General features: G+C 36.8%; 2 protein-coding genes across 7 annotated transcripts in view; both read right to left on the bottom strand.

The window, feature by feature from the left end:
• Positions 1–14,295: 14,295 nt before the first annotated feature.
• On the bottom strand, positions 14,296–59,218 carry LOC121318350 (putative interleukin-17 receptor E-like). Of its 6 annotated transcripts, none has more exons than XM_041254910.1 (13): positions 58,961–59,218; positions 58,783–58,867; positions 42,740–42,848; positions 42,005–42,049; positions 41,395–41,534; positions 41,148–41,219; positions 40,799–40,853; positions 40,342–40,505; positions 39,784–39,828; positions 39,270–39,328; positions 18,727–18,795; positions 17,972–18,121; positions 14,296–14,972 (listed from the first exon to the last, which is right to left on the bottom strand). In XM_041254910.1, the coding sequence occupies exons 3-11, from the start codon at positions 42,756–42,758 to the stop codon at positions 18,732–18,734; spliced, it is 663 nt and encodes a 220-aa protein (XP_041110844.1). In that variant the 5' UTR covers positions 42,759–42,848; positions 58,783–58,867; positions 58,961–59,218; the 3' UTR covers positions 14,296–14,972; positions 17,972–18,121; positions 18,727–18,731. The 6 variants fall into 6 exon arrangements, with proteins under 6 accessions (XP_041110844.1, XP_041110846.1, XP_041110850.1 ...); XM_041254912.1 differs by having other exon boundaries at positions 14,296–15,016; XM_041254916.1 differs by lacking the exon at positions 18,727–18,795.
• A 5,740-nt stretch (positions 59,219–64,958) lies between these two features.
• Positions 64,959–72,089, bottom strand: part of LOC121318351 (peroxisomal succinyl-coenzyme A thioesterase-like) — a 7,568-nt gene continuing 437 nt past the window's right edge. Inside the window, exons 2-11 of the mRNA XM_041254917.1 lie at positions 71,992–72,089; positions 71,593–71,692; positions 70,596–70,786; positions 69,029–69,198; positions 68,374–68,493; positions 68,036–68,118; positions 67,097–67,190; positions 66,770–66,850; positions 66,200–66,341; positions 64,959–65,952 (exon numbers count right to left, since the gene is read on the bottom strand). The exon at positions 71,992–72,089 is cut by the window's right edge and continues 121 nt beyond it. Of these exons, the coding sequence (XP_041110851.1) occupies positions 65,840–65,952; positions 66,200–66,341; positions 66,770–66,850; positions 67,097–67,190; positions 68,036–68,118; positions 68,374–68,493; positions 69,029–69,198; positions 70,596–70,786; positions 71,593–71,692; positions 71,992–72,089 (1,192 nt within the window). The 3' untranslated portion in view covers positions 64,959–65,839. The remainder of the gene's footprint in view (positions 65,953–66,199; positions 66,342–66,769; positions 66,851–67,096; positions 67,191–68,035; positions 68,119–68,373; positions 68,494–69,028; positions 69,199–70,595; positions 70,787–71,592; positions 71,693–71,991) is intronic.

Here is a 72,089-nt window from a genome sequence, read left to right on the forward strand (position 1 = left end):
GATTCCAGACCCCCACGATTCTCTGTGTAAAAAGTGCCTCCTATTTTCTGTTCTGAATGCCCCTTTGTCTAATCTCCATTTGTGAACCCTGGTCCTTGTTTCTTTTCAGGTCGAAAAAGTCCCTTGGGTCGACACTGTCAGTACCTTTTAGAATTTTGAATGCTTGAATCAGGTTGCTGCGTAGTCTTCTTTGTTCAAGACTGAATAGATTTAATTCTTTTAGCCTGTCTGCATATGACATACCTTTTAAACCTGGAATAACTCTGGTCACTCTTCTTTGCACTCTTTCTAGAACAGCAATATCTTTTTTATAGCGAGGTGACCAGTACTGAACACAGTTGGTACACTCCCCATATCCATGTTTTTGTGTGGTAACATGTACAGAGTTTCAACCCTTCTGCAGTGAACCTTTGTGTTACCCACCATCTGGTCATTGAATTATTTTTTTTTAAACTTAGCAGTCGCCAATTATTTTTTATTATTTTCTCCCAATTTAGAATATCCAATTATTATTTAAGCTCGGCTCACTGCTACCACGCCTGCGCTTGGAGTGGCGAAGACAAACGCATGCTGTCCTTAGCCAACCGCTTCTTTTCACACTGTAGACTCACCATGTAGCCATCTAGGAGCTAAAGCGTCAGAGGACAGTGCTGCTCCAGTCAGCTTACAGGCAAGCCCACAGGTGCCCAGCCAGACTGCAGGGGTCGCTGGTGCGTGATGAGCTGAGGACACCGTGGCCCCCCGGGCAGCGCTCAGCCAATTGTGCACTGTCCCCTGGGAACTCCCGTCCACGGTCGACAATGGAATAGCCTGTACCCAAACCGCTGACGTCCAGGCTATAGGACACATCCTGCACTTTACCAGATGCGCCACTCGGGAGCCTCTATGTCGTTGAATTTTAATGGTGATTTAAAACAAAACAAAACAATTATACATATTCGATGCAATATGAACAGATTAAAAAACAAAGCAGATTTTAATTATGACATAACTATCCCTCATTGTGGCTCTTAAAACTATAACTGCATTTTCTAATGCAAACACTGCATAACAAATATAAGCATCAGCAGTTACTCTACCTTTATCATGGCTGGTTTTTTTTTTGTTTAAAAATAGACACAAAGACTCAAATTATAAACAAATCCAGTGAATAGTGAATGCCATGCATTGTTTGCTGCATCTGTGTTCAACTCTCTATTCACATTCTACCTGCAAACAAAATAAATGGAACTGTAGGCAGATTGTTTTCTAACCTAGGACCTGCATACTGTTACATGTAACATTATAGCACAAGGGAAACCTCATTCACGCCTCATTCTTTCGGTGGCAAGTGTGCTGCTGTTTCCCTTTGTCTTTTCTCCTGGAGTCTGAACAAAGTGTTCAAACTGTGAATTAGACTGACAGACACTGAGTGCCAACTTAGTAGTGGATAGCACATAATGTTTATTAAGTGAGTGGCTAATGGGCTATGGTAGAATTGTGTAGTCAAAAGACTGTAAAGCATATATTTCAGTTTGACATAATGACAGTATAAGTATTAAAAGAGCACCAAGTGGCAATGTGCAGTCTAGTCATTTTCAGTCAGATTCATGCAGCCATGTACAGAAAGAAGGTATTGTCAACCACCCATGGTTTTGGTATGTACAGTAACCACAGAGAAATGATTACCCATATGGGTGACAACCACTGTGTCATATCTATTATAGATATCCAAGGCAAAGATCAGATGTTAGTTATATAGCCATAGGTGGGAATCTAATAACAGTTTTGTGGGCAAACAGCATGCTTCCAATGAAGGGTCAAAGCCTTGTCTTAGTTTAACCTTTCAAGCGGCTGACAATTCAATGTAGAAATGAAAAAGGAACATGTCAAAACTGTCAATTAAAGAATCTTTGTATGATTTAAGCTTTACAGGTATATAAAAATAATATTATATTGTCAAGCAATCAAGCTGTAAGTCACATTACATTGTTATAAACTATTATTATTATTATTAGTAGTAGTAGTAGTCATAGTAGTCGCAGTAGTAGTATTGTTGTTATTATTAACATAGAATAAGAAACAGTTTTGATTGTTTATTAAACTTGCTTTAAAGTGCAGCTATAAAACAATAGGCCTTTTTCAATCCAACTTAATCGATAAAACGTATGGGAATAAGAAAATATATGGAAAATGGTTTAAGTCAACTTTTAAGAAGTTTTTGCTCGCATGACAAGTTCGCTCGCTAGAGATGGTTTTATTTTTTTACTCACAGCGACATTTTATTCGACACTTGCATGGAAAACCGTAACGAGCGTATTTCTGGTCCAAGTGCCCTTCTTCCCTTCTTCACCATTCCAGTGATGTAAAATGGTTTAATGCGCATGCTCTGACGATAAAAACAAGTTGGCAGACGTAGAGCAAATAAGAAACACAATTATTTGTACAATTACTGAACGAATATGATGTTGTCTTTGCACTTGATTTGTTTACGTTTTAAGTTCAAAGTTTCTACCCATTAGTTTAAATTGAAAAAACAATTATCCAAAAAACAAAAACAAAAACAGTCTATTAAAAAAAAAACTATTTTGTTTAATATAATACTGGCAAAAAAAAGAAAAAACAAGCTAAGAACATAAGCAAGACATAGAAACGTATATAGCACTATATATATATATATTATATATATATATATATATATATATATATATATATATATATATATATATATATTAGTGCTAAAAACGTTCTTGCTCTTATGTTCTTAGCTTGTTTTTATATATATATATATATATATATATATATATATATATATATATATATATATATATATATATATAAAGAAATAGAGCTTTTTCATTTTATGTTAGACTACTGATAAATAAAGTAGTAGAAACTTAATTTCCTAATGTGTCAGTTGTTTGAATGTGTATTATGTTATTAAACGTGAGGAGGGGGGGTTCCCCAAATGTAAACCAATCAGAATTATTGCTAAAATGCGCTGATTTGCCTGACAATCACACAAGCAAATCCTATTAAATATGTCACCTTTTGCAAAAGATATTTATTTAAAATAAATTACTTAGTAACCCCCCCCCCACTGCAATTTATAAATGAGAGAACTGTCAGTCTAATTTTGTATCATTTCGGATTATTGTACACAATCATAACACAAACAGAAATAAAGTCGGAATTTGTTAATCATTTTATTCTTTATTCAATAATTATTTTCTCACATTCTCACAAAGTGGGCTTTTGATTGGCTGATTTGGCGCCTAGTCTCCTCAAGTCTTCACTGGTGTGCCATGCAGTGGCCTGAAATCAAAGTCTCCTGAAACCAAGTTCCAAGCAACAAAGTGTCTCTGTGTTCCCTCAGCTTTAAAATTAAGTTAAACAAACTGAATGTTTAATTGTCGCTAGAATTTGAGTGGATGGAAAACCTTTTTTTCACCCTGATGTCGCTACTATTTTTGTAGCAATTGTACAGAGTAACTTATAAACTCGCTCAATAAATGGATGGAATGCATACAAATTACATGTAAATCTTTTACCAATAGTATACAATCCAAAACAGATGTAATTGGTAAAGGCACAATATACTGTACAGTACTATGTGTAATTTAAGCAATGAAATAGTCCTTTGTCTGAATCTCTTCCTGTAATTATTCAAACAGCATTGATAGAACCAAAAACATGATTTTAAAAAGAGGTTAGTCTTATACAGTATATAGCAAGTTCCCCTGACAGTTAAAAAAAGTAAACAATGCATCTTATTTAAATATGTATTTTGGTACACTCAGAGGTCAGATTGTACATATCTTACTCCTTTGAAGTATATAGTGTAATTTATAAGCTCGTTAAAACAGTAGAGAAGAGCACTATTTGTTTCCCTTAAGGCAGATGTTTCACGAGATCATGAATGGCTTTTCACCAGATCCTACTAATTACCAGCAGTCTATTCTCTTCACTTCTGTTGTCAAGAAGGCAGAAGGTTCCTGCATGCCATCTGTTCACATTTCTGACCCCATACACTGCGAAGCATCTTTTGGTCTAATCTCCTCTCTTCTCTGTCATGGAGATTGTGCTGGGTCACATTGCTGGGTCATTCTGCTTTTATTGCGAAATTGGCACATGCCAACACCCCTGGGAGCCTGCCTTATGGGTTTCTCACAACAGACAAGTGTCTTGAAAACAATACATCAAGCTGCATTTACAAGTGGCAATTGCCACAATGAAACATCAAACATCAATTAGGTATATATCTAGGGGAGTATAATCAATATAACCAACAGGTGGTATGATGTGCTTAAAGTCAAATCAGGAGGGAAAACTAATCGAACCAACATTGTACTCTACTGTCCAGTAAGATAACATGGAAGCAACGGAAGGAGCCATGACAACAGTCGTGAAGTGGGCTAGCAGTTACAGTTATCAACATCATCATGAGATAGATTAAAAGAGGAGCTAGTGGGGGTCCACAGGGAGTGTACTGGAGGTCTGCTGTAGACACACAAAAATGCACAGGTGTCCGTATCCAGGTTTAGTGAATGTTGTTGATTGCATGCAACTACAAAGAAGTCACATTCATGAAAACAAAAGAATAGTGTAGCCCATGGTAAAACTGATTTCAGGGAAACTGTCCGACTGCCAGAGGTGCTAATACAAAGTAAACAGGCAATGCTGATTCTAAGCAGAAAGCTAACAGCTTTCTCTATCAAAATAATCTCTTTTTATGTGCATCAAACCAGGCATAAGCAGCATTTTTCTAAAATTGAATGTTAGAGACTCCTGCTTGCACATAATCCTCCTCCTCCAACAATGCAAAATTAAACCAAGCTAAATCCCTATGAACTATGAACCCATCACAGACAATATTCATACAGTAGAGGGGCACATTTTAATCCTGTCTGTTAGGGTATACAGTCAGCATTGCAGGAGGATCTAATAGAAACATTATTACCATTTTATACCAATAAATATCATTATATCAAAGTGGCTGGCAGTTTTGCACATGTACATTGTAATGCTGATTAAAAATGTTACTCAGAAATTAAAATGCAGATTTTAACTATGCAGAATCCGATCAGCTGTTGGTAATGCATGAAAGGAAAGAAAAAAATAGCTTGGAGTGCAGAACAAAAGTCAAACCAATAAATGTCATGTAAGTAGAATGAGGAAAAAGGGTTAGACAGCTAAATCAATACAAATCAACCAATGGAAAAAAAAAGATATTGATTGATTTTAATGCATAATTGTTAACATAACAAAGGTCAATTATAGAACAGTTAAAAAAAAAAAAAAAAAAAAAAAAATTACAAAGAGAAATGTACTTCTATATAACACATTTCCATTGGTTTCAGGTTAAATAAACATTCCCGTGGAACTTAATATACCATTGATTTGTTTTGTTCTATTCAAGGAAATAAAAAAAATTCTTAACAAAAAAGTACATGTACTCATATGCAAAGCTAGGTGAAAACATTTTAAAAATTGAGACAATTTGAGTGCCAAAGAATAATACTTAAATGTGTTCATATTGATACTTGGTACATTTATAAATACAAAATAAGCCTTAAAAAATAACTGATCAATTTTAACCAATTCACCATAACAAAGAAGCTGAAAATATTGAAGTTAAACCTTAAATGACAAATGATCTATTCCAGAAAAATATTTCAGGAAGAAACACTGTAAAAGTAGACTTTTTATTTAATTTTATCCCTGGTATTGTGGTTTCTGCACAAGAAACAAAATGGTAAAAGACACATTTTCATAAAGTAATATCATTACTGTGGTTTACTTCTACCTTTTTTAAGACGTGCACATAAGCTAAAACTCACATTTAACATAAACAAACTCTTCAAATTTTTTAGAAAATACACCTCACTGTTTTGGTTTTTGTTTATTAAAGTCCTCCTTACAGAAAATACTAGGATCACAACAAAACAAAATGTTGATCACTATGCTTAACATGTACCTTGCAAATTGGGCCAGTGTTTGAGACGCGTGCAGCACATCTCTATCTGTGTCCCGATTCTGACTTGTTTACCAAATCCGAAACTGCACTTTGATCCTGTCTTTTTATGTTATTGTTAATCCCTACTGTCCTACACATCACTTGCCAAATTTCGGGCAAATTCTTGGCAATGTGGTAAATCGGTGCAAGGCAAAACGCATTATGATAATTATTTCTAATATTTATCAACTATGTAATTTATGGTGAACATTGACTTGGATTTTTGCCTTCGATTTCATGTGCAGCAATGTTTGTTTCTTGTTTCAGACAGTTTCTCCTCCACACTAAAGAAAATAACTATTATTTTATAATAATGATAATTACTTCATATCTCTGTTTTCATGTTGCACTGCTAAAGTCTTCTCTCATTGATCAATGAATGAGCACTGACACAAAGTGAAATGGGAGGAGATTTATGACTCATGCCAAAATGAAATCTCGGCCAATCAACATGCAGTGATTATACTGACGTTAATGGTGACCAATAGCAGCTAACAGAAACAGAAGCAGTATGATAAAACAGAATGTAAGCAGCACGAACTGTGCTGAATGAAAGTGCATTTAAGAAACGTTGTGTTTGTTGATGGAAACTGTGTGAGTTGATGGAATGCATCCGCGTTGGATGAAAAGCAGATTAAATAAGTCCTGGTATCCAGTACCGGCATCAAAATAAGTCCCGGTATGGAGTAGCAGTGAGAACCGGCAGTATTTCACCCCTGGTTCTATTCCTGTATATTGGTCAGTAATATTTGTATGGGAAAACAAGCAAGAAAAGGTTTATTACTTATTACATGGCCAACCTACTGGAAATGCACATAATATTAAAATGTATTTAAAGTGCAAAAGATTTCAATGTTTACCTTAGAATATTTCAGATGCATATTTAATAACCTATCTTTTATAAACCTCTGCCGCTTTGGATTTGAACAGCACTTAATGGTCGGTAGCAGAGATATGGGGTTAAAAGATAATGTCACTCAGATCCCCCTGTAGGGCAGTAATAACACATTCTGGGCAAAGGTTGCCCTATGATGACTCTGTTTATTAGGCTCGAAATCACACTGATACCCAGAGGGTAAGTAGAATCAAAATAGCATTACATTTCCACTGAAGAGCCTGCTTTACGGGACTTAGATTAACATTTGGATACAACATGACAGATGGCCAGTTATTGCTTTCTTTTCCCTACAGACTTTTACAGAAGCACTTTTGCCATTTATCTTTGATCTGTATCACAATGATTAAACACACAAAAAAATATAAGAATTAAAACATAGTTTTTAATAATAATGATACATATTGTAAAGATTGCTGTCAAAAAATGCAAATGTATTATATGAGGTCCATAGGAATATTCTGTATCTACCTAAACTGTTTTTACATTTGTCAATATGTCATGATATTTTGTTCATAGTTATAGGTTAACAAGTTTTTTTTTTGTACATCAGAGCTTAATAAATACACATTGTATATTTAGAACATAGTATTGTTTAAAATGTAATCAAGTTCTGCATTCAAATTGCATATACAGTATAAATGTATATTAATAGACTGAAAATACTTCTTCATATGAGAGTTTATATAGCACAAATTAATATAATCTAGTTTTAGATCTCCATAGTGTATGAAACAGAATTAGTTAAATCTGCAGCGGACCGCTCTAATTTCAGTGTCCAAACCTTGATGACGCACTCTCTCTTCCGGGATGTCTCACGACAATAATAAGTCATGGGGCAATCAAATCAGTCTTGCTGAGCCTTGTCATTGACTAGGCTAGGAACCAAGAACAAAAATGAGTATAAAAAATGCCACACACAGGAAACGTGTCGACCAGTGCACATTTTACAAAAGTAGAAGATCGAGGGAGGCTTGTACGGTATATACGCCATGTATTTATTTATTTACTTGTTTGTATATTTGCTTACAGTAGTGGTTTATTTGCTTACTTCCCTCTGGGAGACGGTTCTTCCCAATGCTATTTATGTTGTACAATATTTTCAAATGATGAACGGAGATCGTTTTTCAGAGCAAGACAGGTTTGCGTAGCGCAGTGCTGTGAGTATGTGATCACTCTGTGATATGCGTAAATTGCATAAACCACGCTGAACTCTTGAAGGAGCAGCAATCTCCTGTGGTTTATATCAGGCTGCTGTTCCAAACAAAGTTGGCATGTCAACATAGCAGGTGACCTGGCTTTGTGATAAAATGTGATTTCATTCATTTTTATTTCATGTAGAAAAAACAAGACAAAAATAAAATCAGCGAATCATTTTATTTAGGAATAATAACAAAAAGAACAAACACTTGACTCGTATTTTAAATTATGTATTTAACTTTTAATAATAATGTGATGTGATTTAATTATTTTTCTTTACATTTAGAAAAAAAAAAAGTGTGACTTAGGTTGTCTCTCGTTTAATTGGGACAGCTGCTTATTCCAGATATTTTACTTCTCCCGAGGTGTTCTGGTAAAGCGATGCCGACTGTACTTCATTTGTTGTTGTTATAGCGCATTACTCTATAGACCTTTTTATATTTGCTATTTCTCGTTATATTGAATTCTATAAATTTTGTATATAAATGATTTTTCTCTTCATAATGCAAAGTTATGGAATAATTTAATAGAAACAACTGAATTTTTACTTGTATCTTTTTATAAAATTGATAAAATATAATATAATCTATATAAATTACCATATAAAAGTATTAAAAACACAACTGCTTCTATCGTCTACAGTCTACACAACAGTGTGTGTGATTGCGCTACACGCGATGTCAAAACTTGTTTTAACTTTGAAACAGTTCTTTTCCATATATATATATATATATATATATATATATATATATATATATATATATATATATATATATATATACTTATACAGCTCTGGAAAAAATTAAGTGACCACTGCAAAATTATCAGTTTCTCTGGTTTTACTTTTTATAGGTATGTGTTTGGGTAAAATGAACATTTTTGTTTTATTCTATAAACTACTGACAACATTTCTCCAAAATTCCAAATAAAAATATTGTCATTTAGAGCATGTATTTGCTGAAAATGACAACTGGTCAAAATAACAAAAAAGATGCAGTGTTGTCAGACCTCGAATAATGCAAAGAATATAAGTTCAGATTCATTTTTAAACAACACAATTCAGAGTTCAGAAATCAATATTTGGTGGAATAACCCTGATTTTCAAGCACAGCTTTCATGCGTCTTGGCATGCTCTCGACCAGTCTTTCACATTGATATTGGGTGACTTTATGTCACTCCTGACGCAAAAATTCAAGCAGCTCGGCTTTGTTTGATGGCTTGTGACCATCCATCTTCCCCAGCTCTGAGGATTGGTTTTTCCAGCAGGACAATGCTCCATGCCACACAGCCAGATCAATCAAGGTGTGGATGGAGGACCACCAGATCAAGACCCTGTCATGGCCAGCCCAATCTCCAGACCTGAACCCCATTGAAAACCTCTGGAATGTGATCAAGAGGAAGATGGATGGTATATATATATAAATTATCATTGTCATTCTTGTTATGGTTTTTTGGGGGTGCTGGCTTGTATAAAAAAGATAGATACATTCCACAACAAAAGAGTATATAATTGGAAACAGACTTGTCTGTATGTATGTCAGACTTAAGTTTTTTACACAAAGAGCAGCTCAATGGTGATGAAACTTATGAAAACTAATTCTTTAGCACATGGTAAATAACTGTGGATCATTAAGGACAGAGGAAATAATAAATACACTGAAATGTGTCATGTCAAGATCACAGGCTAAATTATCTCAGGGTATCAACATTCTGATCCCTTAATCTCCCTCCCCTTTCTCATCATATCGGCTACTGCATATGTCTGAATGTTCAGAAGCTAATCAAACATTTCACCCGGAGGCACAGGAGTTTGATCGGTGGCGGCCATGTTGAAGCTCTAATGTGCATGTCATGGCTGAGTAGAAGTGAACGGTTTGCGGTAATCTCTATTTCCTGCTGTAGTGTGCAAGGTACATTTGTATTTGGACTAGTTTAAACTGTAATAATAAAATATCTTGTTTTGAAGTCATGTAGAACCTGACCTCTATCGAAATAATTAGACTAGACAACGTTTCTAGTGAATAAAAAGGAACAGTTTTATAAGAAATAAAACTAAATAAAGGAAAAATTAAAGGTTAGTCTTAACAGGGTTTGACAGAGATCGAATGATTCTTGGTGTTAGATCTCCCTCCCCACCTATGAGGGCACTATGTAAAAGGAACAGAGTAACCTTAATGAAATGGCATAACAATTTATTCCTTAGGGTAAAGTGGAAGTCAGTCATTTAGGAAGGGGGCTGAGCTACGGCACCCAAGCTCAATGACTCAGACGGGAGATGGCGTGGCATCCGAGGATTGAGGAGCAGATGCTCTTGTTAACCTAGGGGTCAAGAGCGAGGGTATAAATAGAGGGCATAGTGTAAGTGATCTGTTCCTTGGTAAATGGTTAGTGCTTTAACCTACAAGGATTCTGTGGTGTTAGAAATGGGATGGACTATGCAGCACTGTTGGTGCTGCTGGAGCAGCTGGACAGCAGATGGGAGTCTGAGGAGATACGGAGAGGGGAGCGGTACACGGCGCTGATCTAGAGAGTCGGGCTGCCACAGCAGCAGCAGCAGCACCCGTTATGGCGGCCCCAATAGCGAGGACACATAAAATGACGGTGGAAGATGACCTAGAAGCATACCTGGTGGTATTTGAGCGGCTGGCTACCACCGCGTCATGACTCTGACAGTTATGAGCAAGCCAATTGGGACCCTGCCTGATTGGTGAAGCAAAGGCACCATACCAGGCAATGACTGATGACGCCACCGCTCAATATGACCTGGTAAAGCTGGCAATTTTCCACCATCTCAATATAACAGAGGAATCCCATCATGTGAGGCTCAGGGAATACAAATGGTCCCCAAAAGGGAACTTTGAGGACTCCCTGGTGTCAGCCCAGTCCGGGCTACTCACCGCACCAGTTCAGTGGAGCAGCCGAGCACCACCCCCACCATCGGGACCATTCTGGGTTGAGACTGGCCAAACTATAAAGAATTGGTGAAATTAATGGCAGTCCCGACCCCACATGTAAATGCAGCAGAAAAAGCAGAAAGAGAAATGATTGGTAATGTTTTTCAAACAAATGTTTTCTCCTCTGTTCTGCCTGAGAAAAACAAAGAGAGAAGGATGCAGAAATGGGAGGGAGCATTAAGGAGACAAGGCTGGGGGCTGGTGGGAGCCTGTTATAATGGTAACATACGCCAGTCAAAGGGGGTCGGAACGCAGTGTGACTGAGAGGACGAGGTTACTTGGCCATCGGACATAGTGTGGGGCCAAAATAATGACCCCTTGTTAGTGCACACTTGGGGACAGGTCCGGTCTATTGAAGTTAAGGATGTTGAATACGCTAGGGCGTTAGTATTTCCACATTTCATTATCAAGGAACAATTACTGTATTGGGTAAACCTTGCCACGGGCACAGGGCAGCCTATAACACAATTATTGGTTCCACCATCTTGTTGGCCGGAGGTCATAAGGCTGGCGCATGATATCTCTTTTGCGGGGTACCTCGGAGCTGACAAGAAAAGGTAGTGGCTATTGGCTTGATTTTATTGGGTAGGACTTCATAAAGATGTGTCGAAATATGTTGCCACATGCCCAGACTGCCAGTGAGTAGTGTCGGGTCGAGTGTGCCCAGCCCCTTTGGTCCCACTGCCGATTATTTCCACCTCCTTTGAACGCATCACATGACCATAGTCAGCCCTTTGCTACCTTCTGACTCAGGGTATACGCATATATTAGTGGTGGTAGATTACGCAATACGATATGAGTTCCATTGAGGTCCACTAGTGCCGCTGCGATAGCCAAATAACTAGTGCAGATTACAAGAACTTGACTGATCATGGCACTTTGTCTAATACGTTACAGCAAGTATACAAAATACTAAAAATATGTCCCATCAAGACATCTGTTTGTCATCCACACGGTTTGGTGGAACGCTTTAATCAGACCCTAAAGTCGATGCTGAGACAATTTGTAAATCAAGAAAAAAACATTGGGCATCGCTTCTTCCCTACCTCGATCTGTTGAGAGATGGGTGGGAGAAGCACAAAGTCTCATCCAAAAATGTAGTGCAGCATGTGCTCCTACTTAGCGATCATCGAGATTTTATCGGTCGTTTGGCCCAGGACAATCTGAAATCGGCTCAGAACCGACAACAGCAGCATTGCAATCAAAATGTATTAATTCCAACCTTTCGATCTGGAGACAAGGTAAAGCTTCTGCTTCCCTCATTGGAATCAAAACTATGTGATAAATGGCACGGGCCATATGAAGTGATTCGGGCTATAGAAAAGGTGAATTATGAAATTAGATAGCCAGATTGTCGTAATGAAAAATAAATGTATCATGTAAATTTATTAAAGCCCTGGCAGGCAAGGGAGGCCTCATTTATAGCCCCTGGCAATATAGAGGATGATTTGGGCTCCGAGCTAGAGACCTTTACCACAAAGAACATTTCGATGGGGGAACAATTACTTCCCGATAAGCAACATGAGCTGCGCATGTTAATTGAGGAATTCAACAATGTTTTTTCTGACGTACCCGGTAGAACTAACCTTGCTGACTATACCATTGTCTCTCCCCCATGTGTCACAGTGAGAGAGAGACCTTATCGGATCCCAGAAAGTCAACAGAGGCATTCGCAAAGAGGTATGGGACATGCTCGTACTTGGGGTGATTGAGCCTTCCAGGAGCGAGTGGCGCAGTCCGATTGTGATAGTGACCAAAAAGGACGGCACCAACCGCTTCTGCGTTGATTTCTGCAAGGTAAACGTTATTGCCAAGTTTGATGCTTATCCCATGCCTCGGGTTGATGAGCTTCTAGATAGACTGGGGACGACAATCTTTATTTCCACTCTGGATCTGACAAAGGGATACTGGCAGATCCTGTTAACTCGTAGTTCTAGAGAGAAAACCAGAGGGGCTGTTTCATTTCAGAACCATGCCATTTGGACTACATGGTGTGCCAGCTGCCTTTCAGAGACTGATGGACCAGGTTTTACATCCACATCGTTAATATGCGGCAGTGCCCGAGTCCACGTGGTGTGTTTAGCCATTGGTTGTTCTCGTTCCGACGTGGCCCCTTGTTCTCCATTGGTCCGCTATTCCTCCACCTGTCAGCTGGATTTATGTGATGGACTGGTTTCTGTCTTAGGTGTCAAAACACCCAGAACTGTCTGGGTTGAGATGCCAATGGAGTCATTCAGCGATCGTGAAGATAAGTAGTTAGTTTATGACTCTTGTTTGTCAGTGGGGGAGAAACCAAGTAGACACATTGACCAGAAACCAAGTAGACACAGAGAATGGCTTAAAATCCCCCTCTGTATATTTTAATTCTGTTACTTTCATACACAAAATGATATTATGACCCACTCTTACGCTACATTGTCAAATTTGAAAAGGTACACCAGTAACCTGTTGAGGTACCAAATGATAGCTTCATCTAAACCAGACTACTTTTCAATACAGTGACAATATAGTACCCAAAGTACATTTCAATAGTACACCGGTTGACCAAGACCCAATCTACGGGAAAACCAAAGCACACATTTGGATTACACTGTTGTCCCAGAAAATTTCATTTGTATTCCTCGGCTTGAGAAAGGTATCAATATGCTATATATTAGCCGATGAGATCTTTTCTCCCTGATACGTGTATCCTTTCAACAAAATTAACTAGGGGGCCTGTATGACTTTAAAAATGTTGTGGGTGTGACACAGACTAGATGCTGCCTCATCACTGTATGATTTTTATTTGTGTAGCACAGCATGTGAGTGGAGTGGAGTGCTCATAAATGCTCCCTCCTTGAAACCACTCCCTCCATGGTTTTTATTTCCACAGTCTGCAACACTAACACTCCGCTCCATTGCTTTTAATTCTGCAGCCAGTTTCTCTCACGCTTCACTCCACTGCTAGTGTAAATTGCTTCCAAAATGTAGAGAATCGGTTCCTTTGAAATCAGGTACCTGCTTTAATACCAACGAACTGGATACAAATATCAGGGATCCAGTTCCAGTGAGTACTATTATGTTATTAGTAAAATATTTATTACAGCAATAACAGGTTTTTTAAAGGTTTTTTTTTTTTTTTTGTATTATTTATTTCCCTGGATAATAATTCAATCTCATTTTTAAATGAAGTGATGAAAACGCTTTGGGTAAAGTGAATCTTCTGCACCTCGATGGGATCATTTGCAAGACAACCCCAAGCTGAACACAACACGATTTCAGCTATCTAAAAAAGTAATTTAACCCCAAGGTGATGGGGTCGTATTTCGGCTTGGGATCCTAACATACACTGACCCTTTATTTAATTGTATCAGCTTTTATGAAATCTGTAATTGACGTGATTTATATACAAGCTCTGTTGTGTAGTCATGACATACACCACTTTAAACTTCCAGCAGCTAATAGGTTGGCGTATATTTTAGTGGGGAACAGCACATGACCCAACCGTATTAGAAAGAGAGAAAACCATCCAGCATGCATGTTCAATTAAAAGCTTATCTTTAAAAGTATAAAAAGATCAAATAAAATCTATTTAAATGACTAAAAAGAAAAATACATCTGCTTATAACACACCATTGCCTTAGTCTACACAATTGAGAACAGGATTAGTGATTGTGCCACAATTCTGAATGAAATGTACATTCTGCGAAATCGAGTGGTCCACAGTTGCCAACTTTTGTCAAGCTCTTTCCTTAAGAGTCTTCGGTCAACTTTGTCTCTTTTTCTTTTCTGGTCTCTGCCGTCCTGCAAAAACTGTTTCCAAAAAACACCATGGTTTGTTTCCCCTGCCTCTGCTGCGGCTATTTTATTTTTTTTCTCTCTGGTTGTCCGACTGTGGGCTTTTAATGAAGATCACCAGAGGCTGATTATTCACTCAGGTGAAGCCAATCTTCTCTCATTCGTTTTCAGGGGCATGCAATAAAGAAAAAAAAACTGAAATCCAAAACACAGTGAAAGGTGACACAAACACAGTACCGTACAATGTGAATACAACAATATTTTACAATAACTACTACTACTAATAGTAATAAAACATACATAATATTCCAACAAATATTTAGTGTGTTCAAATGTGCAAATAAATACATAAAGTGAAAAACCATAGAATCTGTCAACTAACGTGCCCCTAGTAAATTTCTTTGCCACAGGGAAGCTTTTTGTCCAATATTTGCATTATACAAAGACAAGCCCCTGCTTTTTGCTCATGAAAGTATCACTTTAAAGCTGCCAGACTTTGAAATGAAGGATAAGTCAAATTGCATATCTTAATTAGATCTCAAGCTAACTTGCAAGTGCTTTTATTTCTAATACCCTCATCATAAAACCTAGGTTTCATGCCATGTTGAAAACATCTGAATTAACCTTTTTTTTTAAAAAAAGAAAAAATATTATGCAGGATTTGTCTTCAATCTTTCAAGAGATTTTAGGAAACATATTTATTTAATGAGTGATTACAAGTATAAATGCAAGCGAATGGACGCAAAATGGAAGCACATAACTTTGAAAACCAGCCGCTTCACCTGGAGCGGTAAGGAGGACAGGGACTCCAGCTGCATCGCCAGCACAAACAGGCATTCAGAAGACTAGGAAGGATGGCACTATTTGGGTAATTATAAATCTCGGTGTTGATGCAGTGGGAAGACGGGTTGCACAAAATGTTTTAACTGCTCAGTGTTTTTCATTTATTGATCGATATGCGAATGCTACACCACATTTAACGCTGTACTGTAACAGAGGCACATAGGATAGAAACTGATGATTGGCAAACCAGCTGAAGAAAAAAAAAAAAACAGCCTGGTTGGAACAGTGAACAAAGCAAGAAGAGAGCTTCCACCATCTGCACAAAACTTGCAACCACAGCTGTACTCCAGTTCAATGTTGAAACACAATAACTGTGCTACACTAACTGTTTACAATTGCAAACTGAGAAAGAATGTAATTATTTTCAGCTCCCTTCATACATCAGTTGCCATTGGGATTGTTGGCAAGAAAAAAACTGAGACTAGATTTCTACAATGACACATAGTATTGACTGGATGTTTTAGACCAGATGACATGTCAGTACTTAGTGAAAGCCGCTGCTCGCCAGTGACCAATTGCTGTATTTTACAATGTACTGGACCTAGCAGTCATCAATTCCTTTATTTAGTACAAGGAATGCACCGGAAGAAATATCTGTAGTAGAGATTTCATCTTGAAGGTAGCCACAGAGCTTCGACAGAAACATTTCTATCAGAAAACTGCAAAGCAGCAGGCAAATGCAGCTCAACCATATTCTGAATTCCGCTGCGCATCAGCTATTTGTCTATATATATATGAACTCGAGCCACAAGGCTCGTTTACACACGTATATATGTAGACACAATAGCATGCATGCATTGGTGCAGTTCTTGTGGACTATAATGTGGGGTGCATTTTATATAAAGGATTATGAACCTGGTGAAGTTTTATATTGATAGAACCATGAAACACAGTTAGCAGCCTAATTACTACAACTATGTTATATCAGTTACCTACAATGTACTTGCATAGTGTACTTGCATTACACAAACACACAGCAGTGTGTGAGCGTCGTTTTGTACTGTCCAGATAGGGATTTATGTTGCTCCATACTATCTAAGTGGGGACTCCAATGCATGGTATCTTTTGTGTCTTTTCGTTCACATAAAGTCAGAAAAAAACAACATATGAATCCGAATTAACATGTATTTATACTAAATACAAAAATGACTACAAAAGATTTAGAAGTGAGTAGTTTTTCGAGATTTACGATTATACTGTAAATTTACAGTATAATCGTAAATCTCAAAAAACTACTCACTTCTAAATCTTTTATAGTCATTTTTGTATTACTTTGGGTGCACTTAGGTTATGCTTTTTGCTAAATGAGTTCAACTTAATAATACTAAATCATACTTAGTAGAGGCATGAGTTTTGCTGAAGAGATGTCATTATTACCATATCTAATTTGCCCTATGGTAAATTTTGATTTAGAACAAAATCGTTAAAGTGCTTTTTTTTTTTTTTTTTTTTTTTTACATAAAGCAAAAGACAAGGTGGACAAATTGTTAGAAATAAAACAGAAATCTGTCTCTAATCATGTCCATATAGAGGACAAAATATTAATACAAGGTCTCTGCTAAATACATAAATTGTTTTTTAATAATAATAATAATAATAATGCAAGAAGGGATGCAGAGATATTAAGAAAGATTAATGAAATAATAGCAAAATAAGGCTGGAGTTTAAGAAAAATAAAAAATGTACCCTGGTACATAACCAATCTTTTTTTTTCTTTTTTTTTTTTGCCATTAAGCTCCCTGATGTTACTTTATTTCTGAATTCACCTCAAATGCTGTAGCATTACAACTACCATCTCCTTAGTTATATTATAGATTGACCACCAAGCTGGTAAATACACATGTACCGGTTATTTTCTAAATTGACTGATTTTACACATGAACCATAACATACGTGTGTGTGTGTGTGTGTAGGCAAATAGATATTAAACTTGCACATCATGCATTAGATTTTTGTATGAATGTATGAAGTGCTTAATGAATATTTTATCATATAAAAGTGGTTAAACTTAATGGACCTGAAGATGGAATCCCAATTTCCAGTACTTTACTGGCATGTACAATACATGAAGAGGACACTTGTACATTTTGTCTGGCACGAATTTTCAACTACAAAAAAGCCTCTTGTAGTGTGCATATTTTATTATAATAGATTGCATAAATTGGCTTCAAGAATTTCAATAAAGTTTCTCTACCTTTTTTTTTTTTTTATTGTGATGTTCTGGAACAGAATGTTCTTTGCTAAACCTAAAACAAAATGGCAGAGTGCACTGCGCTTGCACAGACTATATACTGTAGAGCAACTCACCTCCTTGTGAAATGTGGTTTAATCCTTAATATCAAAGAGAAGAGTGGGAAGGGCAAAGAAAGAAAGAAAATGAAAGCCTGATCTTCAGCTTGAGTTATGTAAATGGACACAGACATGAACACCAGTAATTCAATCAGATCATCTTAACCTCTGGAAATGAAAGGAACAAAGATGTTATTTTGTGTTTCACTCTTCACATTCTTTCAATTTGACTTTGACATCACCCCACAACTTCAAAGTCACGACAGCTCTGGTCACCTAATAAAAAGATGCAGAAAGGCTGGCTGAAGATGACACTTATTTAAAATGACTTTGTATGGCAAGCCAAATTCTCATTTAGAGATATATCAAATTAATTTATAGATATCTCTAAATATTTAAAGATACCTCTAAATCATTTTAAGATATCTAAAATACATTTAGAGATATTTCAAAACGATTTACAGATATCTTTAAATGGCTCTTTAAAAGAGATATCTAAAATGCATTTTTAGATATCTTTAAATAGTTTTAAGATATCGCTAAATGTTTTTGAGATGTCTTTAAATACTTTCCAGATATCTCTCAATCATTTAGAGAGATATCTAAATAACACCCTGTTCATTTAAAGATATCTCTAAATTTGATTTATTACTACTCAGAAAAGTTCACAATGCCATCTAGATACTTGGTTTCAATGTAATGTTTTATTTTAATTCCAAGCAATTGGGCTGCATTGTGAGTTGTGTTTTAATACTAAAGTCTGTTTATCCTACCTTAGTTAAGGTGGTGCACAGAATTTTGATTTCACCTGCCCTTGTCTTAATTGCAGAATAAAAACGTTTCTGTGGACAATATACAGTAACAAATTAAATAATATGTTGAGGGTTTGATCTCATTTCTTAAAACACTGTAATCCTATAATTAGACTGTATCATGTTACTGCCTACAGGATGTAATTTATTTCGGTAAGTGTAGTTTATTTTAGAATGTATTTGACTATACATTTCCAACTGAGATTACTATTCACCAATTTAAGTAACCAGTTTTAGTCATGCTTTGTGTGTTAACTGTTATAGTCTGATTACAAGTATATAGCCTATTATAGACCAGTTTGTCTATAAAACCCAAAAGCTACATAAACCTTTATCTGCGTGCAGTAGTCCGTCGTGTATCCAACTATGGGACCAAATCCTGTTTTAAGTACCATTATACATAACAATTATTATATTCACACAATTATTGTTTTGAGAGTCAACTTTTGTTAGGGTGCTCCCCTGAATCTCTTGTTTAGAATGATACAGGGTATTAGTGCTTGTGACAGGGTAGCCATCTGCTGTGTGGGTGCGTGCATTTGCTGCTGAGTGACCGGCAGGAGATCGAGACAGAGGTTGAAGTTGATATGCCCCGCATTAATTTACACATCAGCACACTGAACAGCTCGCGTGACACTACCAACAATGAGCACGGAGCACACACCACACAGTGGATGAAAACTTTGGTGGGATCTAAAATCTCTGAACTAATCTTCTCTGTTCAATAATAAAGAACTCCAGCTACTCAACTGGCTGTTGGCGGTTTCAATAACCCAGGTTCTCTCTCTCGCTCTTTCACTCACTCACACATAGACACACAGCCGTTGGTGAATTTCAGCTTCTTTAGCCCAGTTGGCTTTGGTTTTGCAGTAGCCCTGAGGTAAAAATCCAACCTTTTTATACCCGACGTCCCGCTGGAACACACCTACTTGCTGATTGGATTCCACACCTGGTAATTCAGGACCGCCAGGTACTTCATTAATTAATTACAATAAATACACACTATTTACAATATACATTTACACAAAAAAAATCTATCGTGTAATGCTGCTGCTCTGTCACAGTGCTTTGTACACTTACATTAGTGTCGGGTGATTTACACAGTAGCAAAATGCATAGATTTGTGTTAAAAAAAAAAAACAATAAAAAAATTTAAATTGTAAGTACAACTTGCTTTTGCTTTCCTGCAGCCATTTTGCATTAGCGCTGTACATGTGGGTGAAGTTACTGAAGAGGGCGGATATTTTACGGCTGGATACACGACGGATTACTGTATTATATAATTTCATTGCAAATTACTGCATGTTGTATTTATTTTTATTTATTTATTTATTTTAGTCCCCACAGACACGATCCAACACTGACACCAGTGTTAAAAGGTAGCGTGGTGGCCATTCCCCAATTAGCACTCAATTACCTAATTAGGGAATGGCCAAAACTTGTTTGTAGATAGATTTAAACAATACATGCCCAACTTACATTTATGCAACTATTTACACTAGCAGGGCTTCCACCCTGCCACAACATGGAACACAAGTATGCTTAAACAACCATCGTCACTGAGAACGGAGGCTCGACCAGCTGGGGTTGGAGACGAGACTGGATCTAATCAGAACCGGATCATGAATCATTTGTCTGTTTTAAAGGCAAATTAGGGGTGGATTGAAAATGTGTTCAGGGCATCAGACTGATTTATGAATTAAATATAAATGTCAAGGACAGACAAGAATCTCGAGATCTGAAGATGAAGGAAAAGGTGACCTTGTCTGCTTTTCAACTAAAATGTGAATTCTGGAAGGTCGGTATGACCCCACTATTTCAGTGACGCAAAGCATATGCTGAATAATCATGCCTTTTAGCCTCAATCATTACGAATCATTAAAAGCCATATGAAAATGGCATTGAAAACAAAATCAGATCACTTATCAGCAGCAGATGGAAATTATGGAAACACTTTCTGAATCAGACTCAAAGAATTGATGTTGTAATAATTATATGAGATGAATTAACTTTTCATCCATGAAGTGTTTTTTCACATCAATATTAAAGTACAAAAGCAGAAACGTAAAAATACTGAAAAATTTCCGTCATACATATAAAATAAGTACATTTCAGCAGTTCTCCAGTCTCCAAACTTTGACAGTTATGATAGATTAAACCTTCAAAATAAGTGGATATTTTGCTTGTTTGTTTGAGTTTTGGTCTTCTGAATACAGAATTGTTTTAATGTACCCCTGTCCTAAAGAATTATAGTGATAAGAATACAGTGGATAGTAACCTACCCGCCTACCTTGTATAATTAAACTGCCCAAGCTGATATATAGTATATATATATATATATATAACATTTTTATGGAGTTATATTTATATAATAAATGGTCACATGTGCTTTTGAAAATATTGTATTTTAGGTCAAATATCCTCTACCCAGTCTCCAAGTCTCTGACTTTGGCTTGTGGGAGTCAGCTATGCAAGGTGAATTTAAAGGAATTGGACAGTCGTTGCATTCTGTCCTGTTTGAGTGATAACATCCAAGAGCTAATAAAACCAGACAGATGATAGTAGTGTTGATGAATGGCTCTGTCTGGATTTCCTGTCTGGAGTCTGGGGCGGGCAGCACACAAGGCAGCCAGAAAGGAAGAGTCTGGCAGATGGATTGTGTCTGCTCTTCCTGTTATTAGTAATACTGATCAGTGGCAGAGAAAAAGTGATGAGTAGGTGGCAGAGTACTGTACTTTAAAGCTTGCTTGTTAGATAAAATGATTCCCTAGAATCACTGAACAACATTTTTGTAGAAATAGAAAAAAGTTTATCAGTTTTCTTACATTATGAAAAGCTGGGCCCATGGTAAGCAGGATACTTCTTTTAAATAAAAGTATTTGGAAAGCACATACGTAAGGGCTTTCCTGAAAGAAAAAAAAAAAATGAATGCTTTCCACTATAAAACAAAAAATTCTACACATTAGTTCACAACAACAGAATCAGTTACACTCAGTGGTATGGAGCGCCATTTGTGCCAAAACAATCAAGGAATTTGTAAGTTCATCACTCAATTAATCAATTCATTTGTCAATTTATCAATTTGTCCATCAATTCATAAATGAATTAGTCAATGCATACATTCATTCATCAATTTGTGCAGCAATTAATAAATGAATTAATCAATTCATCCATACGAAAGGCTAGACAAGCTTCTGGGTGAATGGATTGCTCCACTACAGAAGCCTTGAACCGCAAATAATAATAAAAAAAAAGAAAAGAAAACACAGAATCTATCATGTACATACAAGAAACTATCACCTATTTACATGATAATATCTATGGAAATAGCTTAATGAATTTCCATATCATTATTTTGAAATTAAAGTTCTCTTTCAATTCGAAAATAGCCATCAACTAATGGGTATCACCATCAGGTGCTAGGATTATGTTGTGCTTAATATAAAAGCTGCCTTTAGGCCTCTGTAGCTCTGACGTCAGCGCCCCGCCCCTTGGGTGCTGAATGACTATGCAGAGCATAGGAAGCCCAGCCTTTCTTGCTTTCAGCTGCTGATCAGGATTGTGCATAATCTTTTTGTTGTTCTACAACACTGCGATTATTAAAAAATAAAATTCAGTGTTTGCACCCCCTGTTGCCTTAATTGTGCACGGGAAGCTGGCGGCTGCGCCTTCCCCAGGTTTATCTCACTGAAAACCTAGTTACGTTCGGTGAGCGCGGACCACAATTCACCGGGCTCGGTTGAATTTTGCGCCCGCCTTTAGCTGTCATATTCGGCATGCCGGCTGGCACTGTCCCTTAAGCATTCTGCTGAGTCGCTTATTCGAGCGTTCTCGCTCTTTTCAGCTTGATGACTCTGTGTCTGTCTCGCTTACTATTATTATTTATTACTTTGAGAGCTTATTGTTATTACCTGTATATTTTATTACTTGTACTAACATTTGTTTTTGTTTCTTTCAGAGAGAAACACAAGGTATGTGTGTGTTGGCCGTGGGCCAGACGGAACACTACAGCAGCAATCTTTTTAGATCATAGCCTGCTATACACTCAGCAGCGGTCTTTATTAGACCATAGCCTGCTCCAGACCTAGCTGCACATGGAGTTTTTTCCCCTGTGTGTTGGCTTAGATCTCCAGATCTAAAATTAGTTTTCTGAGGGATTATTCCCCAAGTGTGTCTCACCACACCCTCGCAGCGTCACGCACACCCATGCACTCCCCGTGCACAGCCGTGCCCGTGCATACAGTACACATCTGCGCACCCCGTGCATACCATTGCACCTCCGTGTAGCCGTGCACATCCGTGCCTGTGCACCCCCTGCACACCTGTGCCCCATGCACATCCATGCCCGTGCCCCTGTGCATACCCATCCACTTCCGTGCACATCATCATACGTCCTACTGCCGCATGGTCTCACGCCTAGCTGCTTTGGTATACAGTACCCATTAGTTGATGGCTATTTTCGAATTGAAAGAGAACGTAAGGTTGCAGATGCAACCCCGGTTCTCTGAAAGAGTAAATAGCCATCAAGCAGCGAGGTTGCTTCAGTAGCCCTTGCGGCCTTTTACTTTAACATGTTACATAGTGTAACGTCTTGCTGCAAATAAAGGCACACACACAGGGGCCACGCCCTCCTTCCCCTGCTGCTATGCTGTATCTGCCTGCATTCTGGGCAATATAATGGCTTTTATTACTTTTTTAAAAAAGAATGAATATCCAAACTAATATTTAAATTATGAGCGAATATCCGAAAATGAAAATCCTGTTCGTCCCAGCACTAATATTAATCAAACATATTCTACCATAGCACTTCTCTTACACTGTCTTGTACAATAGGTATTCAGTACATATTTTAGCGAAGCACTAGAGGTACCCAAGTGCCCCCCCCCCCACCCCCGGTGCTTTGGACACTATACCCTTCTCCATACACAGAAGTGGCGCCATATAGAGTTGCTACTTATAACAATTAGGTAGTGGATTTTAACTTTTGTTTACATAATATTCAAAAGATACAATTTTTGCATGTAAGTGACATTTAATGTGTGATTTATAGTATGCACACATTGTCAAACGGTTTCTGTTACCAGTGAAAAAAATAAACAAACACAGTGCAGGAATGCCACGTGACGAACCTTAAAACACAGCCCGAAAATTAATAACTTTGTTTTGCACAATTATTTTTCAAGACTTGCAAGAGTTTTTCCAGAATTTAAAGTGATTTTTCCACAAAAATTTAATGACATTATACCAGTTATATGAATTGGAGCAGCATGTCAGCACTGAGCTGGTTTGAAGTTCAAAGGAATTCATTTTTGAAAAGCAGCCAAAAACCAAAGCAGGGCACACACCTATATGACAATGATTGTAAGATTCTGAACAGCGTATTACATAACACCTTTTCTTGTCAGTTATAACTATGAAAAAGCATGGAAAGCAGGTTAGAATTACAAAATAATTTTAAAACAGGTTTTATTTGCCATATTAGAACAGTATAATATTTGGACAGTACAATATGAATGATTTAAAGATCATTTTTAGTCAACTGAAGTATTGTCCAGTTTACATGACAATGTAAAATATAACTCATATTTGATTTAAGCATAGATGCTCATAATTGCCTTTTGATAGCTGTTGAGGGATACATCCCCCTTAATCCAACTATGTATATGAAAAGACTGTTTATAACATTAAAACAATAAGCCACTCCCATTTTCTCTTAACACTGTCTTAATTGACCACTTTTGTATTTGTAATGAAAAGAGGAATGCAATGTGTGGGCTGTTACATTTGGAATATTGTGCTTGTTACTTAGAAGCAGGAGCAAATTCTAGTTTAACATATTCTTGTTTTAACAACTCAGTAAACTAAAGAAAATACACTGGTACATACTGTAAATCTTATTTGAATTAAAGACATTGTATTTTATATTTTGAACACATCTTTTTGTGCCCCACATATTAATTAGTTTGATTTTAATCGCCTCATCTTAGGAGATTGTTTAGAAATATATGTACTTCAGACATTCTATAGTTTCTATACCCACATAACAAAAAATACTGAAGACGTGAATGTCAGAAAAATCTATAGCTTTTACATTAAAACCGTCTGACAATCTACTGAAAATGTTAGAAAAAATACTTATATTTAAAATACAAATAATTTTATGAAACCCATAAATCCTAAAATTGAACAATAAATGGATTATTTAGGTTTGTGTCAAACAGCCCACGAGTGAAGAAGAAAAGGTCAGTGATTTTGTACGTTTGATTTCCATGGCTAGTTATAGACAGAGCTTCAGGTCTTCAGATCTTATGAAGCACTGATGCCAGCCTTTGGTTCAGCTGTTTTAGATTTGATACATACTGTGACCTATCAGAGTGTAGCAAGGCATATTCATCCGTTTCTGGAAAAGCTATCTCCAAGAAACCGTTTTTTGTCGGTTACCCATGAATAAAAAAAAGCTATTGTATATCCAAAAAACAATTGGCCACCTGCAGCTAAATAAAGAATAAAATCAACTACAGAGTGTTTGGAAAAAAAGTTTTTAAATTGCATTAAAAACAGTGCAGAGATAACATGATTAAACAGTGACCTTAAAAATATCAGCCAACTTGTTAAATCATTTTCAGATTAACAAAAGCCAGATACATTTTCAGTAGTGCATCACTAATCATATAGCAACATTTGACTATTAAATATCAAATACTGGCTCTGATAATATGTCATGTGAAGGTTACACAATGAACAAAAGATGCAACATAAATGGTGTGTGATATATATATATATATATATATATATATATATATATATATATATATATATATATATATATATATATATATATCTCATTATCTACAGAGTGTATACATATGTAAACTTATTTTCTGTCTATTAACAACATTAATTCCATACATTGTATTCTGAATGTTTTTTTCTTAATACTAGACCCCTTTATATTGTAAAGGACATAGAGAGGTCACTAGACAGACATGTAGAGACTATTCACTAATGTACTGATAATCCCAGTGGCACTGATTAGGCCTCGCTGACACCTCAGTTGTGTTTAGCACTTCAATTTGACTGGGTTCCATCCTTAGCCTGAGGTATCCCTGCATTTCCACATGACACCATTAGCTTCATACACATACTGTTTGCTAGTGTCATGCTTTTCCATGTGCGTCACTCTGTCCAGCGTTTACTGCATGAACTGCCTATGCGATATAACACATTCAGCCCGAACTAATAATAGACTGGTATTTCAGACATTGGAGACACTGAAAAATGCATTAGATCATCATGCTCTGTTGCAGTGATTACTTTCCACTGTATACCCCATTCACAAAACATCTTTATATGCAAGTGATGGGGAAAAAAAAAATCTTCTTTAACATAACAGTGCTATTTTATTTGTAAGTGATCTCATTATACTAGGTAGGCTAAAACATGTGGCCTTCATGTTATGAATATTTAACCTCGGGTTTTAGCAATTAATATCCTGCAAATCATTCTGTTACCCTATTAAGAATTGAGAATGCCATGACCATATAAATAATTTGAAGATGTAATTGTTAGAATTACTCAAACCTTCAAATATGTTAATTTAAACATAAATGTCCAATTTCCAAGTATCCAGGAACATTCAAGTCTATCTGTGATGTAATGAAATCCAGATAAATAATATTACAAACACAAATTACAAACTTATTTTACAGATTTCCTGGAAGTCATCAAGCCTTAGACGATGCTGTATATTGGCTCACTTGACTCTCTTTAAATAAATATGATGTAAAATCTATGGTGTATAAAACAACATTTATACTTTAGTTTAACTTTAATTGCAGTTGTTGTTGTAATAAAAGTATTGCCTCAAGCATGGCAAGAATGGTGTGGCAATGTTTCCCCGCCCCTGTGTGTATTTCTGTGTTGTATGTTGCGTGTTAATGTTGGTGTATTGTAGTTGGTACACAGGATATAATATGGGTTATGAGCACGAGTGTTTAAAATGTATATGTGTATTTAGGCACAAGGATTTCACAATCACGTGCATAAAGTGTAGTTAGTGTGGAAGCACGGGCAGCACCATTAATTCACATGCAGGTGTACCGAGATTCCAATTGAATGATTAATTAGCAATCGAGTCTCGGTACAGCTGCATAAAAGAGGCACGTTTTCACTCACTCAGGGGTTGTTCGGTGTTCGGTGAGTGGAGATTGGATGAGAGAGGAGAAATAACTATAAATACAATTGCTATTGCGTGGTGGAAGTGCCAGCACGGTACTTGTGTTCTGTTCGTCCACCGTTTGTCTGTCTGTCTATTTGTTTTGGCCCGCGCGTCTCTATTTTGTAACAGTTTTTGTGTTTTGTTCAACCTTTTATTTTCTGTATGTTTATTAAATACGCGCAATAGCGCGTTTCAGTCACCATTTCACCTTGCAGTGCTGTGTTCCTTTCTGGTCTCACATCACCACTAAAGCCAGCTTGTCACAAATGAATAGAGAATTTGCTTGATCACTCCCACTACTCATGTCTGTTTTTACAGAGTGACAAAGGGCATTACAGTACCATGCACTGTTCCCTTGTCACTGTTTTCCTGTATAGCTTGGTACCCTCTTGGTCCTTCTAATAAACATACTCACAATAAATGCATTTGAAACACACACCTTGCTAATAAGATATATTACTACAAGAGATAACAACAGATGAGTACAAGACACACCGATGTGTCCTCATCAGTAACTTTCCATAAGCTTGCCTTTACATCGAACTTAAGAACATACTCAGACAAAGCATAGTAACATATAAATAGGTCTTGAGGTTTTCGGTTTTAACCGATAATAATAAAAAAAAACACCCCCTAAGAACTATTCAGAATTTTTTTTTTAAACTGATAAACTTGGGTTTCGGCAATACGCTTAATAATGTCAATCATGCACTACTCTTTCTATATAAAGAAAAAAACATCTTTCAGAAGGTGGGCAGTGTACAAAGACATTGCTACTGTTCGATCGGCAATTTTTGTGGACCTACCTGTATAATAGTATGATGTTCTGTGTCATGTTTTTTTTTTGTTGTTGCTCCACCTGTAACTGCATTGTGTTATTACTGTTGTTCTGGGTATACTGTGATGTGAGTGGCTGTTTAAATGTCTATTCTTATTGGGTCAAGTTCAAGGGTAGGGCTAATAAAATGGCTGTCCTTACAAAGGTAACATGAAATTCTCCTGCCAGGACACTGCACTCTGATTGGCTATCATATTTTAGTTAATAAAACAATAATCCTCTCCCTGCACCGAAACCTTAACCTTAAGGTCAGTATCCTATACTGTAGTCATTACACATCTAAAGTAGTTCATGTCTGCCAGTGAATAAGTGTTTTTTGAACCGGCCAGAGGGAGTGGCACCAATAAAAGAGCGTGAATTTCCCAATAACATCTCTGCTGTTCTTCTTGCTGACACGCTACAATAGAATACAGTCGTTCGGACACTTGTCACTGGTGTGGGCTGAAAGAAGACAAAAACGTGTAGCTGAAAGAAAAAACTGTATAGTATTGTAAGTTTTGCTATTTGTTTAGGACCAATAAATTCAGGACTAGTAATTATTTAGGTCAACATTTGTATTTCCAAAATTAATAATTTGTGTAATAATTAAAAAATTAATAATTGTAATAGTAATTACAGTTACAGGCGAGGTAACATAACTGAACATTCTAAAACTGGAGTTTTATGAATCAAGCTTATACTATAATAATAATAATAATAATAATAATAATAATAATAATAATAATAATAATAATAATAATAATCACATAGAATGTTAACAGATTCATCTTTACTTAAGCATTAATGCCCAACAGTTATTCAGATATATAATTGACCACAGAGACAGCTAGCTGTGCCACAGGGGAGGGCATTTAATGAAACGTTTTTGTTTTGCTTCTGTCTCATTTTTTTTTTTTTTTTTATCTGCAGTAAAGATGACGGTTCTGTTTACATGTTGGTTTAGTTGTTCAGCTAAATTGGTTCTGATAATTTTAGCAAGCCAGTGTTACTTAAAGGTGAATCTGCCTGATATTTCGAAATCAACAGTTGCCATTTTTGTTCAGTGTTTTTAATAATGCAGCCATACCTGTGTCTACAGTATGGAGCAGATGGCGTGCTGCAAAACTGTTTAAACTCTGAAAAAGGTACTTGTTTCAGAAGAATGTTGAAAGGATGATTATTTTGTTTCCTAAGGCCTATCAATTTTATCAGGCATGACAGATTGTGTCAGAATCTCAAAATCAAAGGGAAAAGTAACAGGCTGAATAATGTCGATAGAGATAATCCATTAGCTCAGACAAGCTCTTATGAATTCTATATTATTGCCAAGACCAAACTCATACAAAAAGCTCATTACAAAAAGGGCAAATCTGTTCTATTTTACCTCAGAAACGGCAGCCTAACTTTTCCAGTGGTCATGATATACATTATAGCTGCCTGTTACTGTACATTTTAATATTGACATTTAATTATTATTATTATTATTATTATTATTTAATCTGTTTATTTATTAATTAATTTTTGGTGAGAAGGTCCAGAGTAAGAATGACAATACTTTAAGAAATTAATAATTATGGTTCTAGTGTTAACCAAACAGCTAGGTCTATAGCACTACTTTCAGGAAACTGAATTGACATACATTGTGCATTACAAAAGGTGTATTTGTGACAGCATGTATTAACTAAATGGGTTTTTGGGTGTTTTTTTTAAATCAATTTTTTTTAAATATTTATTTCACAGAGCGCCTCTAACCAAACTCATTTCTCATTTAAAAAAAAAAAAAAAAACCTTTAATGAAATGGAGAACCAGCTACAGACTGGATTTGAAAAGATCTGTCAACAATAAGGTGTGAAATTACCAGTGAAGGAAATTACTAAACATTATTTCCTGCAGGGTAGTACCTGTTTTCAAGGCGAACATAGCATAGACCTACTTCAGTACTAATACTTTATTTTTCAAAGGAAAACAATAGTGCCACCTGCTGCTTATAATTGGTAGTTGCTTAGATATGGTAGTTGGTAGAAATATAAATACTAGGCATGCAAATAAAAGCTATAATGTTAATATCACTTAAATATTCCTCTGTCTATTATGCCTGGATCCCACTTATTTTTCTGTTTGCCACTGGGAATTGAAAGTGATTTGAAATCCTGTTGATTTCCATTAAAGTCAAAATGGCTTGAACAGTCTCCTTCAACGTCAGTTACGGGCTGGAAGTAATCATTCAGTCCAACAATTTCTACAGTATATTAATTCTAAACTAGCCGTTTACTGAACAGAGGCAATCCAGTTTTACATTTTGGACTAAGGGTGGGCAAAGCTTAGCTGCTCAGAATATGTTGTACTGGAGAATTAAAAGCAGTGCTACCAAAGTTGTTTATACTGTAGCTAAAGCTATAAAGAAAAACCTTGTACAAAGGATGTTAAGGTGTAATTTATATTATATGAAAGAACGATTTGATTTGCATCATGTAATTAAAGGACTGAATACATGATGCTACACGTAGCATGTTACTTAGAAGAATACACAAGAATCTACATGCTGCACGCTATTGTTGAAATATTTTACTCTATCTAGTTCTTAAACTAGAGTTACAGGATCGATCAGTGTTTTTGCATTTTTTATATTATGTTGAAGCCTGTTCTTTATGGTGTTTTTTCCCTTTAAATGTCCCAATTCTTTCACCATTGATGCATTACTGTAACAGTATTCCTGTCTCCTTGCTTTCATTTCTCGTCATTTACTTTTCTCGACCCCTACCTTAGCTTCCAATGCTGCAGGCAGTTCAAGACACTGCCCGTTCGATCTGCTTTGTACGGCTCAGTAACCACGTCCCCAGGCACTGCATGTGCCCAGCAGGGTTTCCCCTTTTTTGTAGTCACTAGTGACTAATCCTTTCTAAAAACATTAGTCACTCCAGATATTCAGTAGTCACTACTGGCGCACAGCACAGCTTAAGTCTTCAAGGGGGTTATGAATCATGTTTTTATTTTATACCTTAAATCACTGTATTGACCAAAATAATTATTTAATTAAACCATTTTAATAATGCTCTACAGTTTTAAAAAACTGGTCATTTACTGTACAGCTGTAAACTTTTAGAAGTTTAAAACTCAAGAACCAGATTTATTTGCCCTGAAAAGCTACAAATAGATACAGAATGCATTATGAAGTACATATACCTGGATTTATTTATTTTTGCAATTATTTTGCATAATTTCATATGCCAATGCTACACATATTAGTAAATATTTCATAACCAACAAACTTATTTCTATATTCATTTCAGGTTTCCTAAATGAAAGTACAATATTTCAGAATTTTGTTAATGTTTCAGCTAAAAATCTACCAGTCTATGGTATACAATAACATAAAAAATGTAATTGTTTACTGAGTGTTTGTGTACTTATGGTCTTTTACAATAAAAAAATAAAAAAAAAATAAACATTGTTAGAATATTATATACTACAAATCATCTTTGTTTTAACAAAACTGTAGGTAATGTTTGGTACAATATCCTTGCTTCACTTTTCCAACAAGATTGTCAACTCCTCTCTGCTATAGGTTCAAACTGCAACCCTGCGCATTTTGTCCATACACCAATATCTAAAAGCCTTTTTAAAATTAAATTCACATATTTTGTCAAGATCAGCCATGTTTGAGCCAACAGCCATTTGCATTAGTTGGTTTACTCGGCTCACTAAGCTGGTTTCATAGGTCTGATTTTATCACATTGTAGCGGCTAAAACCATGCTCACAGTCAACCACGCCTACAATAGAAGTGATTTTTGTTAAGCATGGAAAGCGAGTTTTAAAATGATCACTGATCAACAATTTTGACCATGTGCCTACAAAGGTGTTTCTTTTGAAATTATCACTTAGCATTTGGTTTCACTAGTTTCCACTCACACAGTGCATCATTTTCAGTCACAGGATCAAACCGTTGCTTTGAAAATGCTTTGCAGATGTTTACAAATTCAGTTTCCCCATAGGAGGAAAATTCACTAGATGCTGGTGCTGGTAAATGTCCTGGATCTAACACCGAAAACACAGAGAAGATTTCAATACATTCTAAACGTTTGTGTATGTTTTCACGCAGATTGTTGAAAAACTGTTTTGAGTTTTGAAAATGTAGCCCTCTGCTCTTGACTGTCTTTAATTACATGACCAGACCATGCAAAGGTACCATTTGCTTCAGCTGATACAGTGGATTCAAAGTTCTTTAGGTTTCTCCCTGATGCCATCTTTAATTCCTCTAAAGCTCATAATGTATAAGAAAAAGCCATGCAAACATAGCTAACGTCTACCTTGTTTTTGGAATGTGCGACACAATCACACCCATAACATCAGCCATGAAATGAACATCTGCTATAAATTCTTAAGTTCCAATTAACTTCAGAAGGCTGCTTGCAAGAGCATTTCCAGGTTGCTGCTTATCTTCCATTATCATTCCATCAGGGAGTGTAAGTTTTGTAGTACAGACTGCACTGAGCCCTCAAGGTTTAACCATCGGGTTTCACACATCTCTTTGAATTTCATCTGGGCTTTGGCTAAAACAAGTTGCATGTTTTTCAGGGTTTGCATTCTCTTCGAATTGTGCCTGTAGTATTTATATATCGATCCCAACACCTCTTGAAATGTGTTGAGATAATTTACATTTTGACTAGCTTGACAGAACAGCCAAAGACAAACTGTGTGCAATGCAATGCACAGCAACAATGATTGGACACCAGCCTTCAGTTTTTTAGCAACACCTCCCAATCTACCTGTCATCACTGACGCACCATCAGAGGCTATGGACACACATTTCTTCAGGTCAGGATTGTATTCCTGAAACACTTCAACAATTGTATTGTACTGTATATATGTTCAGCTGTTCCATCACACACAATAAATTCACAGATGGAGTGCCATTTTTCAGGTATTTTGTGTAGATTAGTTTTTTTCATTTGAACAGTCCGTTGACTCATCTATCATTATTCCCATAAAATCAGATTGACTCAAGTCAATCAATCAAATTTTCTACTGCAACCCCAGCTATCGCCCTCTGCATGTCCCTCAAGCTGTTGTCATGTGTGTATGTTGTGTGATTATCCACAGAAATAGTCTGCAGCATTGATAACCCCTTTAAAAAAAATACAGAAAAACACTGATCACAATTGCAATAAAAAAACCACAGGCACAATTTAGTTTAACATAATGTTTAGCAAATTGGATTAGACAGAAATACTATAGCAATTAATATTTGTATTCATAAAGGTTTTCAAAAAAAATCTTGTAAATCTGAGGAACACAGTTTAGGTTTAGAACAAATAATACTGTGTAAAAAAAAACAAAAACACACGTATAGTTTGAGAGGATGATATCTAGCACAGTAGCGTTGCTTTGGACAACAACATAACAGCATTTTTTTTTTTTTTTTTTTTTTATCTTAAATGGCAATCACTATACTATAACTACTACAATTAGAGCCCTGTGTTTTTCACAACTATTTATTATTATTATTATTATTATTATTATTTTTCACCCAACCTGTAAAAGGTCAATTTCTAGTCACTCGGAGGATCACACAACTCGCCCCGACCGACCCAATATAAAGGTAATTGAGCAGTACAGCAGGCGGGTATTTTTTTCCATGCGGTCTCAATGTAATGTTTTTTGATGTGCAGTTGGGGTTATTTTATTTTTCTTAAACCTTTCTTTAAATTAGAGGTTAACAATTAGCTACAGGTGAAACGCAAAGCCCTGATAGTAGGCTATTACGCCACTTTATGTTAATTATTATGTTTACCTGACTTCGCTGGAACAAAATTTGATCCTCGCAGTCTAAATTAGATCTGTTCTTTGCAAGGTAATATGCAGTCCGCATAGCTGACATTACGGCGTCCATCTCCTTGCTGAACGCAGTAGTTATGGCTCGCTCTGTACATCGCGGCATTGCTTGTGCTTCTGTTGCAGCCATGTGATCTCGGCAGCCTTTTGTAAATGTGTTGCATTTATTTGCAGCAATGCAGTAAATACAAGTCATCTGTGAAATGTCGGCATCATAGACAACCCATGGCAACAGCGTTTAATAATAAGGCTGATACTTTGCTGCTTGTTTTCTTTTTCTTTTATCTAACGCTTGTGAACTTTGTTTATTCTTTTTTGTCTGTTGTTCCGAAACCAAGTCTTCATCTTCTATAACTCGTTGTTCTGTATGTTCTGGTTCACGCGCTGATAAAAACGAGTGGATTTTCTTCTGCGACATTTATCAGTATTGTCAAACAATTTTGTTTTTTAATTCGCGCGCACAAGCTCACCGCTTTCACTGCAGATGCAAAGGTTTGAGCACAACTCTCTAAAAGGGATGGGTCGGTATAAAATGTGCACGGTATGATAACCGTTAAACAAAAATATACGGTGGTAACCTTAATATTACGGTATACAGTACATCATGCAAGTTATAAAATAAAGGCTTAAATAAAGAAAGACTAATATAAATCACTTAAATTACTGTACTTCACAAAAATGAAATCAACAAATCACACTACCTTTCATGGAATGATTTAAACATTTGGTATTTAGTAATTTACTATGCCAAATAGCTTGGTATGTTTCTTTTTTATAATAATAATAAGAAGAAGAAGAAGAAGAATACAACTGAAGTTGTACACTCTCAATGTTATACTACAACAGCAATAAGATCTATTTTTTGCTCAAAATGACGTGGTGTTGTAGTTTCTTAACATTTTAACGTGTAAAATTATACGTCACTTCACGACACTGCACAAGTAAGCTTCCAATGATTATTACACATGTGGAGTTTGTAAACAAAAAAAAAATAATAATAAAAACAAATTCTTCTCTTACCTAAGAAAATTGAAATATTGTTATAACTTGTTTAAACAAAACTAAGTTGATGCTATCCTGCTGCCGTCGCGGATCTGCTAATTTTAATTGAGACATCGGTCGTGTTCTTACACCGCAGATTTCCGCAGTTCTGCACACTGCTGCTCAGAATCTCAGAGCTGCGCTGTAGACGTCACCCTGTTACTGCGGGAGGCTGGCTGCTGCTGTGAACCAAATGTACGACCCAAAGATCACGAGTGATCTCTGAATCGTAATGCAAATAACCACTGAAACTACTGATGCCACCTTTTATCAGTATACATGAAGCCGTGAAAAGCCTTGTCAACGCTACATTAAATAAATACACAATAAACAAACATATTGTACTAAATCCGTGATAAGTGATGTATAAGTTTACAATAAAATTAATGTTAATCAATGACATTAAACTGACTGTTGATAATCCAGACAAATGTAAACATTGCACGTTGAAAATGTGTGCTATGTTGCAAGCTTTGGAGAAGGCGTTTCTCCAAAAGCTGCGTGTGACGTCAAAAAACAGCAGCCAAAGCAGCCGGCGCAGCAAGCTCTGGGTAACAGAACGCGGCGATTGAAACGGTTATTCTGTGTCGTTGACAGTTCCCCTCAAAACCATTATCAAAATACAGTATCAGTTCACAAAAACATCTTGTTTATACACTTTTCTAAGGCAGCAAGTACCATCACTTGATATAGAAAAAACAGGCTTGCAGTTAAAAAAAATGTGTTAACCGTTGTATATAAGAAATTGTGGTAACTGTGTTGTAGAGCAGTGGTTTTCAAAGTATGGGTCGCGACCCAATACTGGGTCACGGAAGAGAAGGCACTAGGTCGCTTGCAAATTTAAAATATAAAAATGTTTTTCGTTCGTTTTAAAATATTACACAAGAATATTAATGTCGGACGAATTACTTATTTCCGGTAAGACTTATTTGTTTGCAGAGTTTCATCTTACGCACGACGCACTACACGTGATCACAACGTAGCAGTTTCGAATGTAGCTAATCACACCTAACGACGTAACGTGACTGTATTCTGAATCCAAACACTGTCAGTTTGTTGTTGCTGGGTAATTGACTGAGAATGGATCGTTTTGTTATCAGAAAAAGAAGTTCGGAATCAAATTCATCTACGTCAAATACAAGTGTAAGTACGACGTCTGAACCACCAAAGAAAAAGGAAAACAAATCATGGACGCGACAGTATAATGATTCCTTTTTGAAATTTGGTTTCATAAATTGCGCTAACGCAAATCATGATCTTAAGCCCCAGTGTGTTGTGTGCAGCGAGGTCCTTGCTAACGAAAGTTTGAAACCATCACAACTGAAAAGACATTTAGAAACGAAACACGGGGAACTCGTGGATAAGCCTATCGAGTATTTTCAACGGAAGCAACGTGAGTTAAAGTTATCGGCTCAAGTTCTTAATCGCTCAACTACCTTGAATGACAAGGCACGACTGGCTTCATATTTGGTTGCATACCGTGTGGCAAAAGAGAAAATGTCTCATACAGTGGCCGAAAAACTTATTCTTCCAGCATCTCTGGATATGATGCGTACAAATTTCGATGACAAGTCTGCAGAAAAATTGAGAAGCATTGCTCTGGGTGACAACACAATGGCTCGGCGAATATGTGACATTGCTGAGCATTTGGAAGCCCAGCTTTATACTCGGTTACAGACAGCCGGGGATTTTGCTATCCAACTTGACGAGAGTACTGATGTTTCAAATTGTGCAGCACTGTTAGTTTATGTGAGGTATGTGTGGCAAGATGACTTTCCCAACAAATACAACAGGAGCACATATGTTCGGAGCGCTGGATGACTGCATTGTTGGAAAATACACATTGAATTGGGCTAATTGCAAAGGAATAACAAGTGATGGTGCAGCAAATATGACAGGTAGAAATAGCGGAGTTGTGAAAAGAATATCTGAGGCAGCTGGCAATGATGTTGTCTGGAATCACTGTTTCATTCACCGTGAAGCTTTGGCATCCAAGGGTGTTTCCCCTGATCTTATGGCAGTACTGAAGGAAGTAGTGAAAATTGTTAATTTTATTAAAAAGGAAGCTTGCTGAACAGCAGGCTTTTTGAAGCGTTATGCTCAGAAATGGGAGCGGAGCACACTCATTTACTGTTTAACACTGAAGTACGGTAGCTGTCGAGGGGCAGTGTACTAACAAGGGTGTACGAACTCAGGAATGAGATTCACATTTTTCTGGTAGAGAAACAGTCTAACTTGGCAGATTTGTTTAACGATGCCAATTGGTTAATAAAGTTGTCATATCTCGCTGACATTATCTCAATTTTAAACGAACTCAATTTGAAGTTACAAGGAAGAGGCAATGATTTATTCCGACACTGCGAGCATATACAAGCATTCCAAAAGTCGTCAGTACTGTGGCAAGCACGACTAAAAAGTAATCGGCCCAGCTACTACATATTCCCAACACTGATACAACACACTGAGGAGAACAGCATCAGTGAAGAAAAAGTGAATGACATTAAAAGTGTCATAGAGTTACATCTTGCTGCTCTTGTCTGACAGTTTTAGTCGCTACTTTCCTGCAGAGGGGTTTGAAAATCTGAAGGAAAAGCTTTGGGTGAAAGATCCTTTTGCTTTCGAAAATCCTGAATCAATAATGGAGCTAAACTTGATGCCTGAGCAATTAAACGAGTTGCTGCCACTCACCTGTGATAGCACACTGAGAACACGCCACAAGACATTACATTTGTCATCGTTTTGGATCAGTGTTTTAAAAGAATATCCACTGTTAAGTAAGATTAGTGTTCTATTGTTGCTGTCATTCACAACCTACATGTGGAACTGGGATTTTCGACTTTGACAAGGTTAAAAACAAAAGAAACCGACTCAACAGCGCACCTGACATGCGAGTAGCGCTTTCATCCTGTGATCCAGATTGGAGTGAGATCATGAACAGCAGGCAGGCCCACCCGTCACATTAGGTAAGTAAAACATATCTGATCGTCTTTTATTTATTTATTTATTTTTATTTAAAAATGTTATACAAGTAACGTCAATGTCTAATTTTAATTATTACTTAAAGTGAAGCGGTTAAAGCTAGCATGTATCAATTGCCAAGGCTTTATTGTGATTTTATGAAAACTAGTCAGAAGATATTATTGTTTTGGGTCGCGGGGTTAAGTGTTTTTCCTCCACTGGGTCGCGAGAAAAAAAGTTTGAAAACCACTGTTGTAGAATAAAAGGAACGGTATCAATACCGTAATGTACCTAAATCACTGTAAACCGAAAAACCGGTATACTGACCGGCCCCTACTATGTAGTCGTGAAAGCAGAAGCTGTCAGATTGCAAAGAATTAATGTGGGGCTGAAAGCTACAGCAGCACCCTACAGCCTCATAAAGTAACTGGTAACTGACAAGCAACATCAGTCTGTGAATCGAGGCTGAGACGCCTATCTGATCAGCAGCAGTGACTCCATGGTTTGGCGATCCCATCTTTTGAAGAAAGAGATGTTGTGTGTGACTTTAACAAAGGGGATTTTTTTCATAGTACAGAAAGTGAATTACAGTTAATTTAATAGTTAAAATCGTTGATTGCTAAGGTAAACCTTTAATAGTTTAAATCGTTGATTGCTAAGGTAAACCGGTCTGCACTTAAAAATTGTAATTTAGATTAACTTTATGTGCTGGACTGTGTTGAATTGGGAGGCTGTTTAGAAACATGTATGAAGTATATGGCTCCAGGCCTACAGGTTAGTATAAATTGGCAATCAGTGTCTTAGAACGCCAGCTGTTCTAAGTTCCAGCCATTGAAGGGCCACACGTCCAAGGGTCGTCTGAGCTGTGGCAGTCCGAGCAAGGACAAGTGGATCGAGGACCTTTTTCAAATCCCTCCCAATGGCTACTAGAGGCCTCATTCCTACTGTGACAGCTAAAGTCTAACATCTTGGACAAAGCGTGCTCACTCATTCTCTACTCCCAGAATGAACACTGGTAAGTACCTGCTCCACATATCCTTACTAACTTATTTTCCCACTACGCTGCCTGCTACAAATTTGAAAATCTCCTTTTTCAATTGTCACTCTCTGACTAACAAATCTCTGGTTCTCAGGGAACTTATAACCGATACCAATCTTGATCTTCTCTGTCTAGCTGAAACCTGGCACCCTGTAAATGACATGCACTTGCTGCATCTAGCCATCCCAAAGGGCTATTCCTTCTTTGGCAAAAACAGTATGTTATTAAAAGGAAGAAGGTACTGAAGGGGACTTTTTTTTAAATAAATAATGTCAGCAGTTTCATAAGGTATCATAGGATGGCATTGGAGTTACATCTGAATAACACATTGTGTTGTTATTTTGTATCAATGTTTCTAGTCTTAAAGATATATATTTTTAAATGGCCACAAATTTGTAATGAATTTGAGTTCAGAACGACAGGTGTAACAGCTAATGCATTCAAAATTCATATCCAATTGCAGGTATCAATTTTGAAGTATAACAATTTTTTATGCACAGTAAAGAAATACTTAATATTACCATATTTGTACAGAGACCTACTGTAACGAGGGTGTGAATGATATAATTATTTAGAGAAGTATGATAAGTAAATTACCTGGAAAATATCCATTTGCAAAAGGACATCTTATCCATGAACCACTCATGGTTGTAAACCTAAAAAAAAAAAAAAAAAAAAGCAAAACAAATCTAAATGTAAATTACGTCTGGGACTATAACTTCCCCCAACATAGCTAGTTTATACACAGAGGGCAGACCTACACAGGAAGGCTTTTTTTTCTTGAAAGAACACTATTTTTACATTTCATGTTTCATATTCATTAACTGTACGTTTTCCAGTATATTGTTTACGTACCGATTATGCCTGAAATCTGGCATATCCTGTACAGGGAGGCCAAACGTGGCTCACAACTGTAATTTCAGCAAGTTAAAATAAATATAAATCATTATTTTCTATGAAAGTCAGTATGACAACTATCAATTTCCAGGAGCTTTACAGGCATGTAATTATTGAAGTCAGTTGTGAGCAAATACTTGAAACTTACAAAAATATCCAAACTTACCAGCAGTAATCAGTAATTTGACAACTATTATAAGAATAATGCATTTACCTTTACGCACAGTCTTGGATGTGAGTCAATGCCAACATATTTAATCTGTAAATAGATCAAATACATACAGAATTATTATTATTATTATTATTATTTATTATTATTATTATTATTATTATTAATACATCTAATTTCCGTAGAGGTCCCAAAATGTAATATTATGTTGCTAAGGATTTTTGGATGTTTTTCGATGGGAAACAAAATAGGCACAGTTAAAGATTTTTTAAAATAAATTGTTCCCCTAAAAAAACTAAAAACCCAACCACTATATGAGCATAATCCTATGTGAGTGTGCGATTTGCCATATTGGCAAACACCCTGCTAGGTACTGATCATTTTCAGCAAGAATAATATGATATTTCCATAGCACCCATCTAATACTCTATGGAAATTACGCTTATTATCAGACCGGGTGTATCATCACTGATCTGTAGTACATATTCTTCAAACAATGAAGGACTGTAACATTTCTGACTGCTAAATAATTTATGGTATGTGGTAATTGCACTTGCTTGAGTTTTCTTATATTTACAGGATTCAACAGAGTGTCATTCTTACTTTGTTCTGCACTATTTGTGAAGAGTTTGGAAGGTCAGTGCAGGAATGGATGTGTTCTGTTGTCCAACAAAGGCTCACCCTAACTTCAGTGGGACAGGCCAGCTCCCAAACTAGCTCCTGTGATATTGGGTTGTAGGTGATTCCACTCCAGAGTTCTTCAGTATCTGAAGAAAGTGGAGGAAAAGAAAAGATTTAAATGTACAGTACAAGGTTTCATTTAAATATGGATGGCACAAAGAAAGGTAAGAGTAAATTGAAGTGTTAGGAACAAAAGCAAAGCGTGGTTTATAAAGATGAGGTAACATGTGACTTCTAAAACTACAAAAAAACCCACTAAACTTAAATAAGAATATCAGGTATAAGATATCACTTTGATATCACGCATCCAAGATTGGATCACTGGTAGGATTTGAGTCATCTTTTAAAAATGGAAATCACTTTCATTTATAAAACTCACTTTTTTTAAATGGACACAGTTGTATTCTACTTGAATCTGGAAATGAAGACCATCCCTAAAACAAAAAAGAAATTGATCATGAATAAAATATCTGACACCTTCTAAAGTTTAATGTCTAAAAGTGTCTGCTGCATTTCACTGCATCTCTGTAGTACTGATGCCGAGGTCATGTTATGCATATGTAGTACACAAGTACAATGCACGGCTAGGGAGGAAAAAGATTACCTTAGGAAACACATCACAAAAGAGCAGCAGATTAGCAAAACATTCTGTATATTTGTGCAAATTTGATTCCAAGTGAGTTTTTATGCCAAAATGTTCCAAGCCAATACACAGTTAAATCAATTACCTCAATGCAAAGACAGGGCACCAACTTTGAATATGGCAAGGTCACTTTTTTCACAGGGTTTTCCCTTTTGATCTATGAAAAAAACAAACAAAGAAATAAACAAAGAACGATGGTGTGTAGATAAGTGGAAAAAATCTTCATTTAAATGCATGAAAATTTGAGGCACTGACACAACAAAATGTGAAAAAAGTTGAAGGGGGTGTACGCTTTCTATAGACACTCTCTCTCTGTCTCTCTCATTACATACCAGTACATAAGCTCCAGTACTTTCACAGGAATGCCATTTATGACATAACCTCAAATGATAGTCATTGTCTTCAAGAAACTCTGAGACGTGCACAGAAATCAGCTTCTCTTTTTGATCAACTGAGTAATTCAGTTTTCCAGCTGTTTAAAACACACACAAAAAAGAACATTTTAAACTGTTTGGAAAAGGACAACAAAATATGTGCATAATTACATAAGATGTATGAGTCACACTGTACTGTACTGTATGTCAAAAATTGTGTTATATGTATTTCTTTCCCACATTTTCTTTTTTAAAAATGTTTAAAAGATTTGGAGTAAAACCTTTTTTCATGCATAATTTGGCCAGTCATTTCATATTAGTATAGTTAATTAGTTATAACAGAAAAAAATAACTCTCAGAAGGAATGATCTTTGTAAATGGAGGGAGAGTCTAGCTGACTTGTATTCCTGAGAAATAATCATATATTATATTTAAATGCCGGTAGAGAACACTTAACAAGGAGAAAATAAACAAATTTGGAAACACTTTTGGCACCTTTGGCATTTCGTCATAATCATATTATTTAGGTTGTTTTTGTTTGTTTGTTTTTCTCAAGTGTTTGTCTTACCGATGCATATTGGAATGTTCCGTCTTATATCTTCACTATTGCAGCCTAAAATCAACAAAAACATTGAGAAAGATTCACATCAGATTTTAATGATGATAGTGTATTTCATTAAAATGTTTCAACACTTCATGGAACTACACATTGGCAAATGAACAAACCATAACATTTGAAAGGTTAGCTCAATTGACATATCCGGCTTTAAAATATCTGTCTTGTAATGTGTAGTTTTAATTAGAGGTACAAGCTTTGAATGGCATCTTATGAACTGATAAATCCTTTGTGGGTAAGATATGTCTCAAACCACTTTTTTCCTCCATTAGTATTGTACTGAATGATTGTGACTATGATGTTCCCTATTTCGAAGCCCTGTTCCCTCAAACCTATTCTGTGTTAGCATTACAAAACACATTCCTTAAAGAGCGCCTCAGTTTTGATTGCAGTTACTTCTCTTCTTTGAACTCATACATTACAGTATGCAAGTTTCTACTAGTTACTCGTTTTATGTTAGAGAAATTACTGAGGAAACAAACTATGCTTCAATCTTTAAAAATTGTTACTTGAATAAAGGCATAAAACTTTGGAGCAAACATATATGGTTGACAACAAGTACTGTATATGGGTTTCCAGAAATGAAAGAGACTTGATCCAGTTCTATAAGCATCTTTCTTTTATCATCAATCAAAAGACTGAACATGTAATTGTATTTTTTTTTTATTACTCAAAATAAGTCCATACCCTGAACATGGTACTCCATAGTTTGAGTGTTTCCATCTGGGATTGTTTTTAGTGTTACAAGAATCTGTTGAGCAATCCCAACTTCAAAACAGTTGTACTGCACATGCACCTAGGAACATGAAAAGGGAATGCAAGCTTTTACTGGTCAAAATGTAATTCCTTTACGTAAATAGGAGAATGCATGTACCCTGTGTATTCTATAGAACAGGAAGCATTGATAAGGACTTTTCTCAGTTTCACATGTGCAACGTCCTGTATGCATTTTAAAATTAAATTGGTAAAATGTATGTTGTTTCTAAAAAAAATGCAAAATGTAGGCCTAGTTGTCCAATTTTCATGAAACTTGGAATTAACATTACTTACTATAAGATATTAAGGATTTCAGATTGTGGAGCTATACGGAGTGACTGTATGTACATCAGTCCATCTGTGTGTCACACTAACATTTTTGCATATGTCCGGAAAACCACTTAGCCAATTGCAATGAAAATGGGTACTAATATTTTTTGGCATAAATTATTGAGAGCATCAGGTTCTGGAGATAGTCATAATTTACAGCTGTGGCAGACATGTATGTTACTCACATGTATAAAATGTTGCAAAAACAATAATAAAAAACTAACATAACATGTTAAAAAACAATCACATTTTAAGATATGTTTGGTAAAAATACATTAACTATATTAAATCGTGTCCAAACCACAAAAACTAAAAAAAAAAAAAAAAAAACAATTGGCTCCTAATATGGAAATGTGTTTTATGAAAGCAGTTTGGCATCTTATGGTTTACTGGAATTAAATTGCAGGAGCCCATATGCAACATACACACATATGGCATATGGTCTCCTGCAGTTCAAAATACATTGTAATTGTTAAACACTCTCCTTCCCCTCAGTGTGTTCATGTCTATAGTTTTCTCCTCCTAAAATAATTTCCTCAAAATAAATTGATATGTAAATATATGTTAAGACACAGTTAACTCTACCCTTATTCTTTTATGAGCATTGAGAAGAAAGCGAAGTGTCATGCAGTTGAACAATTCTACCACCCACATTATATACACTTGACCTTCCTGAGAATGCATCCTAACACATTCATAATGCTCTTTAGAAACAAAAGGACATTAAACATTGTAAATCTTCTCACATAAAAATCTTTTAAAAAGTACCAGTATTTATATATATATATATATATATATATATATATATATATATATAGATAGATAGATAGAAAAAAGTATACTGTACAGTAGTTATGCCTAATAAATAATTCCCAATACATCCACCTATTTTATAAGCAAACACATATGTATGTTGTGCAAAAAATGTTATAACAGATTGTCTTTGTTTTACATCAGAAGTTGCTGAGTGGCTGTAGTCATAGTTTATAAGCATATTTAAATAAGCGCCTATATCGCAATTAAACCATGTCTGACCTAGAATGAATATAACATAGCTAGACTATGACATATTATTTGTCATGCTGTGAAGAAATTAAAATGACCCCGTCATACTGTGAAATTGCACTCATTTTCCAAAGATATTACGAAGTTACTGCCGTTCAGAGTCTTACATTTACACCATAATAGCATTATTAAATCCTGAAATCCTAAAACACCAATATACTGTATGCATAAGAAAGAAACCACACCTGCTAAGCAGAATAAACCTCACTATTAGCTCAGTTAGTTCACTTACCTTGACAGTTAGATCAAACTGAAAATACCCCAATCGTCTGTGTACCCAGCTTCCAAATTAACAGGTTGTGTTTGATTTCATGTCAAATTCTGAAACTATAACTGTCTTTCACAAAAGTTTCTTAGATAGATTGCCTTTAAAAAGAGGAAAACAGCTCCCATCAGCTCTCAGCCTTTCCCTTCCAGAACGAATAGCGAGAGTGAATACAATTCAGGTGGGGGAGGTCTAGGTTTCCTATTACACTGCTTACTGCACAGCTTTGCATACCCTCCCAGTTAACCAGACACCAGACAGATAACCCAACCCTAAAATCGAACATGGACCAAACAAACACTGTGCTTCCTCAGTTATGAATATCACACTATACGAAAAAAGACCAAAGGTCTTTCAAAGTAAGACAAGAACAGGAGGTTTGTCCTATAGTGTAGTCTGTTCTTCCAGCTCATTTCTTTTGAGAAATCTGACCGTACATCAATAAGCATTGACTCTTTTAAAATGAACATGTTTAAAATATTTACCTGCGTCAATCCAAGGAAATATGCAAACAGTATAATACTAATATTGTAACTTGATAAATTCCTTAATTGACTGAACATTGAAAAAAAGGATTTTAATAATTTGCTTCAATTTTTGTGCTGTTTTGTAGCAAACTTTTTTCAGATGCTGTAACATATTTTAAGATAACATATGATTTACATTTAGCTAGCCATATAAATGCATGATTAAATGTGGACATCCTTATCCTGTAAAATTGCTGATTTACAAATACAGTATATCAGTTATTAAATGCATCAGTCATTGTATAGTGACACCAGTTTCAATAGTAGCTAACAAATTTGAAAACAACAAAATTCGCTTTCAGCATGACATTGCTTTTGGCTTTATAATGCCTTTTCACAATACTCACAATTAGGTCCTTGATCTGACTAAAAGGGATACCTCAGTTCAGGATGGCTGTCTCGAGTGTGTCTCATAAGTTTGTCCTACTTGTGTTCGATTGGAGTCATGTCTGAATACCAGACTGGCCATTACAGGACATTTATATTGTTTAGAAGTAAGATGTGTTTTGTGTGGTGTTTGCAAACATATCAGTTATTGCCGCAGCAGTTCATTGGTATCACTTGAGCATTTAAAGTGTCATCCCCGCCATCTGTATCCTTCCACCTCTTCATTCACAGGCAGTTCCACAATAGATTTGCTTGTTTATTGACCAGCCTGCTAGTTGTCTTGTCAGGACTGTTCTGAGGAGCAGATCTGTGCCTGGAAGCGATCAGCTGGTACAGGCTGCAGTGAACTAATGCTATAACATGGGTGTGAGGAAGTCCAAACAGCACCGTTAGATAGCTTGCTACACTCACTCATGGACAGGCTTCTCATTCATGACATACAAATAAACATGATATAATCTGGAGCAATAGAAGGATCTAGACAAATAACCTTATTTGTTTAACTGCTCACAAGAAATAAAATGAAATAAATTAAATACAGTAAATTGCCTAACTATTAAATGTTAGGAAAGCTGTACAAAATGTTTTTATGATTATATCTGGTTTGGTGATACTCTCATTTCTAAGCATTGACGACCTGTTACGAGTCACAAGTTATGAGTTATTCCAGCTCAAGATGACCCAGTTCTAGGGAGGTGTTCAATGTGTGCCCCATATGGAGAGAAAGTGCCTGAAGGTGGTACAAACATGCCCATTGTGATGGGGGGGGGGGGGTTCATGTGGGAGATAACGTACAAAGATGCCTTAAGGGCTTTCCAAGAAAACAATTCATTCATGTTCTATAAGAAGTCTAGGAGCCAATGTTGGTCTGCTTGAGCTGGAATGACCATTACGTCAGGAGATACCGCAGACAGCCCTGTTAAGTAGACTGAGTATTGAAGCTCATTCCATAGCTGATGAGCCAGCATACCCCAGCGTATTCTAAGTCATATGTTTATGTGCACAAGCAGCTTCTAGAGATTTAATATGAAATGATACATTTAAAGAATGTCTGATAAGCAAAAACAGATTAAGCTATGGGCATATGATGGAAGAATGTATATGTAAACTATCCACTGAGCTCGAATGGGTTCAGTTCATACCGTGAGCGACAAATCTAAACTTACAGTTTGCAATAACATGTTTTTTTTTTTTTTTATTAACCTATAAATTAATGCAATAACATTTAAATGGAAAAAAAATATCCCTAATATTTTACTGTGTTCTGTGTTGCTTGAGCAGCTGCACTTATTTTGCATATCTTTTCATTTAATGTTAAGTTCAAACACTTGTGGCTGTTTTGCTGTTTACTGCCATAGAAAGCCTCAAAGAAAGTGAACAAAAGTGAATGCAAATAACAGAAAATGCAAATGAACAAGAAACATGTGTATTATTCTTTACAACAAAGCAGACAATTTAGAAACATAATTATGAGCTGTGACAGTGAGTTGGTTTGTGTGATCTTTAGCATCTAAATTGTTTTAAGGCTACCTTTTTTATTCTGTTAATAAATATACAGCATAGCACAATTTAAAAAATTGCTATGAACTGTGGAATTTAAAATATGAAGAGGGCTTTGAGCACAGTGATTAATCTTGTAGATGCATGTTTTTTTTTTATAGTTATTCTTTTCTGGCAGCTATGCACTATGTTCTAATCTTTAATTTTAGGTCCCCACAGGCAGGAACATTTTCACATAGAAATTAAATAATCTACAAGGCCTTAATTGAAACGATGCTAAAAATCTATGGTTTTCCTTCAACGGTTAGAAAATTCATTACACACCAGGCTGTATTTCACAGCTCAGTACAGCTGTTAGCTGCTAATCCATTTAGATTCATTACTGAGAGACTGAGTCTAAAAGCCTGGTGTGTTGGCCCATAGCCATTACGTGATTCCTTAGGGAAAAGGACACCTACTCCTGTGATGAAGTATTTAAAACCACACTTGAGGCATAAACAGCAAACCAGATCCATCTCATGGGTAATAAAGTTACAGCAAAACATTTACAAGTCACTGGAACCTGCAAAAGACTGTATTTCTACAATTGGGGCATCTTACTGATAACACAAATATCTTACGATACAAATATTCCTCATCTGAACTCGCAAACCCTCCTCCTCCTTATTATTATTATTTTTCTTAAGCATAATGAACCACACCCTGGATAACTAACATGATTAAAATACTCATATTATCATAAGTTATTTATGTTTACATTCCCTTGGTAAAGTAAATGTATTAATTCAGACTTAAAGCAAAGATAACTGCTAAATTAAATTACAGTACTGTATTACACAGTTGGAAACTACTCTTACCTCACATGTCACAATTCTTATATCAAAATCTGACTTTTAGAAGCTACAAAATGTTTTATAATCAAAAGTCCTTATTGTCTTTTTCCCCTTTCTGTACTCAGATACCCCACCTCATGATGCATCGCCAGGCTAGTACGATTCAGCTACAGAAATGAATGTTTCTTTTCCCAGTTGTTGCTAAGGAGTGTGTGCTGTACAGGCCAGTTACTGTAGTGCCAGTGTTTCTTTGTGTGGCAAGGCTGTGAGTGCATACCAATACAGTAAATGCCAGTACTATACTACTGTAGTCTAGACATTCCAAAATCTTTTAATTATTAAACTTCTAGGGTAAACCTGCAGAAATTAACTATTAATTTATCATTCTACCCTTTTAAATACATATACCAGATTCTGCCGAGTCAACGCCCCAGTTTGAACGATTTCGTGTTGTGTTTTCACACGGGACACTCCAATTGCTTACTTACGAGATTATGTAAAGCCATTTATTTTATTGGACTGAAAATGTCACATGTTTGTATACTTTTTAAATTGAAAGACTTTTATTCTTGCATTTTTCACCTAAAATTGTGGTTTCTCATGATCTGCTTTTTCCTTGCACACTGTAGCTTTGAAGTTTAACGTTTTGTAAATATATTTGAAATGATAAAACAGTGGACATACTGCAGCAGCTTTGCTTTTTTTTTCTCCAGTCAATAAATATGTTAACTGCATGATTCTTTCCAAAATGGTTTAATAGATCAATTTAAAAAAAATATTCAGCGAAAAAAGGCACTTTACAGAGCATTAAAAAAAGACCAAAAAGAAGTACACAGAAAGTACACTGAACTACAAACACAAGTCAAAAAGGAAGTTAGAAAGGCCAAGAGAGAAATAGAAATGAACATTGCTTTACAACTTCAAAGAGGAGATTGGATGGCAAAATCATAGAGGAAGCAAAAAAAAATAGCAAATATTTAAATTTTTACTTTTCACAAGTTTTTACAAAGAAATTGACAACATACCACATTCATCCAGTCCTTTTTTTAAATAATGATAACTGAGGCAGAAGTGTTAAGGGGTGAGATCCTCCCAGTTAAATGAAAAGACAGTGGACATACTGCAGCAGCTTTGAATTTTTTTTCAGCCTTGCAACTTACCCGTATAAACTTGGATACATCTTTCCTCATTAGCTAAGATTTGTATGAACGAACTAAAAAACTGTAATTGTAGTTATTTTATTTGCACAAAGCATATTTTTATTTAGATTTCCAGAAAGCTTTTGACAAATGATTAATAAAACAGTGGACATACTGCATGCAGCTTTAACAAGTAGAAAACAAAAAGTACAGATTTTGGAGTGTGGTAACCAGTCAATAAATATGTTAACTGCACTTCTTGATTCTTTAGTGTGACAGTGTGCTGTGCTCTATCTTTCAATTTTAAGCATGCCTACACACCCACACACACTTGTGCCTTAACAACAACTTTAAGCAATATCAGTTTTTGGGTTTAATCATTGTATAATTACACTATGTATGCATTAGTAATTGATTCTAAAACAATGTTCAATTTATTGGTGAAAACTGTCATGGTTAAGTTTAAATAATGTCTATGGCTATTTTTCAATTAATGATCAATTATTGGATTGATTGGTGTCCTTTGAAGCTGTTTGTTTATTTTGGTTTGTTTTTAATTTAGTCATCACTGGTTGTTTTTACACCAGTTTTCTCCCTAATTTGTTAAGCCCAACTATTTTTATCTCGGTTCACCCCAGCAACCCCCCGGCGACTCGGGAAATGGAAGCTGAAACATGCGTCTTCCCAAACGCGTTCCTGCCAATCCGGCATTTTCACACTGCGGATCCACAGCGAAGCCACCAGACCTATAGTACCGGAGGACAACACAGATCTGAATGGCTCCACTGCAGACCCGCAGGCGTCCTATCAGCCACAGGGGTCGCTGGTGCGCGGTGAACCATGGATTTCCCTGACAACCTAATTCCTCCCTACCCGGGCGGTGCTTGACCAATTATGCGCCGCCCCCTAGGAACCCCCGGTCACGGTTGGCAATGACGTAGCCTGGATTCGAACCTGAGATCTCCAGGCTATAGGGCATATCCTGCACTCCACGTGGACCACCTTTACTGGATGCGCATAAAGCTGTTTTTAATTGACAATCGCTGCAGCACCTGATGAAGACACACTGTGTGTCGAAACACATTTTGTTTTAATAAATAATAAAAAGTTTTTAAACAAAATGCTAGAGGATTCCGACACATATATAATGGTCAAGTAAGAAGAGCTTTTTGAGTGTGTGACCAACCAAAATAATCAAGCAAAATATAAAGGAGGCTCCATAGCTATTCAGAATAGTGAGGATTATGTAGCTGAAGTTTTAAGACAACTTAATAATAAAGATTTTTATGAGCCTCTGGCTAGTGATCCAATATACGATTGAAACGAGAAGGATGTGATTTTGGATAGGGCTACAGGAAGTAATTTGATCACACAGTCAATATGATTTTTAGAAAACTGCATTCCCTATAACACATGTTTTGTATACACTACCGAAAATACATAAGAATCCTATGAAGCCACCAGGAAGGCCTATAATTATCAATTTTTTCATTAAAGATATAAAGATATTGCAAAAGATTTGCCATCTTATTTATCTGATACCTGTGATGTGATCAAGTTGCTCTTCCAGCATACATTTCCTCCAGATGCATTTTATGTTTATTTGGATGTGGAGAGTCTGTATACTAACATACGACATGACGGTGGTTTAGAGGCACTGTCATTATATTTTGAAGTAAAGCAAAATGATCTACCCATGGATTTTCTCTTGGAATTAACCACATTTGTATTGGAATCAAACTATTTTTTATTTAAAGATACATTTTATTTACAAATTCAAGGCACAGCCATGGGCTCTGCTTTTGCTCCAAACTGTGCAAATGTATATATGGGATATTGGGAAGAACTATATATTAACAGAAAAGATGATGTGTTATTAATATGGGCGGGATCTGAGACTGATCTATTTTTGTTTAGAGATTATATAAACAATACCAATCCGAACTTAAAGTTTACTATGTAATATAGCCAAAATAAGATGCTTTTTTTTAGATTTGTTAATTTCAGTAAATGGTGATGGTTCTCTAAATACATCTATTTTTCATAAAATCAGCCGATAGGAGCGCAATTTTGAATGCAGATAGTGATCATCCACTAATCAAAAATATACCTATGGCCAATTTGTACGGCTAAAAATATGTAGTGGTATGTCTGATTTTAAAATGAAAGCTGAAGGCATGCAGGCTCGCTTTCAATCTCAGTTATAATAAAAACTTAATTGATACCACTTTCCATAGAACTGAAATGAATGAACGTAGTGAGTTTGTAGAAACTATAAAGATTCAAGAAAGATTGACTTTTCTGATGATATTAAAAGAATAATCTTGAAACATGGGAGGATATTGGAATGCGATCCTCAACTTTGGCCTTTCATGACCTCTCCACCTAGATTTTGTTTTAAACGTGGTAGGAATATTAAGGCTACATTAGTCATTAAAAAACTTACCTACGATCATCCGTGACTGAACAGGGGTTAAAACGTCTCTTCCTCCGTATTCAGAAATAGCTGACTGATTCTATAGATCCTAAAAATGTTTTGTGCAACTTTTGCATTGCCAGTGACAGCGTTTTTTGGAAAGATCTGAAAACATACAACCTAATGTTAATGTTAAGCTGTATATAAAGACTACGTACAAGTGGCATTTTCAAAGCCTGAATGCTGCAGTATGCTTAAGGCTATGCTTCTGTCTGTAACAACCGGTTGTGTCCGTGTCTGAACAGCAGAGCAAATTGTCTCAAGAGCAAAGCAACACTCCAAGGACTCTTTAGGTTTCCTCAAAACATTTCAATGCTGATAAGAGATATTGTGAAAAGTCACTTATCTGTTTCTGAACTACAGTGCCAATAAGTTCTGGTTTGCAGTTTAGTCATTTTTAGTTTTTTATATATATCTATCTAATATGTCATGGCTTCATTTTGTAATCTGGTTGTTTATTTTACCATTTTACTTCATGAGATGTTTATTAGAAATAAATGTGCATTCTCAAAATATTATTTTCATTCAGTCCCCCCACACACACTTTTAGGAAGGCTCCTGCACCGTTGTTGTCAACACCCAATTGCAAGTCAACCTTTCAGTTATTCTCATGTAGTTTGACAGCTGAAGAAAATTAATTGAAATTATATTTTCAACATCACCTTTTTAAAGAGATTATTTACTTATTTATTAATTTGTATTTCTGGCACTGGCAGCATCTTTTGTAGAGGTGTGGGTCCCCAATGGCTTGTGTTCACAGGCAGTTGTCCATCTCCATTTTTTTTTTTTTAGAAAGGCTAAAGAAAGGTGAAAAATGTGTAATGATTTGTGCTTCGTAAAACCAGCAGACGTGGTATTTCATTTAACAACTGTAAATATTTCATGAAAACAAATAAGGCTTTCCTCAAAGGCAGTCCATGGGTTCATTATGACTGCTGAGCCAACAATAAATACGACAATAATAATAGTGAGAGAAGATAGAATACCTTAATGTAAATATAATACCCTTATATATCAATCATAGTTGTCAAGCATTTGTAGTAACTGTAAGGCTTTAAAGGTTGTAATGTTTAAACAGTAAACAAAAATAACTATATTTACTGAACGTTTAAACGTTGCATTGATTTTATCAAAAAGTTTAATCATTTGTTGTATCTGGATACATTGTAAAGTAAGTGAATAGTGCATGTGAAATTAATTTTAGAAATTGAAAAAACAATTCTACTTTTTCATAGACAATAATTACTATAGTTTAAACGGTTAACAACCATTTATACAGAAGATTGGCAACCTTAATAATAATAATGTAAAAATTTTAATCCAGTATAAAAGCGTACTATTTCGACATGCAAACCGTCAAGCTTGTTGTTTGAAAAGAGCTTTGAAACAGACTTAAAGCTATAAGTGTAAATGTGTTCAGGCTGTTAACAATGAAAAGAGAAATCACAAGTGGGTTAAGTAAAACATCTTACTCAACCTACAATATTACTAGAAAAGAGCCATATGTGTTACCTTAACAGGATTAAATCTCTTTCAGATACATGTTCATGATGTCATTTTACTTTTGAGTGCCAATCATGTGGCAGATGATCCGATAATGTGACAACAGTCAACATGGAACTTGGCAAAATGGTGAAGAATTCCATTAAATGAGAGGATTGTGTTACTAATAAAACAACAATGACAGCAGAATGTCACTCTTAGAAAAAAACTAGGAGATTGGACATTTTCCATGAGGGAGAATGCTTCATAGAGAAGTAGGTTTTTCAGGTCCCCAATCCACCTATCAGCTATGAATTCTGATCAGGTGCCACTAATCTTGTATATTCACTCTTTCATTTGCATTATCCAACAAAAAGAGATGATGTACTCTACACAGTGCTTCCTCATTACATTTCAATTTGACGCATAAACAAAAGTGAAATACTAAGGGTATGAAATTGGTGAAATAAGGTAAGTACATGACCTAAGAAGTCTGTCAACATGGCCTACGTGCATTACTGGGGGGCATTATTTTTGGCTGTTGTCTGATCTTTCATTTTATCTTTGGTCAGTGGTTAATGTAAATGTGTAACATTTGGAGTAATAAGCTTGATAAGGTGTGGAACACTCATAACACTGTGTAACAATTTTTATTTTATTTTTTTTTTGGTTCCTGGGTAGTAAGTGTTATTTCCTAATTGCTTATGCTTCAAAAGTATAGAAAATGGCTATTATTCCCCACAAACTTTGCTTTTGTGACCAGGACAGTTATATTTTGAAATTTACCTATTTTCCAGAACATTCCAGATAGATTCAGTGCTGAGTAAACTTGGAGTAACTTCTAGAACTTTCCAGTAATATAAATAGTAATATAAAATACAGGGGCCTTAAGTCCACCAGTTCAGTTTAGTTCCAGCTGCCTAAGTGGATACATAACTGCATTTTTCTGAGATGGCATCAAGAGGCTGCAATGGTGGCATTCCTGATGGGTCTCCAAGGCGGTTTTACCAAGTTTCCCTGCTGTCTTTGCCTTTGGGACAGCAGGGACACCAAGGCGCACTACCACAGACAGGACTGGCCACAGCAGACCGAGTTCTCTGTGGGGAGGAAAAACGTCAAGTGGGAGCCACTGGTGGACCCCCGGAAGGTGCTGATGCCACCACTGCACATCAAATTGGGCCTTATGAAACAATTTGTCAGAGATCTAGATAAGGAGTCAGCAGCCTTCAAGTACCTTCAAGACTTCTTCCCTAAGCTGTCTGAGGCAAAGGTCAAAGCCGGTGTCTTCGTTGGACCACAGATAAAGAAGATCCTGGAGTGCAATGAATTCCCCAAGAAGCTCACTAGTAAGGAGAAAGCGGCTTGGAACAGCTTTGTCGCAGTGGTTCGGGGCTTCCTGGGCAATCGCAAGGCCAAAAACTATGTGGAGCTGGTTGAGACTCTGGTGAAGAACTACAGCACAATGGGCTGTAGGATGTCCCTCAAAATCCATATCCTTGATGCTCATCTTGATAAATTCAAGGAGAACATGGGAGCGTACTCGGAGGAGCAAGGCGAGCGCTTCCACCAGGATATACTGGACTTTGAACGCCGCTACCAAGGACAGTATAACGAGAACATGATGGGAGACTACATTTGGGGGCTGATTCGTGGAAGTGATTTACAGTATAATCATAAATTGAGAAACTACTCACTTCTAAATCTTTTGTAGTCATTTTTGTATTACTTTAGTATAAATACATGTTAATTTGGATTCATATGTTGTTTTTTTCTGACTCTGAACGAAGACACACAAATTCGCCCGTTTTCTCATTGGAAATAGATCAATTTCAAAATATCACTGTCCTGATCACAAAAGCAAAGTTTGTGGGGAATAAGCCATTTTCTATACTTTTGAGGCATAAGCAATTAGGAAATAACACTTACTACCCAGGAACAAATTTTGTTACATAGTGTAATGGGCCTAATTTATTGAATGATATAGTTACTGACAGAGTGACTACACCTGGAATCCAATCAGTGAAAACTAAATATGTACAAAAATTGTCATAATACAAAAAACTAAGGCACAACACCTTTCCAATTATCTACATAGCAGGTTTAAGCAGCAGCGGCTGCACCTATCAAATTAACAGGTTCTTAATGTACACATTTTCCCTTGAGGGGTTTGTATTAGAATTGTTAGGTTACTTACCGTAATCCTGGTTCCCTGAAAGAGAAGACAACCAACAACATACTTATGGGATATGCCTGCCTATTGGTAGGTATTTACTGAGCTCTTTATATCAGAGCTACTGATAGGCCCCTTTCTGGGGCGACTTCCTCGGTCCCGTCTACCGAGGGATCAAAATAGTCAGCCCACAGAAAGCCATTTCTCTTTTTGCACCGAGCCCGTGAGGGCAACCAATGAGACTTTGCAAGGTTTGTTGGTCGTCTTCTCTTTCAGGAAACCAGGGTTACAGTAAGTAACCTAACATTCCCTTTCAATTCAAATGACAACAACAACATACTTATGTATACCAGAGCAGTCGTGAGAGACAGAACGGCAGCATATAAGGGACGCATCAGAATCGCATAACCCAAGGTTAGCGGTGCGAGCGTGCAACCTCAAGGACCCTCATGCATACTGAAAGCAAGGAAGGATCCATCACATTGAGGCGATAGAACCTAGAGAAAGTATGCAGCGTAGCTCTGCTGCCGCAATACAGATATCGGACAGCGTCTGAAGACGGACCAAGATGCAGCCAACCTTCTAGGAGAGTGCGTAGCTACTCTCCCAGGTTGGAGGTCAAGACTGTGTCCACAATCCAGTGCAACAGTCGCTGCATTGAGAGGGGCTGTCCTAGGGTCTGTATACTGTGACAGACAAAGAGCTGGTCAGAATGATGCAGAGCTCTTGTCCTATCCACGTAACATCTCAATGCCCGCACTGGGCAGAGGAAGTTCAATCTCCTAGCCTCCTACTAAGAAAACATGTGGATGGAAAGACTCCAGTTCCACAGACTGATTCACATGGAATGCTGTGATCACCTTAGGGAGGAAAGAAGGATTTGTACATAGAGACACCCAGCAGCCATCTTCCCAAAGCGCATTCTGCAGTGTACTGACAGTGTGCATCTGAGAGCCTTAAGGCGGACAGATGGTCCCATTCAGGGAAGCTTCCAGCAACGACATTACTGCACGCACCAAGCACCACGTGCAACCAAGCACCACGTGCACTGAGGCCCCAAAGCACCAGGGGGCAGCAGTGCGTACCCTAACGGTGTGCAGTCACACACCTGGTCAGCGTGCAGCATATACCAGTGAGACACACAGAATGAAGCCGTGGTGGGCGAAGAAACACAACAGAGAAAAACAACGGGAAAAAACACACTATTTTTATATAGGCCTATTGTCAAAAGCAACTAGCTACAAATCTAGCGATTTCAGAGATATAAAAATCGGTAAAAAAAACTTTGATTATCCTGTATTATCAATGTCCTTTTATAAGAATCATTGCCAGGGTAATTAATTGAAATCCAATAATGCCCGACGCCATTTGAATAAGCAAGGAACTTCAATACGTCCTTTGCTTAGCAATGGGCTCAACTATCAGGGGAGCCTGGTCCCAGGGGAGAGCAGATTGTGTGACACCTCACTGGCAAGATCACCCTGCCCCCTCAGCGTTCCCATACTTCCAGATTTAGGACTACACCACTGCTCATGATATGGTTCCGTAACATCAGCAATAAGTTTTGCAGAACAAGAAACAGTGATCTAAGATGTTGAACATTTTGCGACTAAAGAAATGTGAAGTATAAAATGTAATTATGTACCTTTTGTGCTGCCCCCTTCAATTTGCCGTCCTAGGTGGCCACCTGTTTTGCCTATGTGGTTACGCCAGCCCTGGTGGACAGTAAGCCAGGCTGAAACACAGTGGCACTACAAAACCTGGCTGTTCCTGATTAAAATCGGTGCTCATACCAAGGAACATTTTTTTTATTAACTTCAAGGGAGCTTCTAAAGAACATAAAATAAGTTGCCAATGTTTCTACTCTAGTGTACCCAGTTGTTGTTTTTATAAGAATAATTGCAAAGATATGCAGAAAAGTGTACAGTCACATATGCAAATGTTTAAGAGATTACAATAACAAAATACAAAATATAAAAGTAATTTAAAATCAAGTGAGACTTAAGTAAAATATGTAAAACTATATAACTTAACTTTGTGTTATGTTGCGAGGAAGCTTTTCTTTGTGGTGTTTGAGCTTTTGGGTTGTAACAGGAGAGATTTATTTGTAACACTTATCTGTAACTATGTCAACAACTATGTCTTTTTGAGATGTTTATGGGGAAATCATCTGAAAATAACCAACTGACCGCATACGATGAGGTCAGTTGTTTTTAATTAAATCTGAAAATTACAGATTTCATTACCTATTCAATGTTGTTTCATTTTTTATTCAATTTCATTTTTTTTTTTTTTTTTTAAACTTTCTATCTGAAAGTTCTTCAGTCACCTAGCATGTGATAGTGCTCTCTAAAGCAACTACCTGATTGGTGGATAAAAGTTCTGAGTAGAAGCAATGCTTTACATTACAGCATCAGTTAGTTATTTGTTGGATGGTGCAACAATGGTCTTATTTTGTGGGAATCAAAGTGCATTACCGCAGCCAAGAAACATGCTTTCTGTGGGTTCCTTAGCTTCTGCACCAGCGCATAAGAGTACAGTCTCAATTGGAAATTCTTCCATGTTCAAACATGAAATTCTGAATAACAGTCTATTGCTGTAAGTCTCTATAATTACATGCAAAACTGCCAGTTCAGTACTATGCATTGCACATCCCCCTGAAAGATCCCAAACAACTTAATGCTTCCTGATTATCTGCTGTGTTTGACATTTCTTGATTAGATTCAATTTGTCAATATTGTATACTTTCTCATCCAGTTATTGATTATGATTGATGCTTGAGGATTAAATGGTAAATTGTTGGAGGAAGCAAGACTTTAGTTCTGATTTATGAGTTTCATTTGCGCCTGTTTAATATGGGTCATGTTTGCATGACCAGAATGAATTTACGTGGGTGAGATTCTCACCTGAGTGGTTCCCATTTAAAAGATGACAGCTATGCAACTAAGGTAAAACAGTATTTAATTATAAAAAATGTACATTCTACAAATGACTTGGAAGTAATGTATGACACAGAATGTTGATAATTATGGTTATACATTATTTAAAAGATATTCAGTCTTAGGAAGTTATTTCGAGCTGAATAAAATATCTACAGTACGACAATACTACTTGGCAAATCTCATTCATTTTCTATGCAGTTTGTTATATTTTTATTTTTATTAAATTTTTTTTATTTATATAAAATATAAACTTTAGATAGATAGATAATATCTATACATACAACCACACTATCTATCTATATACCAATACTGTATGTGTGTTTGTTTAGTAAGCGCACCTATGGAGCTAGGTGTTTGTTTTGGTTTAATTTTTGTTTTATTAGCGTGGGTGCCAAAAGAAGAAACGCGCATACGCACAACCATATAACTCGTGTTGTGTTGGATACATAAGCAATAGAGGACTGGGTTTAAAAATAAACCGGGCCGAAACAAGAGTCAGGTTAAGTAACGGGCCAGTTACAAGTCCTTAGATCAGTTGGCGATGGTTGGCAATAATACTTCATGTGTGCAGGGGGGGGGGGGGGGGGGGGGGGGGGGGGGGGGGGGGGGTTGTGAAGGGTTGGGGTTTGGGTTAAGTTGGAAACCTGATTAAAACACACAAAGATAATTGTGTTGAAACCTTTTCTTGTGTGGAAACATCCTGTTAATGGACGGTGAGTTACCACCCAAAAACAGAGTGGTGAGTAACCAGTCAGTACCCAACAAGAACAGTTGCAAACAAAAACAAATAGAGGATTACACAGAGAGGTTATACAGAGGGTGGCCCAATCCGTGGACACTGTTCTGCATTATACTTACAGTATGCTACACTGCTGCAGGTGTCCACCAGAGGGCAACCTGTTTGCCTGTCTTCATACACTGATTGAGAGAACAGTACCCCCTGCTGGGGAATATAAATATTAATTAACTTTGTTTTGTAATGCACTATGGATTATGCAAAAGAATGACTTTAAAAAAAAAAAAAACTGTTACTTACCTTGAAATCCCATTGTTGGGGCCAACTGATCTGAACTGTGCAGTTGCCTTGAAAAGAGTCCTTGACAAGAGAAAATTGTGGTTGGTTCTCCTATTTGTGGAAAATATAAAAAACCTGTTGCCTTGAACCCTGTTGTCTGGATCAATCATAGACCTCGTACCTCCACCCACCTAGGATACCTATAAAACAGTGAAATAATCTTTCACTATGTAACGATCACTCTGCACAACTGAGAAGCAGTTGTACTGTCCTCCCTAAGGAGATACTACCGGCCCAATATCTATAACTAATTAAGTCAGCAAGAGTGACAGACAGCAAAAGCAGGGAAGTCAGAGGTGTCAATTTCACAAACAAACGGTTTATTGTTGTAAACTATAATGTAATAAATTAAATATAATGGCAACAACTTATTGCAGATAACTTTTAGTGGAAGGGACAGGTGAGTAAGAAAGTAAAGTGAATTAAACAAACATCCAAACAAACTAACATTAAAGCGAAATGAATGCGGTGTGGGCCTCCAATAAACCCACACACACAAACACTTTTCCAATATACACCTAACACACGGACAGGCAAAAGAGACGAAGGTGAATGAATAATTATACAGGGAAAACAATTACAAAGACAGTCTTGATGGCAATGGATGATAAATGAAATTTAGACCTAACAAGTCCAGTGAAGCAATGCACATGAAATCCAAAGTAACAAAAAAACAAAACCAAAACTACAGGAACAAAAGTATCAAAGTAGAAAAAACCAGCAAACAGAAAAGGAATAATCTCACCAACAAATAATGAAGTCCCAAATAGAGTCCTGTACTGATGATGGTGGATGAAGGTTGATGAAAAAATAGCGATGGTTGAAAATGGCGAGTCTGTTGAGTAGTACAGGGTTGAGAGGTGAACAAAATATCCGGAGGATCAGGAACAAAATGGAGACTGAACACACTACCAAAAAAACAACCCTAAACAGACCTTGAACAGCAACTAAACTTAAACAAGTAACACTGTAAACAAAAAAGAAAGGTTTAGACAAAGTACAAGATTATGAAAAGAGGAAATTGATGCACCAGTAGTTATCTAAATTAGTTAAAGTTACACTGTTAATTAAGTAATATGCTATTTGTTTGTAAATGGATTCCTCAAGAGAAAAATTGAGTCCTCCCTGGCCTAGCCAGCCAGCTTTAATACCGGTACTGGCTTCCAAGGAACTCTGAGATTGGAGGAGTGGATACCTGAATGAGCCAGTGGGGGGAGAGGATGAACAGAGGGTGATAGCAAGGAACTATGGGAAAATGAGTTTTAACCTGGCCAGGCTACTGACCCTAATTAAAGGGACAGGTGGGTGAAACTTACACCCACTTCATGGAGCAAGTGAATTGCTCTAAGGTATATTACGCCTTATATACTATAATATATATATTATATATTATATAATATATTATATATGATATATATATATATATATAATCTCACTACTAACACTCACTGAGTTGTGAGTGAAGGTGCTGATGCACAGATTTATTGTAAAATTATGATTTAAACAGACAAAACACTTTCCAAAACAAAATGGCATGGTGGTCAAAACAGACAGACAAAACACAAAACAAAGTGAGCACTAAATTAAACAAGTATCGTGCTGGTTTAAAGCCAGCACAAGTAGGAATTATTTATATTTAGTTCTTACTGTCTCGCTCGTTCCACCTCTAAACACCCAACCCAGAGTGAGTGATTTGTGCATCTCTATATACAGCTGTGCCGGGACTCAATTGCTAATTAATCACTCACTTGAATCCCGGCATGTGAGCTCATTTGTGCAATCCCCGTGGCAACATACTAATATACATTTTATCTACAAGTGAAGTGATTGCGCAATCCCTGTGCCTAAATACAAATATACATTTTAAATCATCCCTGTGTGCTACAGGAGCCCCACAACTATACCCCTTCACCATATATTATATATATATATATATATATATATATATATATATATATATATATATATATATATATATTAATTACACACACACACACACAAACAATAACACACCACATACAACATAAAACACAAAATACACACGGGCGGGGCACCTCACCGCAGTGCTGTACAAAACAAGCAGATATCCACACCATGAGAGATCAGAGCGCAGGCACACTCGTAGCTCAAAAATCTGATACAAATCTGACACTGAGTAAAACCAGGTGGCTGTATCACATCAATATCTACATAACCACTTCAAAGATGAAGTTTGGCCTCCTGACAGTTGGAGGTGCTGTTGAGCTAGCTTTCTTGCCTTGTTAGATGTCTGACATTAGGTCTAGAGCCAGGTTGTGGCAGACACCCTGATGAGGACAGCTGCACAGCTCCTCCATGTAGTAATATATTAATCAACTAAACGGTTGGCTGCTGTGGGGTTGATGGGGTGGAACCTGGGGTATAGAGGGAGTGATGGTAGCCCAGGGAAAGCTAGCTCAGTACCAGCTCAGAGGAAAGCACACTACCCAAACAGGTGATTAACAAAAGTGTGTTTCTCTACCCATCTCTGTGATCAGGGCCGTACCTTTTGAATGGTCTCCCTAATGACCAGAGTGTTATCCGAAGGACTTGTTGCTTGCTCTCCAACACTTCCTCCCAGTGCTGCAAGGTACTTGTGTTGATCCAGACAGATAACACAATAGTGGTGGCATATGTCAACGACCAGGGTGGCCTACGGTACACGGGGTTGCATCGCATTGCCTTCAGGCTCTTGATGTGGGCTCAGAGGAACTTGCTGTACCTGCGGGCGACGCACATTCCCAGAGCGGTGAACTGGGCAGAGAACCTCCTCTCGAGGGAGGGTCCTCTTCCGTCAGAGTGGCGACTCCATCCTCAGGTGGCGGAGTGTATTTGGAAAAGATTCGGAAAGGCGCAGGTCGATTTCTTCGTCTCGGCGGAGACGACACACTGCCCCCTGTGGTACTCCCTCTACCGCTTAGGCGGTCCACTCAGTGTCTACGCCCTAGCACATGAGGCCCTAAGCATTTTTGTACGCTTTCCTGCCTACACTGCTGCTTCCGGACTTTCTCGAAAAGGAACGATTAGTGAAGGTGTTAGTTTTCCTAGTGCCCCCCAGGTGGCCCAGGAAAATCTGGTTCTCAACCATGTGCTTTCACAAGGCCAGCCCTGGGAGATCCTACTTCAGCTGGATCTCCCTCAGTCAGACGAGAGGCACTTTTTGGCACCCGGAAACAGGCAGGTTCCAGCTATGGGTCTGGCCCCTGAAAGGGACCGATGGTTAGCCCTAGGACTATCAAATGCGGTTGTGACTACTTTGAAGAACCCTAGGGCAGATTCCACAAGGTTGTTGTATGCTTACAAGTGGAAGTACTTCCAAAATTTGTGTCTAAGGGTCATGACCCAATTTCTTGCCACATGCCAGTTATCTTACAGTTTCTGCAAGAACTGCTTGATGCTGGTAGGTCACCTTCCACCTCGAAGGTGTATTTAGCGGCTATTTCTGCATGCCATGCCCCCCTGGATTCGGTATCTCCAGGTGAGCATTTTTTGGCTACCCGGTTTCTTAAAGGCGCACAGCGATTACATCCTCCCAGGAGGACTGTTCTGCCTCAATGGAGCCTTGATATTGTACTGGAGACTCTCACAAAGGCCTCGTTTGAGCCCATATACTGAAGTAACATAGAACTGAAGTATCTGTCTATGAAGACAGCCTTCCTCATGGTTGTCACCTCCACTAAACCCCACTTTCCTCCCCAAGGTGATCACAGTCTTCCATGTTAATCAGGATGTGGAACTGGAGTCCTTACATCCACCCCCGTTTTCTTCAGAGGATGATGAGAGATTGAATTTCCTCTGTCCAGTGCGGGCATTGAGATGCTATGTGGATAGGACAAGAGCTCTGCGTCATTCTGACTAGCTCTTTGTCTGTCACAAAGCAACATCTGTCACACTGGATTGTGGACACAGTCTGGACTGCGTATGATTGTGCTGGTTTGCCCCCACCTGGGGGGTTAGCCGCACACTCCACTAGAGGGTTAGCTACATCTTGGGCCCTCTTCAGAGGGGCCTCCATGTCCAATATTTGTACTGCGGTTTGCTGGGCTATGCCGCATACTTTCTCCAGTTCTACCGCCTTAATGTGGTAGATCCTGCCCTGCCTTCATTAGGCACGAGGGTCCTTGAGGGTGTAAGCTCACACCGCTAACCCTTGGGTTATGCAGTTCTGATGCGTCCCTGTGACAGAAAGAAAATTATCCTTAGTGGTAAATCTCCCTTCCGACCTGTGAGGGCATAAGTAACGGGTACAGAGTACCCTGGACTACTTAGCCTGACACTTCATTCAGAGGGTTAAAAGGAAATCTGTCATTTAGAAAAGGGGCAGAGCTTTGGTACACTAACTCATCGACCCGGAAGGGAAATGATGAGGCAGCCACGGTTTGGAGGAGCGGCTGCAATCGTTTACCAAGGGGTCATGAATAACAGTGTAAATAGAGGTCAAAGTGACATAATCTGTTCCTTCGTTTTGGTTAATGGAAAGTGACCCGGAAGGACCTGTGTTTTTGTGAATCAGCATCGTGAGTGTTTGTTTTGTTTTGTCTATTTGTTGCTTGTAATCGCTAGACAGCTAACACATTCCGGGACTGGCGCCAGAGGCCAGCACAAACCGGGAGAGCACTTCACTCGTATCACAATAAAACTATTTGTACCACAATCACTAATTCACACACTAAACTGACTTGTGTATGTTTTCGGGACCAACCTCAGGATTATAACGTAAGTAATACATGCCGCTGAATTATCTACCAGCATTATTATTTACTGTTTGATTTGCCGTCGGGCACTGGACATAACCGATAAAAACAAACCTTGGCACCTTTGATCATTGCATTTAATGTACTATTTTTTGTATCTACTATTGTGTATTATGCACTTTCCACTATTTAATATATTATGCATTAGCGTTTTGTTTTGGTGGTCTGTTATGAAAGGCACTATATAAAAAAAAGATTGAGTGACTGATCACCTGCACACTATTAACCACTTTGCCAGTCCCTCATATGCTGCCATTCCTTCTCTCTCGCGACTGCTCTGGTATAAAAAAATTATTCCATACATAATGTCATTGGTGGTCATCTTTGAAATCAAAGGGAAGGTTAGGTTACTTACCGTAACCCTGGTTCCCTGAAAGAGAAGACAACCCCCAACAGCAAGGTCGCATCGGTCACCCTCAAGGGTTCGATGGAAAAAGAGAAATGGCTTCCTCAGGATGATGGTTTTATCCCCTCAGTGGGCGGGACTGAGTGCGTCATCCCAGTAAGAGGCCTATCGGCAGCTCTGGTATAGAGACCTCAGCGATACCTACCCAATGGACAGGCATATCCCATACATAACGTCGTTGGTGGTCAACTTCTCTTTACCAGTACTACAAGTACCGCATACAAACAAGCCGAAAGACCAATCATTTTTACAGTAAATAAATAAAACAAATATATTTTTTATGTAGACATAGGGAAAGGTTTTGACAAAAAAAAATAACATATAGGCAATAAACAGTGGAGTGGAACAACCACAACGTCCTGAGAGAGAGAGAGATGGTGAATAAATCATATCTGGGTAAACAGGTTGTTGGGGCAGAGGGCGCGAGTCTAATGCTTCAGCGTATGATACTCCTTGAAGCATGGAGCAACGCACAGAGCTTGGTGCCGCCTCTTCACTGTCACTTGATGTTGATGGTAAAAATTCTTCACTCACGTCTTCACTGACACACTCACTGACATCCGATTCAGTGGAAGAATTGTATGTATTTGAATTTAAATTGGAATTTGAATTCAGTATATTCAGTATATTACTTTCTCACAGCAATTTTCTCTCATTTACAAACACTGCTGACATTTGTGTGACTGGGTTTATTATATGTAATTCAGTCAATATTTGGTAGGCTCAGGAATTCAAGTTTAAAGTTGCAGAACGTACCGGGTTAATAGGCTCAAAGGGTTAATAAGTTGGAAACTCATTATATTAAAATGCTCATTTAACATGGAAAATAAAATAAAACATACATAACTGAGGTTTCCTTTATACATAGACAGGATGGTACACATACTGTATGTTGTGATTCTAATAATGAAAGTAATCATGATGAATTAAGTACATACTAAATTCAGTTTGTGTGAAAAAAGCAGAATTACAAATGTTTTCAGCCTGGATCTCTGAAAAAGTAATGGCTACTAATATCTATGACAACACTGTATCTCATGTACGTTTTTCAACGAATAATGGACTATTTGCCTTTGGGTAATGAAGGTAGCCTGTGGACAATAATACTTCAGCATTCAATTCTCTTATCTTTAAAATAACAAAGTGAAAGTAAATTCACAAAAACACAACTGTGTTTCCTTCAAATTTACTTTGAATTTGTGTTGCACAGCCATTCTGTTCAGAAATGCTGGTAAATATATAACAATACTGGATAAATACGAACACCACAAGACAAAGCAGCTGCATTGCCAGTGCTTGCCAAATCAAAAACTACCATAGCACCATTTTGTGGCACCACACATTGTAAGCTTGAGACTTGTGAGGGTTGCTATTGTATTCAAAATTGTATGACACATTTTACCTGGAAGAAGCAAAAGTGTTCCTTGAACTTCACTGGGTCTGATATCTACCCTATGAACTCCATAATACTGCATGCCAGTACAGACTTCTCCTTGAAACCACTGCTAACATGCATATCAAATACAGAAATGTTAACTACACAAATGAGTATGGACTTCCTTTTTTTAAAACTTAAGTGATAGGATTAATCAGATTTGAAAATATTCAGAATTATTTTCATGCTCTTTATTTGGGTTAACTATCCGCTATCCCCACATTAGATCATAGAACTGAACTCTGGTAAAGGTGACGTTCCAGAAACTTCAAGATCCTTCTCCACGAGTCCTCCTGTGCATAAGCGTGGGATTTTGTCTCCCCTCCCCATAAAACCATCACTAAACACAAAATGAACATATTTTAGTAACTGGATGAAAATACAATCACTCTTGGTAAAACAAAATCTCTTACTTATTTGGCTCATGAGTTATAACTTTGAAGGATCAATCATACTGAAAACTGCCCACACAAGAAATGGCAGAATATCATTTATGTCATAATACATTTGTCAAGCTATATAAAATACAAACGCAAACACTTTTAAATAATTGATATCGGCTGACATAATATAACCAACCATCTTACCTTTCTCCTTACTGTCTGCTAGTATAAAATTGCTAAATCGAGTATGAGGGCTGTATGGAGTTTCAATAAGATGACCTGCACCAGGATATGACAGTTTAGTGAGCAGATGATCATTTCCTGCCTTTTTCATCATGTTCTCAATCTGAAATTGTAAGAAAATATTAAATGAAAGATTTAGTTTTTATTTTGAATTTACATTTTACTCTATCTTATTTAAAGCAAGGGCCTATACTAATATGTTTTAATGTATGCATATTAAAATTACAATAATTGTAACTCTTTGTTAAACAAGTAGCAGTGTTGTACTGTAAAACTAGGAGACTGAAAAACTCTAATCGACACTATAGTCTCTTGCCCAAGTGTTGCATTTTGCGCCATAAATAGACTGGGTCAACTATTTACACTTTGTTTAGAATCTAGTTTATGCTCATCATTGGCATGTTTGTAGTCTTAACAGCAGAAATACTAAAAGAAACTTGACTTTCTCAATGTCTTCAGGACATGAGGAAACACATCATGACAATTATTTTTATACTAACTACAGTTAAAAGTACTATAACAGGTACTAACATCTACTGCACATTCAGGGGCTGGCCAGTTTTGATCATCTTCGCCCACAATCAGTAATAGAGGACATCGTATGTTCCCAACCTAAATACAAATCAAAACATTACAATGGATAACCATTACAAATATTTATTTATGATACATAAAATAAATGTATGATAAAAGTACAAACAAATTCTGTTTTAAAACAGTAAACAGAGACAGAGACAGAGACAGAGACAAAACATCATTTCTTCAGATATTAATTGCATTTTTTGGAATTTTATAAAAAAATGGGGATAAAATCCATTAAAATTAGTAAGCCTTGACCAACACTTTGACTTTACTTACATTGACTTTCTTGTCTGGATCTGTAGGAATAGGCAGAATGAGGTTTCTCCAGATGAGGTGATTATTCTCATCAACCTTCACCTTACTCAGATTTCTAAAAGTAAATTACAAATGAAGAAATACACCACTAACAACGGATGAAGGCATTTATAAAAGCACATTCATATTTGTCAGATATATTAGACTTGCTGTGAAGTACCATTTAATTATTAAATACATTTAAAACTTCCAGATAGCCATGACGTATTAAGAATGGATTTTAACATTATAAACATTATCTTAGTGCTTAAATGTAGATGTTTAACTGTCCTGTTGCATGGATATATTATGATTGCTGTATGTATGTTTTGTTGCCCTCTATTTAAATTGTATTTGTGTGCGGTCTGTTGCTTTAATCATAGGTATATACGGCATGAAAATTATAGAAATTATGAATGCTGCTTTCCAAAACATAACTAAGCATTCTTTTTTTATTCTTTATCTTTAATTAACCTTTAATACAATACAAACAAATGCTGCTATTTAATTTATGTTGGTTATATAGTATGCAATTGGGTTAGATTTATGTACATTCAGTTCTAGAAACTCACACTCCAAATAATACAGCTAGGTGTAAGAAACTGTTATTATGGTGCAGCACATTCGTTTCTCATAAAATATTTTCTTTAGGCTAAAACAACATGAACAAGTATTCTTTCAAAAAGAGCAAACTTTAACTTGGAACACCTTCATTCTTACTAACAAAGGTTGTTTCTGAATACAACGATTTGGCTGTGTTACGCAAGAGTGCTGTACATATTGTGCAAACAGTTTTTAGTATAGTCTATACAAAGGGCAAATCACAAAAAATATGTACTATGACCAACTCCAGTAGACACAGTTATTAATGTTTAACCAAAGCAAATAATGTGAGAAGTGATCAGATTAGGAGCAACTCACGTTTTCATTTCTGCGAATACACCAGAAAGGGATTCTTTTACAGGAAAAACATGGCTTCCACTGACACAAACCACACACTTAGGCTTAAAGAAAACAACACAAACGTAGGGTCAACACTTCAACACCAACAACAGCATTTCTATGTTTAGCACTGTTTACAACAGGAGTAATCCCCAAATACTTGAATATATTACTCTAAGCTACAACAGACAAGCAGAATAACCGGACACAAATAAAACACCATATTTCAAGTTTTAAGACAAGTTGTTATTATAAACAGACAAAACAAAACTAAATTAACACACTGTGCTGCATGGAAAAGTGTGTAAAATGCTTACGCTGATTGTTGTTGAGTTTCCTGCCATTGCCAGAGCAACAGATGTCCCAAAGGATAACCCAAACAGACCCACTCGCTCACTGGCTACCCTGGGGTGGTTCTTCATGATGTTAAAGGCTGCCTGATCGAGGTAAAAAGAAGCATACAAAGATGGATTTCAGGGTTGCTATTGTAAATGACCACTAATTATGTCAAAGTCAAGCCTTATCCTTTATCTAATACATCATTATTTTTGACAGCTGTCACATAACAACGCATAACAGCTGACTGGCTGTTTGTTTTGTTCAGATCCAATGAAGAAAATACACCGTTAACGGAACACAACTCAATACTTTCTAGCCCATTTGTGATAAAATCTCATATTTTGTATGTTTTTCTACATGTCAGCTTGCTTGTTATTGTGTTGTGCATTTTCTACTCACTCTTCTATGCTTCAAATACCATTGCATAATCCCACATTTTAGTTTGAGTAAAAAATTTACAGACACTGAGTAATGTGTAGAGGGAAGCAGCATGGGTACTAACTCTTACACACACACACACACACACACACACACACAGATTTTATTATGCACTTAATACATAATAAATAAATAAAGTTCAAGTGGGACTTCTGGATACTCAACTCTGTATTGCGTATTTAAATACATTTATACCTCAAAGTACTGTTCTCCAATCACAGCAGATTTCTCACTTGTGTTTTTATGAAACCAATACTCCAAAGCCAGGGAGGCATAACCATGAGACGCAAGAATTGCAGAACGGTACTCGACTAAACCTCCTCCACCTCCCCACAGGTCTAAAATCCCAGGAAATGGTCCAGGACCTACAATAAAGAAAATATACATATTTACTAGTACAAACGAACATTGGTACACGTATGGCAGAAAGTACAAGAAACACATGAGCAAATCTGCTCACTTGTTTTGGGAAATATATATATATATTTTTTTTAAAATGCATTCAATCAGCTCATGTTTCCAATAGATCAGAGACGACTGTCAATTTCAAGTCAAGCAATAAATAGCCAATCCAGAGAGAAAGGAGGAGGGACCAGCACTGCGGTCTTTGAGCTAAACAAGTCCTTCATTATTTTTTTTTAGAGCATACATCCGTTACTTCCCAAGGTTATACTTTCTAAAAACACAATTATGTAAAAGATATCTTTTTTTTTTTTTAATATTAAGCTTATTTGAAGACTTTTGCCTTTTTTAAAGGTTATTCCTTATGTCAGTGTGCAAAATATTTAGGTTTTACTGCGTTTGTTTTTCTCCACGAGTTAAGTGCGCCGTTTTGGTTCCTGCAAGCAGGGGCTTCTCACAGACGTCGGGTCGGACGTGAAACTTTAAAACTAAAGAGCCAGGCTCCCTTCCAGGAGCAGATATCTTGTTTACATTGCGTCACTTACCAGCCCTGACCCCTACCCCCATGCACGCAACACACTATCCTGCCAGCCTCAAGTGCACCCTTGGACTTGCTCACCAGGCTAGGCTTCCAAGGGCAGGCCGGGGTACCTGTGTCCACTTCTGACAAAGTTGTTTTTTATTCAGAGAGTTATTGAATATCACTTTCCAAAATAAGTATTTGGACAATGTGTGATTGTGCATTTTGTCAGGTTGCTGATTAATAAACAGACAATAGCCTAACATTGACAAATAATCCCCAAATAACACTCACATAATAAATAGTATATCTTGCAGATTTGTTGTCTCTGATTAATCTCATTTTACTAAAATGATATCATCACAATGTAGTTTGCTATGTACTGTACACAATCACCAGCATCACAATAATCCCCCCAAAAAATAACAATAAATAAACACATTTTGTAGATTAGCAATCTGCTCTAGTGGTCTCCACTTCAACTGTGCATTAATCAATCACCAGCATCACAGACATCCTATATAATCTGGCAATACATCATCATAAATCTTACTCAACAAGAATTAAAATGACACATTATGACTGAATCAAAATGATAACAAAACATTAAAACACAGTATGGCCACTTTGAGTGAAAATCAGAGCCAGATGTCACCTTCACAGTACTTCTGGTGTCAGACCCACACACTTCAAGTGATGCCACGAGCAAGAGTGTCCGAGTATGATTATGACTATGATTATAATCTCTCTCTCTCTCTCTCTCTCTCTCTCTCTCTCTCTCTCTCTCTCTCTCTCTCTCTCTCTCTCTCTCTCTCTCTCTCTCTCTCTCTCTCTCGTTACCTGGTGGGAGGAACAGTGTTCCTTGAACTCCATCCTGTCTGATATCAATCCTACAGACTCCTGGTGCCATGTACCAGCGCTCCACAACAGTGCATGCCAATGCAGACTTCTCTTTGAAACCACTGCTAATATGCCCATCAAACACAGAGATATGAACTACATATGGAGTTTGGACATCTCTTTTTCGAAACCTGAAATATGAGGGAGAGATCGAATGAGATATGGTATTCTGAAAAAAATGTGTTTGACTAAATGCCAAAGTCCTCCCAATAACTATTAACTAGGGTTATAGGATAGAAAAAATATGTACATGTGGGACTATCGATATGCCAATATTACCCTTACACAGAAGCTTGCTGTCCTACAACTCTTATGTATTAAGAAAACAATATTTTTGTTCTCTTCATACAAAAGATACAGTATTTTGCAGTCTATAATTGAAATTCTATGAATTAGGTTGGAACAACCCAAAGTCAGCAAGAAGTACTGTACAGGTGCCGTACTTTAATCTGTTTTTTTTTTTGTTTTTTTTTTAAATGAAGCCTTACAGTACTTGCGCAGCTAAGTGTATAGACATGTATAGGTCAGACCAGGTATAATATGCTGCTCTTTTATACTTATTACATTTTAGGTTAAAGCAGGGCATCAGTGAAATTGTTTATTTTTAATGAACACCACTGATAATGGCACTTAAGTAAGAAAATCAAAGAATACAGCTGTGTACCAAACTCCATGTATACTGTCTCTTAAGTTGCATGACCTCATATAAGAGCCATATTAGGTGAGAGATCAATGTCATGGTCACCAACGCATTGCACTTGCTGGGTTTATATAACCATGACAACATGAAGTCACTACAGCTACTGGTTTCTGAGATTAGAGGTTTCACACTGATGACACTAGCTTCGCAAATAAATAAATAAAATCGGTCAAGAATCATCAAATACATATGTATTTCTGAACACATGACATCTTTCTCAAATTTTAAGTGTTTTACCTCAGCCCAGTTCTGCTTCCAGGTACTGGCTTCATACTCCAGATCAGTCCCATTGCATCTCTGCCTGTAAATGAGCCACCACTGGACTCCGTTTCATCAGCTTAAATAAACAGACACATGTAAAGAATTGTATGTTCCTCTTTCAATCAATTGTTTTCATCTCAGTGTGGTGTTATTTTGCATTAAGCCTTAGTCATTATGCAGGACATTGATTTTTCTAGCCTTAACTAGATTCTCATGGTTTTGAATATTTATCGTGTAATTAAAATTGGAACATGATGGATATTTGGCATAAAATAATTAATTTTACCAGTTTAATATGTAAAATACTCATAACAAATATTAACATTCATAATGATTTTATAGCTAGGAAAACATAACTTAAAAAAAAAGACAAACCTTTTACCATTCCTTCAGAGTCACTGATATAGTGTCCATAAGCTTCCCAAAAATCATTGTCCTCCGATTGAAAGACAGAGTGCAATGTAATTGGTTGA

The sequence above is a fragment of the Polyodon spathula genome, chromosome 7, assembly GCF_017654505.1.
Source record: "Polyodon spathula isolate WHYD16114869_AA chromosome 7, ASM1765450v1, whole genome shotgun sequence".
In the NCBI taxonomy this organism is placed as follows: domain Eukaryota; kingdom Metazoa; phylum Chordata; class Actinopteri; order Acipenseriformes; family Polyodontidae; genus Polyodon; species Polyodon spathula.

Excerpts from the sequence above, each read along its gene's own strand:
- LOC121318350 (XM_041254910.1), bottom strand. Across the intron at positions 41,535-42,004 it reads GAACATTCCAATATGCATCG|CTGGAAAACTGAATTACTCA; the intron begins GTAAGACAAACA and ends TGTTTTAAACAG. Across the intron at positions 39,329-39,783 it reads ATCCAAGACTGTGCGTAAAG|GTTTACAACCATGAGTGGTT; the intron begins GTAAATGCATTA and ends TTTTTTTTTTAG.